At 43.4% G+C, this 72,089-nt stretch overlaps 1 protein-coding gene across 1 annotated transcript; it reads left to right on the top strand.

Moving 5' to 3' along the window:
- The first annotated feature begins 19,262 nt into the window (after positions 1–19,262).
- On the top strand, positions 19,263–52,027 carry LOC146862094 (uncharacterized). The gene is made up of 2 exons (XM_085643219.1): positions 19,263–19,400; positions 49,918–52,027. Exons 1-2 carry the CDS (start codon positions 19,385–19,387, stop codon positions 50,613–50,615), a joined length of 714 nt encoding a protein of 237 aa, XP_085499345.1. The 5' UTR covers positions 19,263–19,384; the 3' UTR covers positions 50,616–52,027.
- The last annotated feature ends 20,062 nt before the right edge of the window (positions 52,028–72,089 follow it).

Here is a 72,089-nt window from a genome sequence, read left to right as displayed (position 1 = left end):
ACGCTTACTTCCATATCCCTATCCAGCCCAAACAACACGAATAGCTTTGATTCACAGTAGCTGGTACCCATTACCAATTCAAGGTCCTCCCTTTCGGCCTCAAGTCCACCCCTCGCATATTCACCAAGTGCATGGCCGTGATAGCAGCGGCACTCAGGAAACAAGGTCATCAGGTTTTCTCCTACATAGACGACTGGCTGCTAAAAGCTTCAACACCAGGACAAGCCTGGAAATGTAACTCTGGCCTGCCATTGCAGAGTGTGTGTGCAGTCTTGGACTGCCATGTCGACTTGGCAAGCGTACCCACTTGCCAGGCCCTAACCTTTCCTTTTCTTCCATGTCAATCACCCCTAAGGTAGACCCAAGGTACCCTGTGGGCAGGGTGCAGTGCATGTGATAGGTAGGACATGCCCTGGTGTGTGTGGCATGTCCTGATAGTGAATTACTGCCAATCTCGTTTTTCACTACTGCACGGCTACCTGTTTCCATAGGACAGAATAACATCTTATACACATAACTGGCCCTGGGAACAAGGTATAGAAATAATGTTTAGCATGCCTGAACTCAGAATCTAAAGATGCATCTTTTAGTGAAGGTGATTTTTACATTCTATGTTTGAAAATGCCACTTTTAGAAAGTAGGTATTTTCTTGCTCAGCCATCTGGTAGGCCTCTGCTGGGTTTGTGGATTGATTATCTGGTTTTGGGTTGACAGGGGCTGGGGAGGAGCAGTGGCTCCAAAGAGTCTAGGTGGGTCAGGAAAGGGCTGAATAGACCTGGGCTGCATTTAGAGTAGGGGGAGGGGATTTCCTTTCATCTGAATGGGCCTGGTCTGCCTCTGACAATGCCGTCTCCACCTCCTGCCAGGAAGCTACACCAGAGAGGGCATAACTGGTTCTAGCTGGGCACAGACACTCTATGCCTGAGAGGACAAAGGATTTTGGGCTATAAAAAGAGGGGCCCAACCCCCTGAACTTTAGAACTCTTTTGGACCAAGAAGACTGCCAAAAAGAAGAGCTGGAGAAGCTGTGAGGAGGAACTACCACTTTGCTGAGTGCTTTGCTGTGTTGGCCTGCAGTGGCTGCTTCTGTCCTGGGCAGTGAACGGACTGGACCAAATTTTCTGCAACTTCTTTCTTTGAGTATCTCCAAGGGCTTGAGGTAGAGCTTGCCCCCTGTTCAAGAAGTCCAAGGAACAGCAAAGACTTCACGTTCTTCTGCCATCAGCACTGGTGACCGTGTGTTTTGTGCTGCAACAGAAGAAAAGGCAACCCACCACCATCTACAACGCCGCTGCCGACTCCGTGTCCTGAAGGCACCGCAGAGGGAACCGCCGCAATGCCGCACCGCGACCCTTGTCTCACCAACGATGCCACCAAGCCACTGCTCGCACTGCGACCTGTGGGCACCGCACTTTGCATCGTCTCGCTTCATGATGCCGTCTTGGTATCCCCGATGACGCCACTCCAGGCCAAAATGGATGCTGCTGTTTGCACCGTGGTTCAAGGGAACCACTCGTAAGTTAAATGAAGAACCGTCCGCATCCGGCGCCGCAACCTTGGCTTACCGACGCCGGCGCCATCGATTCCAGTTCGTCAGCCAATGACAGCACTTCAGCAACAACAACGCTGCTTCCTGCACCGTGACCTGCCAGCACCGCAACGAGCACCGCATCACTTCGCGACCCTGGTCTCACCGACAATGCCATCTAATGCCGTTACCGAACCGCTACTCGAACCGCGACCTGAGGGCTTCGCACACCGCACCACTGCACTTAGCACCGCAGCACCCCACGCCTGCCAACACCAGCGCTGCTGACTTCAACCGCGAGGAGTTCGATCTGCAACACATGTGACGTCAAGGGCCCGACGACTCCTGCACCGACCTCTGGAACCGACGCCTGTGGATGCCGTGCTTTCGGAGCACAACGAGAGGCTGCTGACACCCTGCATTTCTAAAGGTACTGTTTTGCTGGTCTTCTTGACACCGTAGTTGGCCTGCGACGCCGCGGTCAGCCAGAACTGTTTGGATTTGTTTGTTCACAATGCCGTGATAGCCCCGGATGGAGCTATCGACTTCAAGAAACTGTATTTAAAGGTTCTTTTGATAACTGAAGATTTCTAAGTACTGTATTGTGGATTTTTAAAGTTTTTGGTCTTATTTTGAGTATATAAACATTGGATATTTTTCTAAACTCGTGTGGTGTACTTTTGTAGTGCTTTTACTGTGTTACTGTTGGTTATTTGCAAATGCTTTACACCCTGCCTCTAAGAGAAGCCTGCCTGCTATAACAAGCTACCAAGGGGGGAGCAGGGGTTATTTTAGGAGTGTAACTCCCTTATCCTGACTAGAAGGAAGGGTCCCTACTTGGACAAAGGTGCAGACCCCTGCCAACTAGAGACCCCCATTTCTAACACTTCCTCTTTGAGGACAGACAAGGGAGGCTGGCACACTTGGCTCAAAAGATTGCAAGAAAACAGTACGTTTTTGTGAGAATGTTCAAGTTGCTCCTGGGCATGATCGCATCTGCAATAAGCTTGGCCCTATTGTCGTGCCTCAACATGAAGCTGTTACAAGAGGAACTGCAACTCCAATGGATACAGTCAGAAGGGTCCTATGAGGACTTGATCGCCATTACTCAGCGGATGAAACACACACTGGCATGGTGGTCCCACAAACCACATCTCTCTCAAGGCCTTACATTCCTACCACTGGTGCTAGCTTTCATCATCACCACAGAGGGCTCTATGGAGGGCTGTTGAGGCCATTTACAGAGTCTTCAGATCCAAGGAAAATGGCCCACAAGTCAAAGGTCTCTTCACATCAATGACTTTGAATTCAAGGGCAGTTTTCTCACCCTGCAGGCTTTCCTTCCCAAGGATCACAAATTCCTTCATGCTGGTCCGTACCAACAATAAGACTAGCATGCATTATATCAACAAACAGGGAGGTACTTGATCTATGATGCTAAATTAAGAAGCTCAAAAGCTGTGGGTTTGGCTCACAGTCCACGGAATCTCATTAAAAGCCGAGCACATTACTGGAGTCCACAACACGCTAGCGGACGCTCACAGCAGAACCAAGGACAGGTGCCACGAATGGGAACTGGACCAATGACAGTTAAACAAGATATTCTTATTATGGGGGGAACCAGCACTAGATCTCTTCACAAAGGACAGCAATGTCAAATGCCAATTCTTTGCCTGTCAGTTCCCTCTCCCTGGGTCATGGCGGAATGCACTTTCGATGCGGTGATCCGGGATCTATGTGTATGCTTTTCCCCCTTCCCACTGATTCTCAAGGTCCTCACCAAGATGAAGATGGAGTGCTGCTGTTCCCTATTGATCACTCTCAAGTGCCCTAGGAAACACTGGTTTTCGGAGCTACTCCTCCTCTCGGAGACCAAGCCCATTCGCCCTCCTCTGGTGCCATCTCTCCTAACACTGAACCAGGGTCAGGTATGCCACCCGAAACCAGCCTCTCTCCACTTGCATGCATGGCTCCTGAATTCTATGTGTTTCAGAATTTAGATATCACTCAGGAATGCAGGGATATCCTCTCTGAATCTGGAGCGGAAGGCACGACCAAAACCTACAGACTGGGTGACACTTCAGAGCTTTCCCACCGCTGTGTGCTCCTCCTCTGTAATGACATCTCAATGAGGTCCTCTCTAAACTAATGAAGCAGCTTTTCGAACTCATTCATAAGGCTGAATTAAAATGTCTCCTGTGTAAGGTTGCCCTTCTACTCATTCTCAAATCTACCAGAAGGGTTAGTGATATACAGCTTGTAGGAGAGTAGGATCTGCTTCACATGTTTACCCCCACATTTTGCTGGTGTTTCACTGTTTTTCGACTTTAGTCTGACCGGGACCCTGCTATTCAGGGCCCCAGCCTAGCTGCTTCCTCTCTAAAATGATTCCATGTACTTTAGGTACATTACAGATTGCATCTGAGGTGCCCTTATAAGTCCCTAGCATATGGTATACTATGTACCCAGGGCATAGGTACTCCAGAGGCCTACCAGGGGTTGAAGCATGTATTATGCCACCCCTGTAAAGCCACCCAAAATGACACCACAGGTCTGCTACTACAGCCTGAGTAAGGTGGTGCATGCACCCCTTGCTGAGATATAGGTTCACTGTATCTCACCATATACTGCACATACAAACCTATCAGTCACCCCTATGGCAGGCCTTAGCAATCCTGAAGGCAGGGTGCTTGGTTATATATGAGGGAGTGCCCAGGCATGAGCTGAGCCCCTCTGCAGCCTTCGGAATCTCTTCTCCGGGGTTGTCAGTAGTGCAGCCTGACCATATACTAATAAGTGCATTATAACCAAACGGTAAATGCTAACTTTGGGCTGGCTGCACGGAAAAATGTTGTGTTTGGTGGCAAACACCTTGGAATCATACCCCCACACGAGTAACTGGTGTGGGAGTATGATCCCACCCTTCTAGAGGAAGAGACATGACAGCACTGGTATACCCGGTAGAAACTTAATAGAGCCCTGGCATCACAAAATGGATGCTGCAGCCACAGACACGGGTCTGGTCTCCTGCTGCTGACCGAAACTCCGGCAGGGGAGACCTGGACAATAGGTTTCCTGCCACAGGGAGGTGTAACCACCTCCCAGACAGGCTTATGTGTATTGGGGCTGGGTGGGAGCACTCTCTGAGTACTTTGAAGTCCTGCACTGGGGGCACATTTGGTGTCCCTGTGCATAGTCCAGCTCAATCCGGTTCAGGGGCTTCCAGCCCCTGCTCTGGCACGAAACTGGACAAAGGAAATAGATGTAGCTACCCCTCTTTCCAAACCCTCCCATAGGTGGTTCCCCAGAGTATGTCCAACCTCCTACCTTAGTATAAGTATGGGACCCCAGTCCTAAGGACTTTAGATTACCCTGGACGAAACTCTGAAGCCGAATCCTGGACCTTCGACGCTCTGCTCAAGACCAGAGGACTGAAGAAATCTCCCTTGGGGTCAAGGAGTGACTCCCCTGCTTGGCAGGCACCAACAAAGCAATTTGCCGGTCTGCATTATCGAAGCTCCCGCCGGACTCCAAAGTATTTGCAGCCCAGGAAGAGGTTTTCCAGACCTCTCAGAGGCCGACCCGAGTCCCCAGCAAAGCTGAAACCCGCAGCCCACGTGAGTAGCATGGAACCGGAACTCCTGTTCACCGTGCATTTCTGCAAGTGCATTGACTTCTCGACGTCTCTTGAAGTCGTGCTTGGGCTGACTTGTAGCCCCCACCTCGAGCACTGAATCCACCGAAGAATGTCAGCCTGGTCATTCCGAGTGACCCGTGGGCCACCATTTAGTGTTTCGTCTCGCGGTCCCTTCACGATCCCTGGTCTGTTGACTGGTGGGTCCCTAAGGGGTTAACTTAGTATTTCCTTGGGCTTCCCTGGTTGCTCCAGACGTGTCCTGACTCCCACCCAAGTGGTGAGTCCTACAGACCTTGCTGGTCTGCATCAAAGCATCTTTTTCGTTTCTGTGTGGGTTGCTGTTGCCAAGGCATGTTGTGTCCAATCCGGGCACCGACGCTGCAGCACTCAACATCCTTCGTCGGACAGCTCGAATCCAGCTCCTGGTTGTCCTCGACACCTTCTGGTCCTCGTGGCTGAAGAGTCAAGCTTCACCTCTTTCACTTGAAATCGACCGACATCGGTGGGCATCTGCTCATCGCCTTCCTGGTCACTGGCTAGTGACCCAGACTCTGTCCCCTCTGGTTTCAGGTTCTTCTCATCTTCGATCCAGGCTTGGATCTCTTCGGACACTTCGCACTTCACGGCAGCAGCACTTCTTCGCCAGCTCCCATTGAAATCGATGACCCAGCACCAAAAGACACCTATGCACCCGGCCTCCCTGGGTGAGGTAACACGAGTACTCCGGTGCTCCCGTGGGTGCTAGCCCTAGAACTTCCTAAGTCCAAAAGGGTTTTGGTCCTGACTCATTTCTAAGTGTCCCTAATCTTTAAAAATCTAACCGCGACTTTCCCCATAGAAGCTAACGGGAGCTCGCGGCTGTGTTCACACACTACACACGGCCCCCATGGGTTCCCTGTGTCACTACCTTGGGTGGTTACTTGGGGTCCAAGCGATTCTACAGGCTCTAGGCCTTGTGTCTAGTTAAGTCGTGGTTCTTATACCACTATTTTAGTATATGGTTTGGCTCGTCCCTAGGGCCTGACGTGTATATGTGCTATTTTACTGTGATTATTGAAGTGTAACTTATGTGTTTTGACCTCTAGTCTCATAAAGAGACTAGGAGGGTGTGTTTAGTAATAAATACATATATCTTATATATATACCTGGTGTGGATATCTTTCATTTAGTGACTCAAGAGATTATAGACTGGAAAAACAAGCTGCTTTACATTCCTTCAAGACTTAGCCTGAAGGCTGCTCTCCATAGCTACCACTAAGATAACTTTTAATAAAGGTTGTCTTTAACCTATAACCAATAAGGGGTTGTTTGGACTGATACAGGGTGCCCACTATAACTAGTGGACAGCATATATCAGGCCAACTTCTCACACAGCTCTTTACCAATCGGGAACCTTTTCTTTGTTTCTCAGATGATTTCGTGCTTCTCAGGACAAACCCGAAGTTACTCCCAAAGGTCCCTTCTTAATTCCACCTCAATAAGCCTGTCATACTTTGAACTTTTAACCCCAACCCAGCTACAATGGCTGAGCAGCCTCTTCATACTTTGGACATCAAGCGCTGTCTCACATTTTACCTTCACAGAACTAAACTCATTTGCAAGACTGACCAGTTACTTGTAGCTAATAGCCAAGGCTGTCAAGGCACAGCAGTGACAATTCCACCAACAGTAAGTTGGATTTTGGCAACAATTCAGTTCTGCCATTCCAAAGTGAGCAAACCCTTAACAAGAAGAGCTAAAGCTCATTGAACAAGAGCAGTGTTCACTTCCGCTGCTGTTTGCAGGCATCCCACTGGACAAAATATGCTGTGCTGCGACGTGGAAGAGCAACCACTCGTTCATGCAGCACTACTGCCTGGAATCAGTGCAGAGAAGCAATGCAGCAGTAGACCAGGCAGTAATACGCCATTTATTCAAATAAGGTGAGCCTCTTTACATAGAGTATTTTATTTAAATTCAAACCAAATGTTTCAACTTATGATACATTGCTTTTCTTTGGTCTATTTACATTCTTTTCCAAGCGTTACACACTTAAATTCTTATGTTCTCACCATGTATGTCTAGATAAATAGAGATGTGTATATGTTTACATGATGTGTTCAAAAGCTCATGTTAACCTCTACAACGTGTAATTTTTACCCACCATCCTCTAATGGTATTTCAGTTATCTACAATACTGCTTGCTATCTGATTCAAGCATGTGAATCTATGAAAGATCCAATACAGGATAATAAGATAAGTTACTCACCTGTAACTGCTGTTATCCAGTATTAGTATCTTTCATAGATTCACATGCAGCCCACCCTCCTCCCCTTGGAGGCTTCCCTTGTCACTAGGGATATGATTCCCACTTGTGCTTGAAAATCTGAAGAATCAGCCTTTATTGACAAGTGCTTAATTTGGCCCGGTGGTTTCCGGTGCTCGGTACCAGCACTTAATTGTCAATACCGGCGCTTGTGACAGTTTGCTCCAAGGTGGCGCTGTCTGGTTGACTTAGGGAGGACCACAGCAACAGTTAATTATTAATTCAATGTACAATCAAAAATCTATTACCTGCTGCCCAAGCCATTCTTATAGGCTTTAGGGGCCTGAAATAGTCTGAATTGTCACACTTGTAGGAGTTTAATGGCTAGTATTTATGCTGTTACTATCATTGGCAGCCCTGGCAGGGGCAATGTGTGGTCCAAGCTGCAGTGGTGTTCTGAGGAGAGCCCTGGCATTTGTTTTTTCGCAAATCAAGCACTTCTCTTGGGAGTGTTCTAGAGGATGCTACAACATGATTGGTCATAGTTAAAGTGTGGTTCTTTTTTAAAAAGAACATAGATAGGGTATAGGATTTCATGGCCTGGTGCCAATTTAGCCTATGCTAAGTTAATACATACTGTTTTATTATCGTACCGTGGGACTCCCACTTAGACAGCGGGGAATGATTTGAACATGTGAATCTATGAAAGATACCAATACTGGATAACTGCATTTACAGGTAAGTGACTTATTTTCTTCTCCTTCGTGCATGCTTGTGAAATGCAACGCTTCTGGCAGAAGACAGCGAGGAGAGATGAGAACAGCTTCTTTCCAACAAGGACAACAAGGACCTCCCTCTATTCCCCTTCTATTAAAAAAAAGTTAGTCAGCTTTTCTTTTGTGAAAAAAAAATCCCATCTCTCCTCCTGGGTGCACAAGCTCCCCTTCACTTCACTTTTGGGCAGTGTAGTCTTTGTGCAGATTCGGAAGACTTTTGAAGCTCTTTGAAGCTCTGTGCTTTAATGTTCTAGTTCTAAATATTCTGTAAGTCCAAAGGCGCTGGATTGCGGGCACTTTTTTGTTAAAAATACGTACATCTTGGCTGTATGCCATTGTAGCGAGTATTAGGTGGGTAATGTTTACTTTCCAGACAAGAGGCAAGATCAGTGACTTTTCAATAACAGACTTGTAACTAACCACGTTGTCTTGGGAATGAACACATTACATTAACCTCCCTTTCAACTAGCAACCGACAAGTATACCCACGAGCATACCCACACCAGCGAGCTAGTCACAACCCCCAGTCCATTCATTCTCTAGGCACAAAGTATGTACACGTCTCCTGAATGTCCCCTTTTGTTTACATAGAACTGTCTCCTCCAGCCATAGCTTGGGTCGACTGCTTGTGTTTTTCAGCGGCGGCTCCTCCGCTAAGGTGGAGGAGCGTTGCCCCACATCTCTGCGAGCAGTAGTTAAATGAAAACTAAAATGATAATTACCAAAATTATTATCATTTTAGTTTTCCGTTTCCCGGGGAGGGGCTGACAAAGCATGGGCCAGGAGGAGGAGTGGTTTGCCCCCTTCAAGTGTGCATAAACGTTTGGACGGCCATCTCGGGCCGGCCAAACCGTCATCTGCACTTGTGATGTTCTCCACCCAGGCTGCATTACCGCCTGGGTGGAGAACATGCCCAGGCTATTCCCTGTCTGAGCGCCGAACCACGGCGCTTAGACCAATCACAACGCTGTGTTGCGATTAGCTAGCAGAGTCAGGAGCCTGGGTGCTTTCTGGTTTCTGTTGTCGAGGAACTGAAGAGTAGCGAGAGGCAGCAGCTGGCTGGTCGGCCTGCAGGTAAGTGTTTTTATTATTTTTTTCATTTACCGTCTCCCATCCCTCCTGCCACCCCCATTAAATAGCGGCCACCACTGGTGTTTTTGTGCATCTCGTTTTAATCTCCGATGTGTTAAAACAGAGGTCTGAGTTACATTTAAGCTGCTCCTGTAAATGGCACAATACAAAAGGATACTTCAATGTGTTGCTGGTGTGCAAGTAAAGGATGTCATTTTAGGAGACATCCGAAAGAGAAGCACTTGAATATCTTTTAAACATGCTGCTAGTGTCTTCTGGCCATTTCTACAGTTAAACTGCATTCCTTGCAGTGAGTCTGATGCTGCTCTCTTTGGTGAGCTCATTTAATCATATATACATATATATATATATATATATATATATATAAATTCACTGAAAAAACCATAGGTTTCACACATGTTATAGTTAGCGGAAATTTTACTGATAAAAAACCAATGAAATTCCCCCGTTATAGTTAGTGCAGGCAACTATAACTCACGCGACCGCAATCCTCTGCTGATGCTAATACTGTATTTAGACACTTATTTGCCCATGTCTTCTTCCATACATTTTTAGCTATACATATATTACAAATATTTTTTTTTCATAAAGACACATATGTCATCAGCAGAAGATTGCGGTCGCGTGAGTTATAGTTGCCTGCACTAACTATAACGGGGGAATTTCATTGGTTTTTTATCAGTAAAATTTCCGCTAACTATAACATGTGTGAAACCTATGGTTTTTTCAGTGAATTTGCAAGGTTTTTTAAATGCTAATTCCTAACTATAACGTGTGTGAAACCTATGGTTTTTTCAGTGAATTTGTACGGTTTTTTAAATGCTAAGTTACTTTACGCCATTCGTGGCGTGCGCGCCCACTTAACGCAGTTCGTTCCGTGCGCGCACGGTGCGCTTCGCGCACCGTGCGCGCACAGTGAGCACGCGGTGCGCTTCGCGCACCGCGCGCCCACTTTACGCAGTTAGTGCCGTGCACGCACGGTGGGCACGCGGTGCGATGACAAAGCAAGAAAGCACGTCAACAAATCTGTTTCTGCTTTCCTCCGTGACTATGGTATGGGTGCCATTTACCACAACAACTTGCGTTATGACATGCAAGACATTTATAGAGGAGATGGTGTGCACTTCAATGATGAAGGGAACAGAGTCTTCCTCTTGAACCTTAGACTCTGCATCGGTACTTACTTGTAGGTACCACTAAAAAATCATTTCATAAACACAACGGCTCTTTTTAGAGCCCCCTAATATCTAAACACTTAAATCTGATTATTTTTTTTATTTTTTTTCTACCGTACGCTTACCGTAAGCTTACCGTACGCGTACCCCGTGATTTTTTTTAAAATCAATAAATGTTTTCTTTGTACTTTACAGTCCTTCTTTGACCCCCTCACAAATGTAAGGGGGTCTGTAACTCTCCTCATTGCCCCCTTTTCTTGTTTTCACTCTTTTTTTTCTGAGTGAAATACACAAAATGGCGGCCGCCGCTTCCTGGTTTCGGCCGATTCGAATGTTTACTAAGATCTAAGAGCCAATCAGAATCGCGCTCGCCACCGTACGCTTACGGTAAGCGTACGGTAAGCGTACCGTAAGCGGGCTCAGATATATATATTGATTTAAAGGCTATTTTCTCAGAATCTACTGAACAGATTTACACCAAACCTACAAAAGGCACTTCCTTGACCTAGGGACTACCTCTCTGCCAAATTTCGAGTAATTCTGTTCAGCCGTTCGGGCTGTAGCTCGTTCTAAAGGTCCTATGGAAAAATGCATGGGGAAAACGCGTTTTGGGACCCCCCTTTTATCTCAGCCCCCGCTTGACGGATCCCCCCGAGACTTTCAGGGTAGGAGCGGAGCGTAGCGCCCCACCTATTTTGAGAAATTCGCGAGGATTCATCGACCGGCGCCAAAGTTATTCAAAATAGAATGTTGAGGTTTTCCTATGGAAAAGGGGTCCTAACTATAACTACCTACTGGCGACCGCCAGTAGGTAATATATATATATATTACCTACTGGCGGTCGCCAGTAGGTAGTTATAGTTAGGACCACGTTTCCATAGGAAAACCTCAATATTCTATTTTGAATAACTTTGGCGCCGGTCGACGAATCCTCGCGAATTTCTCAAAATAGGTGGGGCGCTACGCTCCGCTCCTACCCTGAAAGTCTCGGGGGGATCCGTCAAGCGGGGGCTGAGATAAAAGGGGGGTCCCAAAACGCGTTTTTCCCATGCATTTTTCCATAGGACCTTTAGAACGAGCTACAGCCCGAACGGCTGAACAGAATTACTCAAAATTTGGCAGAGAGGTAGTCCCTAGGTCAAGGAAGTGCCTTTTGTAGGTTTGGTGTAAATCTGTTCAGTAGATTCTGAGAAAATAGCCTTTAAATCAATATATATATCTGAGCCCGCTTACGGTACGCTTACCGTACGCTTACGGTAAGCGTACGGTGGCGTGCGCCAGCGCGATTCTGATTGGCTCTTAGATCTTAGTAAACATTCGAATCGGCCGAAACCAGGAAGCGGCGGCCGCCATTTTGTGTATTTCACTCTGAAAAAAAAGAGTGAAAACAAGGAAAGGGGGCAATGAGGAGAGTTACAGACCCCCTAACATTTGTAAGGGGGTCAAAGAAGGACAGAAAAGTACAAAAAAAACATTTATTGATTTTAAAAAAAATCACGGGGTACGCGTACGGTAAGCTTACGGTAAGCGTACGGTAGAAAAAAAAAAAAAAAAGAAATGAAAATCAGATTTAAGTGTTTAGATATTAGGGGGCTCTAAAAAGAGCCGTTGTGTTTATGAAATGATTTTTTAGTGGTACCTACAAGTAAGTACCGATGCAGAGTCTAAGGTTCAAGAGGAAGACTCTGTTCCCTTCATCATTGAAGTGCACACCATCTCCTCTATAAATGTCTTGCATGTCATAACGCAAGTTGTTGTGGTAAATGGCACCCATACCATAGTCACGGAGGAAAGCAGAAACTGATTTGTTGACGTGCTTTCTTGCTTTGTCATCGCACCGCGTGCCCACCGTGCGTGCACGGCACTAACTGCGTAAAGTGGGCGCGCGGTGCGCGAAGCGCACCGCGTGCTCACTGTGCACGCACGGTGCGCGAAGCGCACCGTGCGCGCACGGAACGAACTGCGTTAAGTGGGCGCGCACGCCACGAATGGCGTAAAGTAACTTAGCATTTAAAAAACCGTACAAATTCACTGAAAAAACCATAGGTTTCACACACGTTATAGTTAGGAATTAGCATTTAAAAAACCTTGCAAATTCACTGAAAAAACCATAGGTTTCACACATGTTATAGTTAGCGGAAATTTTACTGATAAAAAACCAATGAAATTCCCCCGTTATAGTTAGTGCAGGCAACTATAACTCACGCGACCGCAATCTTCTGCTGATGACATATGTGTCTTTATGAAAAAAAAATATTTGTAATATATGTATAGCTAAAAATGTATGGAAGAAGACATGGGCAAATAAGTGTCTAAATACAGTATTAGCATCAGCAGAGGATTGCGGTCGCGTGAGTTATAGTTGCCTGCACTAACTATAACGGGGGAATTTCATTGGTTTTTTATCAGTAAAATTTCCGCTAACTATAACATGTGTGAAACCTATGGTTTTTTCAGTGAATATATATATATATATATATATATATATATATATATATATATATATATATATATATATATATATATATATATATATTATCTACTGGCGGTCGCCAGTAGATAGTTATAGTTAGGACCGTGTTTCCATAGGAAATCTGAAAATTCTATTTTGAATAACTTTGGCGCCGGTTGACGGATCCTCGCGAAATTTTCTAAACTAATGGGGTGCTCCGCTCAGCTCCTACCCTTTTTTTTTCTCTTCGAGAATTTAATGGCTATATATCTCTTATTTGTGTTTTTTACAGGAGGAAAGGAAGGGGCCCATTTCGTGTCTGACTTCTCACGGGTTCCCTAACCTTTTCTTCCCCGGGCTCGGGATTACACTGTACACAGATAAGAGAATTTTACAAATTTGTATCTATTTGGAAATAGAATTGGTTTCGTTTTTTTTGTTTTTGGTTTTTTGCTTGTTTTGCACATTTGACGGTGTCATGGATGGAGTTAGGACATTAACCTGCAAACTGATTTTAGTCTCGTATGATGTTGCAAATAGTATTTGATTAATGCCAAATCAATGCAATGTTTAGATTTATAGTCTCTCTTCGGCACTAGACCGATAGAATGTATGAACAATAGACCCTTTATTTACTCTGTTTTGCCACTAGAGCGATTGGATACAAATGCGTGTCAAAGACACACTGGGGCCAACTTACACTCGTATTAAAATGTGTCGATTACATATTGGCAAACAGAATGATTACTAGATCGACATTGGCTATTTAGCCTTGAAATATGACAAGAATGAAATTGAACCAAAACAATATACAGCAATGTATTTGCTAATGTAAATACTGGAAATGTGTAATTATATGCTCATTGAATTTGTGTTCCCATTAACCACAAACAAATAGGGTGTCTATTTAGCAAATTGCTAAACAAATGAAGTATGACTATATTTTGTAATTTTGAAAACGTTGTTTTGGACTTTCCAATATGTCTGCCGCACTAGAACATCTGATAAGACTAATTGAAGGGATAGTCCCACTTCTATTATCATGCTCTGGGTGAAATCACTTCAATGAACTTTATTTAAATCTATTCAAAACGTTCGTAGATTCGTGTGATCAAGACACTCTGCGTGTCGAAACGCGTAGCGAAGAATAAACTACTGCCACTTTGGAATACCCGTGACTCTGAGTGTGCTTTGTTTACGTGCAATTGGAATTATACTGATTTGCCGGTTTTCTGGTTTACCGGCATCTGTGCACCAACTGACCACGGGCTCGGATCCTAAACAAACCCTTCTGGAGAAAGGAATATATATATATATATATATATATATATATATATATATATATATATATATATATATATATATATATATATATATATATATATATATATATATATATATTATCTACTGGCGGTCGCCAGTAGATAGTTATAGTTAGGACCGTGTTTCCATAGGAAATCTGAAAATTCTATTTTGAATAACTTTGGCGCCGGTTGACGGATCCTCGCGAAATTTTCAAAACTAATGGGGCGCTCCGCTCAGCTCCTACCCTGGAAGTCTCGGGGTGATTCGTCAAGCGGGGGCTGAGAAAAAAGGGGGGTCCCAAAACACGTTTTCCACATGCATTTTCCCATAGGTTTCACACACGTTATAGTTAGGAATTAGCATTTAAAAAACCTTGCAAATTCACTGAAAAAACCATAGGTTTCACACACGTTATAGTTAGGAATTAGCATTTAAAAAACATTGCAAATTCACTGAAAAAACCATAGGTTTCACACATGTTATAGTTAGCTGGATATTTCACTCGTAAAAAACCAATGAAATTCCCCCATTATAGTTAGTTCAGCTAACTATAACTCGCGCGCCCGCAATCCACTGCTGATGACGTCACATATTACATCACTCATGACATGGTCAGTGACATCACTCATGACATCACTGATGACATCTCAAATGACATCACTGATGACATCACTGATGACATCATCCATGTGATAAATTACCACATCTTCTCACACCCTAATATAACCTTTGATACACCGACTCAAAATTTCAGAGTTCCATTCTCAAAACCATACATACTGCAATACCAATAACTACATACCCACTTATTAACTCTTAGGTCTACATACACCTCCACTCATTCACCTGTACAGTCACTCATACTTACAGTCACTCCATACAAAACTATCATATGCATTTATACACCTATATAGACACTCACACACTACCAATCATCCATAGAGGTACTCTCACACCTACTCAGTCATGCAAATAATCACACTCCCATTTACTCACCTATGCGGTTATACACACTCAAGTTCACTTACTCATAAAAATAGTATCACATTCTTATGCTCTAATAGAATCATTGATACAAGCACACACTCATCCATACAGTCACTCTCACAATCACACACTCTCACATCTACCCACTTATATACTCTTACACGCATATTTACTGCCTTTCACATATGTAGTTAGTCACAAATGTACCACTGAGATATACTTTCTATCCCTAACACACCCATACATACACTCACTCAACCATACAGTCCATCACAGATGCACTCTTAACCATGCACCCATAGAATCACCCACTCACACTTCTATGCATAGAGTCACACACACCCTACCCACACAAACACTCAGGAACCCATACAGATACTGAGACAAGCAATCAATAACTCATATAGACACTTATATAGGTATTCACAAAACCATGCCGCCACTTATACACCAACATACAGACACATACAAACATTTACACAGTTTAGTCACTAGTCTGCAGTAAGATACATTTAATGACTCACTTATAGAGTCAGTTACGCACCACAGAAAATCATCCATTTACACACTTGTACACCCACTCATTCTTCAACAGGCCTTTCCCTATATATATTAAACATATTAAAATTAAGATAATATATATATATATTCACTGAAAAAACCATAGGTTTCACACACGTTATAGTTAGAAATTAGCATTTAAAAAACCTTGCAAATTCACTGAAAAAACCATAGGTTTCACACATGTTATAGTTAGCTGGACATTTCACTCGTAAAAAACCAATGAAATTCCCCCGTTATAGTTAGTTCAGCTAACTATAACTCGCGCGCCTGCAATCCACTGCTGATGACGTCACATATTACATCACTCAGGACATGGTCAGTGACATCACTCATGACATCACTGATGACATCTCAAATGACATCACTGATGACATCACTGATGACATCATCCATTGAGTATGTGTTCCTGAACAATTTTAATATGTTTAATATATATAGGGAAAGGCTTGTTGAAGAATGAGTGGGTGTACAAGTGTGTAAATGGATGATTTTCTGTGCTGCGTAACTGACTCTATAAGTGAGTCATTAAATGTATCTTACTGCAGACTAGTGACTAAACTGTGTAAATGTCTGTATGTGTCTGTATGTTGGTGTATAAGTGGCTGCATGGTTTTGTGAATAGCTATATGAGTGTCTATATGCGTTATTGATTGCTTGTCTCAGTATCTGTATGGGTTCCTGAGTGTTTGTGTGGGTAGGGTGTGTGTGACTCTATGCATAGATGTGTGAGTGGGTGATTCTATGGGTGCATGGTTTTAAGAGTGCATCTGTGATGGACTGTATGGTTGAGTGAGTGTATGTATGGGTGTGTAAGGGATTGAATGTATATCTCAGTGGTACATTTGTGACTAACTACATATGTGAAAGGCAGTATATATGCGTGTAAGAGTATATAAGTGGGTAGATGTGAGAGTGTGTGATTGTGAGAGTGACTGTATGGATGAGTGTGTGCTTGTATCAATGATTCTATAAGAGCGTAAGAATGTGGTACTATTTTTATGAGTAAGTGAACTTGAGTGTGTATAACCGCATAGGTGAGTAAATGGGAGTGTGATTATTTGCATGACTGACTAGGTGTGAGAGTACCTCTATGGATGATTGGTGGTGTGTGAGTGTCTATATAGGTGTATAAATGCATATGATAGTCTTGTATGGAGTGACTGTAAGTATGAGTGACTGTACAGGTGAATGAGTGGAGGTGTATGTAGATCTAAGAGTTAATAAGTGGGTATGTAGTTATTGGTATTGGAGTATGTATGGTTTTCAGAATGGAACTCTGAAATTTTGAGTCGGTGTATCAAAGGTTATATTAGGGTGTGAGAAGATGTGGTAATTTATCACATGGATGACGTCATCAGTGATGTCATGAGTGATGTCACTGACCATGTCATGAGTGATGTAATATGTGACGTCATCAGCAGTGGATTGCGGGCGCGCGAGTTATAGTTAGCTGAACTAACTATAACGGGGGAATTTCATTGGTTTTTTACGAGTGAAATGTCCAGCTAACTATAACATGTGTGAAACCTATGTTTTTTCAGTGAATATATATATATATATATATATATATATATATATATTTGTTTTAAGGAGAATGCAGTAATCTTAAAACACCCTTTTCTGAATTATTTTCGTGACTAAGGTTAACTCAGGATGTGATCCCTGGGGCCTAGAAAGCTCAACTCTTTATTTTGACAGCACATCATAGCCCCTTTAAGTGAATACAAGGGCCTTTCATGGGGAAGCGGCACTTAGATTGTTGTATCCTTAACAGCTGATGCTCCTCACCATAGGGAAAACGCACTGATTTCATCCTCATATTTTTCTTGCAAAAATTGCATCTTGAAGGTTTTGAAAGCTATCTGGAGAAGTATTGATTTGCCACTCGTATTACAGACATTTTGACATGTGGCAGTACAAAGGATACTTTCTGACTGCTAGAGCCACAGTGATCTCCTTTATGTTCATTGTACTGTAAATATTGACTAAACAAGACATGCTGATTTCAAGTTTGCATACATTATGAAGCACTAGCATGCTCTCTTCAGTGTGATATGAACCCATACAGGCTGCGTAATGCAGTGTGTAACATCCAAAATACACTCCACACCTTGCCACATAATTCCCCTCAACATAATTTCACTCAACAGCACACTGTTCTACGCCACACAATTCAACTCTACACATTTCCATTCCATGCCACATAATTCCACAACAAACCAAATAATTTCATTCCACAACAAAATTCCACTAAACACCACAACCATCCAACCCACACCACTGAATTCCACATTATGCCACAAAATTCAATACTCACCACATAATTCCACTCCACTACATGCCAATCCACAACACACAATACCACTCCACACAATTACGCTCCGTACCACATAATAGCACTCCAGATAATTCCAGCGCACTAAATTTCACATAATTACTATCCACATATTTCCACTGTATGCCATGACACATAATTCCACTACACATAATTCCACTCAACACCACACAATTCCACACCACACAATTCCACAACAAATCATTCTAATCCAATTTACACAATTCCTCTACACACCACATACATTCACTCCACAACACATTGCTAAAAGACATTGTCATCCACAGCGCCAATAGCTTTTGCATTGCCAAGGCATATTGGCTCCAAGGGATACTTTGCCAGTCACATGTGCTTAAAAGAACAATAATACTTTGTCCACTTTACTTACCAAATCTCAATTTAAAAGGAAAAGTTAGTCATTTTTGCACTTGAAATATTAAATGTGCTAATTCGCGAAAGGTAACATTGGACAACATAAGTAAAAAAACAGTCATTTACGACGCCAATAGCTCTAACTTTCACAAATGTCAGACCGATTGCATTGCAAATGCTTGTTACTTTATTGTCAAACAAAACTTTAGGAGGGACACATATTGCTAATTGTGGTAGCTCCAACAGGATAAAACATTCCTGTGCCATACAACAATACTGAAATATTTCTAGTAAGTTTCTGATGAAGGCTTAATATTTTTAAACCGAAGTAAACTAGCTTCCTCGTTGACGTTCCAATAAACCTTTCGCAAACCCTCGCTTTTCCACGTGCTAACAGATCCTATTCAGATGGGAGAAGACCCCTGATTTTTTAAGCCAAAAAATGTAACTGTGTGCTGCCAAAAAAAAGTGCACGTCATTCAACGTATGTCAATGGTGAGAATGAAGCCTCCCTCGATTTTTTCAAAATCTCCCTACTTTATGTTTCAGAAAGTTGGCATCCGTTCTGATTTAGAGGTTTTCATCAACGCTATGCCTAGCGTAGGTAGTCCACCTCACCAGCTCTGCAAAATTATGTTACAGAAATACTAAATAAAGGGCTAAGTAAACAGAACGCACTAGACAGACGTTCACCCTTTCGGCTTGTTTTGCGGTCGATGCCCACTCTGCGTTCCTAACCAGACGGAAGTCACCGAAATAATACGTCAACACGTGCGCACAATAAAAGTCTCCGAGGGAATCACACAAAAGAACAAGAGGCAGAGCTGTTGTAATCTGTATGACTGGCAGCACCGCGGGCAGCATAGAGTGGGTTTGTGCAGCAAACTGAAGTCTACTTGAGGGGTACACTTCCCCAATGGAGGAAATGAAAGGTATTGCTATTTTTGTTCGTTTGTTGTGCAGCGACGTGAGGTCAGGTAGATAGGGTACGCCTTCCCTAAAAGAGAACGGCGTGTTCGTTTGTTTTAGCCTTTGAAGATTGCACTGGTTTATCTTCGCGCAACGAGTATGACCTATTTTTTTAATCTTGAGAAAACACCTGGAAGCAAAATATTCACTTTCTGACGTCGAGTTAATTACCACATGTAGCGGAAGTGAGTTTTGATGGGATTCACCTGCTAAGCCTCTCGATCGCGCCTCTTTTTGGAACGTGAAAAGTTTATGAGTGGTTGGCTTACAATAGGAACGCAGCCCCTTAAGTGGACCTGATGTCAAGCGTGATTTATAATTTCAGTTTTAGCTTTGTAGAACTAGCTAGCCTGCAGTGGTGTAGCTTAGAACTTAATACACACAAAGGCCATGCCGCCTTTTAGTGGGGTAGCACGATTTTTTTTTTGTTTCAATTTTTTATTTAAATTTACAAAAGAATACATATAGTATAATAACTGTTTGCATTATCATACAATAAATATATAAGAACATTGTTATATATAAGCATATAATAAAACGTTCTGAATAATTAATCATATTATATAATTTAACCCCTTCAGTGCCCATGACGAGCTGGACTCGTCATGGGCCGCGGTGGCGCTGTGCCCATGACGAGTCCAGCTCGTCATAGACCCCGCCCGCTAATGCAACGGCCGGCACTGGGCGGGGAAAGGGGCGGGCACTGAAGGGGTTAATAAATACAGAAACAGATCCATGCAAAAACAAATATTTGACTTTATATTGAGGCCATAAAAGATGGAATTACGGGAAGGGGGGGGGGGAGGAGAGAGAAAGGGAATGTAAAGAAGGGAACACAAAAGAAAACGATAAATGAAAATGTACACAAAGGTAGCACGATTTTTAAAGAACAGCTGGACCAATATGTGTACAGCCCTAAATCAGGGGGCATTGAAAGCCTTACCATGAATTTGCCCCTCCTTAATTAAAATCTTCTCCAATTCAGCGCTAGTTAACTAAAAAATTAAATCTTTATTTATTTTTTTCCTCTTAAAATTCTAATCTTAAATCTGTTCCCAAATGTATGGGTGTGTGTGTGTGTGTGTGTGTGTTTGGAGGGGGGAGGGGGGCATTTCTCCGTTCATTGCTACGTTTCTGCTAGTAAAATCCCCCCCAGCAGAGTGCACTTACATTAAAAACCTAGGGCCCAATTCACAAAGGTATATTTTGATGAAAGTCTAACTTTATGACTTTGGGTATTCACAAAGGGCACTTACGAGTAGTAAAGTTAGACTTTTGTCTCAGTTTAACTTAAGTTTTGGTCTTAAGTTTAACTGAGACCAAAGGTCTAGTCTCAGTTAAACTTGAGACCAAAACTTAAGGTAAACTGAGACAAAAGTTTAACTTTGCTACTCGTAAATGCCGTGTGTGAATACCGACAGTCGTAAAGTTAGACTTTCGTTTGAGTTTAACTCTGTGAATCTGCCCCCTAGGCTGGTTGACTGTTACGTAGCAATTTGGCAATATCGCTCTGCTGATGGCTCTCAACTAGATAACTTTGGGAGGGTGATCTTCAGCCAGTGCTGGTTTTTAATACCTTTATTTAGCACTAAGTATGCAGGCGTGTGTAGGTCTATGTGCGAAACGTGACTAGTAGGATCTGAAGTTCGGATTAATACTGACAAAAATATTTTAGTAATGATGCAGAATAGATGTCAACCATGTACTGTGGGTCCACGAGCATAATGCATGCGTACAGTACTCATTCAGGCTCTTAACAAACTGACACTTTAGCTGCTTGTTCCATGTTATCTCTATGCCCTTAAGTGCTTCAAACATCCAGCCATGCCAAGTACCACGCATCAGGGCTTAGACTAACGCATTATAGTGCTGGTGCTTGCAATACTTCACTAAAATGTATTAGTCATGCATCTTAAAGGGCCCTGGGACCCTACCTCAGGCACTCTCTACTATTGGCGCTGGCAGCGAGTGCACTGTCCTTTGCTGCCCCACTGGAGAAACACAACATTGCTGGCATGTCTCTAGTAGTGGTGGCGTGCCACAGTTGCTGGAATCTCACAAATACATTATTTATTTGAATCATGATCAGCATCTGTGATGTGTATGGCTGCTGCCACAGTGAATCTCAAGAGCTGCTGGGCTCTGCATACCACATGGTGAGTCTGTCAGTTTCCTTTCATTACAACGTGACGGCGGCAGTCAAGTGTCCACGTGGCCGAGGGCGGCACCTTGCCTGTGTTGTTATTTTTCCTGCAAGGCGCCTGCCCCCACTGTCATCCGGCAATTTGTTTCCACTTGGATCTGGGAGGCAGAGTGTTGGTTGCCTATGTTATTTACCTGCAACTGCAAGGCGCCTACCCCCCCAGCCTGACAAGGCAGGCGGTGATTGGCCCGGCGGCTGAGACACTGACATCAGGATGCAGGCGGAAGCTTTGCTTCCTTGCCGCATGACAGCCACATGCTGCCACACAGTACAATAAGATTGTGATGACACCTATGAGTTCCTCTGTCAGCGCGACAGTCTCTCTCCAGCCATTGACAAAGCAGAACTTTGCACTGGATTTGTTTCACAGTAGAAATGCCTAGACATGGACAATCACAGAGGAAGCAAAGAACAGTCAAAGAGATTTAATTTAGCCCAGGTGTTAGAAATGGTGTCTCTAGTTGGCAAAGGTTTGCTCCTTGTCCAAGTAGGGCCCCACAGCCCTAGTCAGGGTAAGTGTAGTACACACTAAAAGTTTACTTGTGCTCACCCTCCGGGAGCTTGCCACAGAGCAGTCAGGCTGAACTAAAGAGGCAATGTATAAAGTGTTTGTGCACACACACACAGTAACAGTGAAAACACAGCAAAAGTACTCCACACTAGTTAAGAAAAATAGTTTATATTTACCTGATTAAAGCGACCAAAAATGACAAAAATCCAACATGTACACTTCTAGATGCAAATTCTAGCACTTTGGGGTTTGCCCTAGGGGTTTGCCCTAATGATCCCACAATACCTCGACGAAGAACAATATAGACAAACAAAATTGATATATTGTGGGAATTAATTCTTTCAAATGTAATTTACACGTGAAAATCTAAGTTAATCACTGGTGATGTATTTGATTATGCAAAACGTATTTTACTTTGACTTTTTTTGACAAGCATTGTAATGTTGACTCTTGGTACAGGTACCTGATGTGTGCATAGTAAAGAAATCTTGACAATACAAATATAACAAACGGTAAACAAGAAAAAGAACAAGAAAAATCGTATACAATTCTGTGCTGTACACATTACTAATAAAGTACTAGCTACAATTCATGTAACAACTAGAAACTTTATTCAGTTTTCCAGTTCTTGAATAATATGACTGTGCTCCTTAATTATTGCAGAGTCGATACAGGAGGTCGTATGTAACAGGTGCAGACACGGAGGACAATTTTGCCCTCTGTTTCCTAGTGTGTGTCCAAAGTTATACTTTAGGAGGTTTAGATGTTGAAAAAGACTCCTCCAACCGGTTGTCTCAATGCGTTTCTGCCCCTTATGATTCAGAGCCTCCTCAGGACAGTGGAAGAATGAACAACCTTTAGAAAATTATACATATTTTAAACTAGTATCTAGCACTTAGAAACACAATAGCTCCGGTGGGGGCTATAACAACGTGCTGGATGAAGTTGAATCTCAAAGTTCAGGGGCCAACTGCGATGGAGCGCGAGCCGGCTACGGAGCCGTACAGACCCTGGTTACAGTACCTTGGAAATAATGACCAAACAAAGACATTGCGAGGCGCCTGAGAGGTGAGGCGTCACTAAGGCCAGTGTGGCATCGGTTCCTTACTGCCAGTGCAGGTCGTTGGCACTTCCGCGACACCCGGGATGTTGCAAGGCACAGGAGAGGTGATTTGGTGTTGGCGGCGAAGGGTCGGTTCCACTGGCGGTACGGGGTCGATGAAGCGTCGAGGGTCAAGCCTTGAGGCATCAACATTATGGTGTCGATTTCACACCACAGGTGCTGCGGGGGAGTCGCAGTCGGATGCGATGGACTTCGGTGACCCGGTGTAAGAGACTTACGCTGTGGCGGATCTTTTGAGGTACTGCGGCAGCTTCGGGCCTGAGTTGCAAGTTGCAGTGTTGCGTTAGGACCACAACTTCGGTACAGGCAGCGGCATTGTGTCGAAGTGCTGCACTGGCTCCGAAGTCACACTTAAAGTTGATGGACTGTTTTTTTCTTGTTTAGCACAGTAAACTCAATTCCAAGTGCCCAGGAACTGGATTTGGCAATACTTGACTAAGTATGTCTTTCAGTAGAAATGCCCTGCTGCTGTAGGTGAAGTCTTTGATGGTCCTGAGACTTCCAAAAGGAGGCAAGCTCAACTCAAGCTCTTGAAGAACCTTAGAAAGCAGGATGCAGAGAGCAAAGTCCAGTCCTCTCACTCCCAACACAGAAGCAGCAGACTAACACAGCAAAGCAAGCAGCAAAGTGTCAGAGGTCCAGTACCTATACCCATTTTAGCCTTTGAATAAAATCGGAAGACTTCAAAGAAAGGTCTTGTTTAGTGCACATGACCCTGCCCTTCTCCTGGCCCTGGCTTCAGGCACATTACTACGGGGGGGGCGGTTAGGCAGCCCTTTGTGAGGGAACAGGCACAGCCCTATTCAGGTGCAAGTGTCAGCTCCTCCAACCACTCTTAACTGAGGAAGACCCATCAGCATGGTGATGGGTCATCAGGATATGCAAGGTGCACCTCGTCTCCCTTCACATTTGAATGTCTAGAGTGACTTCACAATGCCCAGCTGTCCTCCAACCCAGACGTGTATCCTGGAGACAGGCAGAGACACAGAATGGTTAAGTAAAACAATGCCAACTTTCTAAAAGTGGCATCCTTAGACCTGCAATTTAAAAACCAACTTCACTAAAATATGTGTTTTCAAATTGTGAGTCCAGAGACACTAACATCAAATTTTACATCTATTCCCAATTAGACGGTACACATGTAAAGTGGTACAAGGCAGACCGAATGCTAACCTATGGGAGAAATAGGCTTTGCTGTAGTGAAAAACGAGTTTAACAGTTTTTACCTACCAGATCATGTAAAACTTCAAACCACATGCCCTGCCTTTTAAATACAGAGCACCCTGCCCATGGGGATACCTTGGGCCTACACTGGGGGTGCCTTACATGTAATAAAAGAAAAGGCTTGGGCCTGGCAAGTTGTGGTTCTTGCCAGTTGATATGGTAGTTAAAAACTGCACACACAGGCTCTGCGGTGGCAGGCCTGAGACAGGTTTGAAGACCTACTGATTTGGGTGGCACAATCCGTGCTGTAGGCCCACTAATAGCATTTTATTTATAGACCCTTGGCACACAAAGTGCACAGTACTAGGGACGGACATAATAGTAAATCAAATATGTCAATCATGGAGAAACCAAGTGGCATTATATTTTAGACACAGAGCACATGCACTTTATCACTGTTCAGCAGTGGTAAAGTGCCTAGAGTCTTAGCACCAGCAAAAATGAAGTTCAGCACACAGTCAAAAACAGGAGGCCAGAAGCAAAAAGGCAGGGGAAACCACACAAACACTTGGCAGGTCTAATACCAGGTATCTAAATTCAGAGCTTCCACCAGCAAGTGTGCTGTTTCATACAAGTTGTGTGTGGATCCTTCAGCAACTACTGACTTCCTGCCAAAAACTAATTCTTCATGTAACTTGTTGTTACTCTTTTAATATTGTAAGTAGGTTTTTCAAAGTACACGAATGGAAAGCAATGTCTGAAACAAATGTCAGTAAAACATGTTTGCTTTTGTAAGATTTTAATTAATTGAACATTTATTGTTTATGGGCAGGGAGAGAACAAGTAGTTTTTGGAAGTGACCCTTTCTTTTACCTATAAAATACTGGGTTCGTCAAAGAAGGTATTGAGTAGAATGTGTGTTGTTTTAACGTGGAGTAGCCCTTTGTTGGGTCATCAGCACAAAAATCTCTGTCAGAGTGAAATACAAGCAAACCCAAAATCAACAAGTGCTTAACCTTCTGGTAGATTGGCAATAAGCAGTCAGGTTTAACTTAGAGGCAAAGTGTAAAGTATTTATGCAGCACTTCAAACAGTAATAAAGTGAAAACACAACAGAAGGAAAATCCAATCAGTAGATCTGAAGATATGTCATTTAAAAGTTTTAAGTACAAATAGTGCCTAGAAGCTGGACTGGGACAAAGTCATAAGTTCAGGCCAACTTCTATGGAGCGCTGGCCGGATACAATAACCCAGTTAGGCCCACTGAACAAGAGCACCTTAAATCCTGGTTGTGGAGTGTTGTGAGATCCTGCGCCGGGATGCATCATGCATCAGTGGCTCTGAGGAGCTGCAAGGCTGCATTGCATGGTCCTGCTTCCTCGTCAAGGATGTTGTGACGAGGGGCTTAGAATGCGAATTCCTGCATCGAAGATGGGTCTCGCACCAGCTCACTCTGAAAAAATTTGCGGGGCTTCGATGCGGAGTCCTGTGTCGCCATCGAGGAAACCGCTGACGAGGGACTTAAGATGCGAAGGCCTATGTCAAGGATGTGTCGTACAACGCCATTTCCGAGGAGACTGTGGGCTGCAATGCGAGATTTGGCATCGGGGATGAATTGCTCTGTGTTGTTTCCAATCAGATTGCGAAGAGATGCATCACTCTGCATCAGTTCTTCTCACAGGATCACACCTGAGCTGGCAGAGCTTCTTCAGGTCCAATTCCAAGGATGCAGGACTGGGGTGGGACCACTTGGGAGGGTGGTGGTAGGATTCACAGAAGACAGAGTCCAGGTGCTGGGTTCAAGGTGGTCGGAGCTTCTGTCCCTGAGGCTCTGGTCAGGAGGCCAGTCAACTAGCTCTTGGAGTCACTCTGGTGGTCCTGTGTTCAAGATGCAGGTCCAGTCCTTTCACCCAGGCAGCAGGTCAACAGATTGCAGTCCTTCTTGCAGCATAGCACAACAGTACTTCGGCATCCTCAACCTGTCCAGAGGTGTACTGAACAGTTGGATCTGAGGGACATATATTCATATCTGGTACCTACTTTGAAGTAGGAGAAGATTCTGGAGGGTTCCACCCCAGGGGTGCTTGAAATTCTATTTCAGGGGTTTTGCAGCAGTTCCAGGATCCTTTTAGAGCTTCTAATTGCTCAAAATGATGTTATTTCTGACATTTATATCTTTCCATGAACTTGATTGTTTGGGTTTACTTGTGAGAAAGTGTCCTCTAAGTGTTACACATTTGGTTGTTGAAGTTACTCATAAATACACTGAACCCATGAATATGTCACACATATGCAATCTGAAAACTTGGCAGCTGTGAACATCAAAGTCTTAAACCATCCATCCCACTCCCAGCATCAGCCAAAATTATAGTTGCACATTCTAAGGATAACACCCATGCAACTATGTCATGTCAATGTGTGCGAGGTGAATTGGACAGAAATTTCCTAGAGGGCTGCCTCGTTTTTATCCTTTGATCACCCGCCATCAAATGTAGAATCTGGCATATGATATGCCCTGCTACCTGTTGAAGGTTCATTGCCATTGACTGCAAATTTCCATGTTTTACATCATATGAAGGTGAAAAAATAGTGGGTTTTTTTTGGTCATAGTTCTTATTTGCAGGGTGTAAGGTTTTGGGTTATTCGTTGAGGGGATTGGAAACCCCACTTGTGCAACAATCACAATCCTTGTCAAGGTGAACCACAAAAGTCACAAAATTACCCTGTGCTTAACCATCTTGTAGCTTGGCACAATGCAGTCAGGCTTAACTTAGAGGCAATGTGTAAAGTATTTATGCAGCATGCAAACTGTAATTATGTGAGAACACAACATAAGAAAAATCCCAAAACCAATTTAGAAAAATAGAGGAAAGTTTAATAAATAGAACAATACAAGTATAACAATAATCCAGTCAGTAAACCCAGAGATATTCAATGTTATAGTTTTTTTTAAAATAGCACTGTTGGAAATGGCCCTTTTTGAGGGGTTACTCCAAACGTTTTACCTTCCTCCTCCGTTTTTTACTTCGTTTTTGCTGGCTTTAGGATTCAACACTTTACCACTGCTGAACAGTGCTGAAGTGCGTGTGCTATTATCTAAAATGTGATACCAGTTGGATTATCCATGAGTGGTATATTTGGTTCACTTATAAGTCCCTAATAAAGTGGTATACCATAAACCCATGGCCTGTAAACCAAATGCTACTAGTGGGCCTGCAACACTGATTGTGCAAAGTAGGACATGTACCTTTTTGTTTTACATGTCCTGGTAGTGACAACCATCCAAATGTGTTTTCGCTACTGATAGGCCTGCTCCTCTCATAGGTTAACATTGGCAATTCCTTAAATACCATTTTTAAGTATAGCTCCTGATTGCAGAGTTGTAGCTGGTTTATGTTTTATATCATTGGATTGGTAATGACAAGTTATCTTTAGTGCTAAAGTTGGATCTGTTATTGTTATTCTGGAAATGCCACTTTTAGAAAGTGGACATTTCTCTGCTCTTAGCTATCTTGTGTGCCTTACAGCCTGTCTCCAATACACGTCTGGAGTGGGGTGACAGCTACACTTTATGCATTCCCTCTAGACGGCTACAAGTACAGAACACTCAGCTGCATCTGTATTCATCTACATACTGATAGTTGATCTTCCTGGGCAAGAGGTAGGGGAGGAGCTAACATGTACACCTGAATAGTTAGTGGCCTGGCCTCACATTGAACACTGATCTACCGCCCACAGAAAGGCTGGAAGACAGAGCTGGGCTGAAAGGAGACTTGCGCACCACAAAAGGTTTGGTTTGTAGTCTCTCTACTTCAAAGACACATTTGGGTATAAGTATATGGTTTATGACCCCCATCTCACTAGCTCATTTTGGGGTCCTAAGCAGACTCTGCCAAGAAGAGGAGCTGTGCTACAGAAGGGACTGCAACATTGCCAACTGATTTGCTTTGTTGGCCTGCTGATTGCTGGGCTACACGAGGGACTGCCACTTTGCTACCTGCTCTGCTGTGTTGGACTGCTGCCTCTGACCTGAGCGGTGAGAAGGACTGGACCTGTTCTCTACAACTTTTTGCAACTTAAGTAGCTCCAAGGGTTTGGTAGCGTGCCCCCTATTCAGGAAATCTCAGGGCCATCAAAGATTTCATTCACACAAAACAACCACTCCTAGGCTCTGTTAATCCGGTGCCTGACTTGCCCTCAACCAGTCCTGGCCATCGCAGAGTGTCTGCATCCTCTTTTGGGCATCCACACACTTCAGCACAGTGCACCGATCAAGAACCGCCATGTCTGCCTGCTCAAGCGCAGACCACCACATTTGTCGACTTTGCTGAAGCTGCAGCACCCGCAGGCAGTCGAGTGCAACGTGGCGGACATCTGCTCTCCGTGACTCCAATCACTGCATTGTATCCAACAAGGGGAGACTACAGCAATGCATATCCCCTTCCAGAGGCTGACAGCACCGCTGCAATTCCCCCAAGAGAGCTACTGTGCACTCCGAGACTTACGAGGTCCCTGCCGCCCACCAGCTCTCTTGCAGGCAGTCCCTAACAGAGGAAGTAGATCAGTTTCCCTCAAACTTGACATTGCATTTTAACTATATATAATAACTTTGGAAGCATTGCTTTACGCTGACCTGGAGAGAAAGTCTGTTCCCGCTCCACTGAGTGGATCGCTGTCATTTCACCAGCATAACAGTAAAGAATCTGCTGAAAGCACAAAGGGCCATATGTATCAAGCCTTTTTCCCGTTTGCAAAAGGGCAGATTCTCAGAATTGGCCCGTTTGCGAATTGGAAAAAGCCTTTTGGGATGCATCATCTCAAAAGGCCATCGCAAAATAGAGAATTGTAAAATTTGCGATTCTCTATTTTGCGAATGCAATTAAGGAATTGCAAATTGCGATTCCTTAAATGCAATTCTAGAAGCACCAGAAATTTGCTATTTGGCCTTAAGGAATTGCGATTTTCTTTAAAAAAGGACTTTTTTGATTTTTTAAAAGTGCCATATGTCGTGCATGCATGTATGTGTGCAAAATGTGCACAGATGCATATTTCAGGGGTGCAACAGGGTGTCCTTTTGGCACCCTTGCAACCTTGAAATTGCATTTTCAATTTGCGATTCTCTAATTGGTAATCACAAATTGAGAGTGTCTTTCCATTAATTCCTATGGGCCTCCTAGCCCATAGGAATGAATGGGAAGGTATTCCTTATTTCCGAATCTCAATTTGCGATTCGCAAATAAGGAATATGTAGGATTCGCAGAATTTTTGGCAAATCCTACATACATTGCATTTTGCGATTCTCTAATTGCAATTCACTAAAAATCGCAATTTGAGAATCGCAAAACTCGTTTTCGATACATATGGCCCCAGGTGTCTTTCAGTATTCTACATTCTTGAAGTATCCCCAACTTTAGATGTTTTAATTGGATTCTTAATGCTTTTATCTTGTTATGAAAAGTAATCTCTGACTCTATTCCTCAGCGCGGGGATACGCCGGTAGGCGTCACCATGCGCTCTACAAACCCCTTTATTATTTATTATTAAAAGAGATACTATTTTCATTACTCATTGTGGAATCTTGTTTTATGGTGTTTTCACTGTGTTACTGTATACACAACTGCTTTACATATTGCCTCTTATGTTTAGCCTGACTGCTGTGTGACAAGCTACCAGAGGGTGGGCATGGGCTGATTTAAATGTGTGACTGACTTACCCTGACTAGATTTGCGATCCCTGCTAGGAGAGGGTGCATACCTCCGCCAACTAGAGCCCCTATTTCTTACAAACACCTTAAAGCAAAAGGCCCACTCGCGGTCATCTGGTCATGCTAGACCAGGGGAAAGTCACAAGTTCAGGCTGATCACGATGGAGCATGGGTCGGATACAGGGACCAGGTTAGTCAGCTGAAAAGTTACCTTTTACGTTCGCTGTGAAGAGTTCAGTTGGCAGTGGAGGAGGCTGAGCATTGTGGACAGTGGTCTCTGTGGTGCGAGGAGCAGACCGGGCATCGTGGGACTGTCATTGCTTTAGTGCTAAGTGCAGGTGTTGCATTGCCAGTCACCGGTGGTATCGCTGTCGGCGCAGAGAGCAAGTCTCAGTGGAGCTTCGCATGGGCAGTCATCGTGGATGCAGAGTGTTGGGGTGAACGGGCCTGTTCAGGAATTTCTCCTTTTCGTTAGGAGGAGTGCACTCTGATATCAGTCAACAGTCCAGGATCTTGGAAAGCGCCTCTTGGGGATCAGGAACTCGCTCCAGGAGAAGCCTTCAGGGCTCAGGCAGGTCCAATTGCAGCAGGTCACTAGGCAGTTGCAGGGAGGCCTCTGAAGCATGTGTCCATTTAGCTCAAACAGGAGGTCAACTGACCCTTGGAGAATCTCTGGTTAACTTGGGGTGAAGGTAAACAGGTTCAGTCTTCCTTCTCAGTCAGCAAGGCAGTCCTTCGAGCAGCAGTCCAGTCCTTCTGTAACTTCCACAGGTCCATGAGAGTTCTTATGAGTAGCTCTGTAGGGCCACTATTTATACCTGGTGCCAGCCTTTGTGTTTCAGGACTCCATGTCGTATCCCCACACGTGGTTTTGGAAAGTTCTTACCCTGTCAAGGCTCCGAACTGTCTTGGGGTGACAAAAGGAAGGGAAGGCCTGGTGCCAGATTCCTTTAGTGTGTAGGAGGCAATGCCTTTGAAGTGTTAGTGGGGCTGGGTACAGCAACCCCTCTACAGTCATCCTGTCCACACCTAAAACCCCCTTTGTGTCATTATCTGAAAGCATTACTCAAACCTAGACCGCAGAGCCAGTCACACTCATGCGACCCAGGACACTGGCGGGGGGCACAAAGGGTTGGGACAAAAAAATGCCAACTTTCTAAAAAGTGATATTTTTGGGACTGTAACTTAAAACCAGACTTTGCCATCCGTGACGATATTAAATTACAAGTAATTTGATTGTAAACGACATATCTCTATTGGATCCTAAACCTAAATTTCTGTGTACAGTGTGTGTCACTGGAACTAAGCTATACCTGGCTGATGAGCCCTAACTAGGGTGAGACCAGTCATGGGTTGCTTAGGTAAATAACTGTCACCCCGCATCCGTAACCTTGCATGTTGTTACAACGCGTTCGTAACAACGATTGCGATGTGACAATGCATGCCATTACCCCGCAAGTCGTTACAACGACTTGCGGAGGGGAGAGAAGGTGTTGGATTTAAAATCCAACACCTTCCCTCCAGTCCGCACAGACTGGAGTTGGTATAGTAAATTATACTATTCAGACATACAGCGCCCCCCTCCGCAAGTCGTTGTTACGACTTGCGGGGTAATGGTATGTGTTGTTACAACGCGGTCGATGTAACGACCGCGTTGTAACAACATGCGGGCAAATGGTATGTGGGAAAAAGAGGCATATTCGTTGCTTGTGTTCCGGTTCAGAGAGTACCTGGCCTGGAAGTTTGGGGTAAACTGTTCCCATTGCAGCATATGGCTGGGTCCACACTGACATGGCAGGGTGTGCAAAATAGCATTGGATTGGGATGTGGCCTAAGTAATAACCAGTGGCTGAGAATAATTGATGCATTCCATCCATCACTTTTTTCTAATAAAATATAAATGCAATGAGGTAACCCAGCGTTAGTTAATTGGAGCGACAGGTGTTACAACAGTGAAAAACAAACTTAGGAGTTTTTCACTGCTAGGACACGTAAAACTTAAACACACATGTTCTACTTTTTAAATACACCCGCACTATGAACCTTTAGGGCATACCATAGGTGTGAGTTATATGTATTAAAAAGAAAGGTTTAGGCCTGGCAAAATGTTTATTTTTGCCAGGTTGAAATACTTGTATTTTCAAGTCGAAGGATATAAGCCCATTGGAATCTAAAATCTAGACGAACTCAACAATCCAATGTGCGGTCTCATCTGAGACTCCTGAGATGAGCTCTGGTGGGAATGTTGGATTTTTCCAAAGGGGGCAACATCCTAGTTTCGCAGTCTAGCATATTTTCTTGAGCCATTCACCATTTCTTTGACAAAGTCCTCGCAGGATTCAGAATCTAACAACATTAAAGAACTTGGGGTCTTCAAAGCATACCCAGAAAGCCCAAATTATTTTATTGCTCACAGTGATATTGCTAACAAGAACTGTTTATTCATATTCAAGATTTCAACAACACTGAAAAGCTTTTGGAATAGAAGCCAGAAAATGTTTTTCAATTTTTGGTAATTGTCATTCCCATATTCCGGCTTAGTACAGAGTTTACCTGTGAAACTGGGAATTTTCTTGTTGTGAATAAATTAAATCGCCGGTTTATTTCATTTTGGAAAGAGAGCTTTTATTGAGAAACGTGGAAGTAGCTGAAACAAAAAGATGCCCTGGGAAGGGTGATAAATATAATTACATGTATTTAAAAAGCCAATGAAAGCAAATTATGGTGCCAAGTCTAAAAGTTTGTCTGAATTTATTTCAATAACCTATCACAATTTAATCATTGTAAATCTTGAGTTTTTCCTGTTGCTTTTATCCCTATATATCTAACTGGACAATTAATGGCAATTGTTCTGCAGCTCTGTTGTTAAACATATGAGATTTTAATTCCTTAAATTATATTGGGTTGAGTCTTAATACCCAATAGCAGGAGAGCTTAGAAAACTTTGCAGTTACTCTATAAGTATACTTGGCTTCTGGATATAAATAAAAAACAATGTATTTTTCATTTGATCTAGTTTTGTTGCATCGTAAATATGAGGGATGCCTTGAATCCTGTAATGATTTCTTATACATCTAACCAAAGTTTCGAGGAAGAGTGCAACTAGGAAGGGTGACAAAGTACAACTTTATAGTGTGCCCATTTCAAACTCCATTGGCCAGCTCATTCTTCTTTAAGAATCAGGTCAGTAGAGAATTAAATATATTTTATCTAATATGCCCCTATAGTTTCTATCTTAATTATATTTGTTTAGCACTTTTGAAAGACAGACTGCCATTTAACTCTTTCCCTCTGAATTTTGGCTTGCCTGCCTTCTTTTCATACCCTCTATAAGACCATTTGATTTTGCAGGGCCCTTGGACCCTTCTGATAGAGCTTGCACCAGTTTGATTTCAAGTAACTTTAAAGTTTCTTGTTCTTTGTTACACTTAAAAGTTGCAGGCTAGATGAGTGGGCCTCCCACTTGGACATAAAAGCACCCTAAATATATACGTTTGAGCAGATCCTTCGTTAAGACAGAAAATCTAATTCCTTCCTAACTTGACTGAAGTTGAGCTGCTTCCATCAGAAGTGATATGTTCTATTCTACGTGTTTGGGGGGGTATCTTTCCTTACCTTGCAAATCACATACTTTGCCAAGTGATATGAATGAACCAATTAAAATTAGGGTGCCAGAACCAATAAAAACAAATCCAAATAAGCCTAGTATGCTTTTTAAAAAAAAAAAAAAAAAATTTAAACTGCTATATGTATACGGAGCAAGGTTTGAATATGCTATTCTTCAGATGTCAATAAGCCCAACATTCTTCTGGAGAATTTTCAGTGTTTTCCTTATATGGACTTTCTACGAACAAATGTCAGGCCTTTTGAAATATGCAAAAATCTGCCTTTTGGCTCTAAACAATATTAAAGTCTCTACCCGTGATCCAATGGAGAGGCTAATATAGCAACTTCCGAATTACGGTTTCCAGGTTTTGTGGATCATTTGTTATAGGTCCATAATAATTTACTACTGTAATTTTCTAATTCTGGCTAAAATGTTTATCTATCTTCCATCACCTTCCTGTACCATTTCGTTCACTGCAATATGATGATTTTTTTTTCTCACAGTGAATGCAACACACCTGACTGGGCTACTGGTACTAGAATGTATTACTTTTTGTTCTCAGCGCACATCCTCAGTTAGCCTATGTAATGCATTAGTAGAAGAATCAACGTTAGTCTTTTGCATCAGTATCAAGTCAGCATTTTTTTTAAAGATCATGAACTATTGTTATTTTCTTCTGGTTGACAACCCAGTGACATTCACTTAGATAATTTTCAAATGTTTTATGTAATATATGTAAAGTCTATATAACTTTCTATTTATGTTGGTAACTTGCTTCTGTTGCTGTAACATTTCTGTTTTTCTTTTTGACTGTACATCCACCAAACCCTCAACTATTCAGCAAAGCTACTTCATGCTCCCCCTTGCCCTTAATCCTACCAGGTTCACTTCTCCAGCTCCTGGTATGAAAATAAGTGGTTCCCTCTTCTCCTGTACTAGTAATACTTCCTTGTGTGTTGTAACAGGGTAATGTGGCAGATACCAATTATGGACTATTAAGAATCCACTAATTTTGCATTTTGATATAATATTAATATAATAGAATATGAATTCCTCTTTTGACAGTGCTAGCTATCCCATTTCTAGATATAGAAGGAAAATATGAAAAGAGAACCAAAAAGGAGGACATAGTTCAGTCAGGGCTTACCAGCTCATCTTATTTCTGAAAGGGGATTCTGTGCACTCTAACAATAACTTTACGTGTTTCTGAGATTCTCCAGCTTACAGTAACACAGCTCTCTTAAGTTGGGTATGTACTCAACCATGTGGGTGTTGCCTTCTTCTCCCCCGGGATTCCCACCAGGTGCAGATTTAACCAGTGAGGACTACTTTCCAACTTTTCAGTCTTCTAGTGCAGCTTTCCTATTGCTTTATATGTATTCTCCAGTCAATTGCAGCATTTCTTTTCAAGGCTCTGCATCCTTACTCCTGGAATTTGTTTGTCACCATAAGCATAATCTGGTATTACATACACAAACTAGAAAATGCAACCCCTTAAGCCTGCAGACATAAAGATGTGTATGTGAATCAATGACGAGCATTACTACAGTAAGCACATGGAGTACTGTTTCTAATGCCTGTTTGTCAACACCTAGCTGGCTGACTTGTCAAAGTAGTATGTTACTGGGTTAAATTCTATGATAATAGCACTTACCTCCCTGCTGATTTTTCTTCTCTAGCAGCTGGGCATATGGAAGATCACCACCAAAACACATATCCTCAGTGGGGTGAGCTCGGACTTATAATTCTTTTACTGGGTTAACCAACAACCTTCTCCTCACACTCCTCCACCCCCATGTTGAGGACATTGATGCAAAGCTGATGGAAGAGCTTCTCACTGAATCTTACAATGTCCCGGGCTTTTTACTGGCATACATCCACTGCTGTATATTTGTATTTTTACATGATATTCTTCCAGATGATAATATACCTTTTCCAGCTGTTCATATAATTTTCTGTAGATTTGAAGATGTATTTATTTCTTATTTAAAACTCCTTTCTACTGCATTATCCACCTCCTCAGAGATGGGCAATTTGGTTTCAACAGACTCCTCAGTTATTTTGGAAGTCAGAATAGTGGTGGGAAGATACTGAATGCCTTGTTAATAAAGAAGCCTCACATCTTCAGACCTTACTTCTGGGCATGCAGCCTAATGAAAATGTCCAGGGAACTCATTAATGTATGTGTACTTCTATAAAGGATTTTGTGACATGTACATTTCGGCCTAACGTGAAGGCACCAGTTTATGGCTCGCAGCATCTACTGAGGACCATGTGTGAAAGGGACATTTTGCACCAATCCCCCTACCACATTCATTGACCATGGGCTGTACACTCTTTCAGCATACAGACGTACATGTAAGTGACCTTTCATATTTTCCACGTGGAATTTGTGTGGCTTATTTTCTGTATTATTAAATTTAGATCTGCTATTTGAACAGAAACAGACATCAGAGGTGTGATCCTTGAAAATGAAATGTGGTTCATGAGGCAATGTGGAGAAGTCATGTGAAACTTGTGTAATGTGGAAAAGCATATGAAACATAGCCACCCAACATAGCCATGTGTTCATTTTAAAGACAGGAATATCCCATTCAATGTGTATGGGCACGCACTCCTGTCCTGAGTGACCAACTGCATGAGAAACCGGTACCCACAGTTTTTACTGTCCCATCTAACATGATAATCCTGCATGCACGTTGAAGCCTAGGTCTGTCCTTGGTAATCTACCAATGTATAAGGGAAGGGTTACCCTACATATACTTTTAAGTTTTGGGAGAGAGGGTTTGCATCTAAAACTACATACTCTCTCTCAACCGGTATTGCTTCTTAAGTTATGTATCTTTTCACAGTTTATGACAAAGAATACCTCACATAAATCCATATTTAGTTTACAATTACTAGTTTAACAATTTATTGATATTTAATAAATACTTCAATATAAAAATAAATCTCTTTCCACAATAATGATTGCCAAAGAATGTACAATTACTAACACAAAATATCGTCTAGGCACATTATCATAATGCATGAATCAAAAAATACAATATCAAAATTACCCTTTATCCCTAACATCGCTAATTCACACATTATTATTACTTTTACGTAATGCTAATAAGAAATTAGAAATAATGGGCCGGGCATCATCAGCTATCTCACAATTAAGTGTTTAGCTGCTAAATCAATTCTTTGTCCACTGATGGTTGGTGTCTGGTAATACTAAAATCAATCGATCGCATGTTTCAGTGGCTGCTTCTCTCATTATACCACCTTTCCCCAAATCAAATTCAGTGGTCTTGGGTATGATATATGTGAGGTTTCAGTTTTTTTTTTCCATCGTCAAATAATTTATAAATACCTTTTTAGTGCCATAGACCAATTGATATATTCAAAACTATTCAATATAAAGCAGTTCCACAAACTTTAGATGTATGAAACTCAGACTTCATGTATTTACCAAAAAGTCATGAAAACCTCCAAAGAACTCATACAGAAACTAAAAAAAAAAAGCACACGCTTGGGATAGAACCATTCTGACTCAAAGAAATAATAAAGACAAGACAATGAGACAGCCCATAAGCAGGGGTGTGACATTTAATAAAATAGCTACTTGTCCATGGGACAGGTTGCTTTATAAATGTACTTGTCCTGTAAAAAAATCCACTTGTCCCTTTAGTGCCACGTTGTGCAGCAAGAAATTATGGCAGCAATATCCTTATATAAGTGCGCTGATAATAGCCACTTTGATTATGCCTGGGTTCATACAATAGTAGTGTTTACATTCTAGCAATTCCTGCATTTTGCTTCCTTTCCATAGGTCTACATACTGGGGCTGGATGTAGTGTTCAGCAATAGTTCCAGGTTTGGAATGCGCTTTGGAATCTGTGCAAATCTACTGACATGCTTGTTTTAGGGGCTTTCACCAGCTCTTCCTCTAATCTTTTCCCATACTGATAAAGGTTTGGAAATCTACACCTGACAAGGGCATAAAAACAACTTCTTCCACTGTTGGGAAAAAAGTGGTCGGAGGTAAAGTGAACTTGTAAACGCTCAACAGATTGCCGCATTGGCAAAATCTACCCATGCGAATTCATGAAAGCTGTAAATCTTCACTAATGCAAGGGCATATACCATGTGTGCACTTTTGTAACTTTATTTAAGAATTGGGCCCCCAATTAGGTTTAAGCTTAGGTTTTTATAAAAATTCTCTCTTTCTCTCTCTCTCTCTCTCTCTCTCTCTCTCTCTCTCTCTCTCTCTCTATCTCTCTCTATCTCTCTCTATCTATCTCTCTCTCTCTCTCTCTCTCTATCTTTCTCTCTCTCTCTCTCTCTCTCTCTCTATCTCTCTCCTTTACTGTAAATGACAGCATTCTGCTCTTTCACCAGTAGCATATCCGCACACAAAGTAGTTTTGTTCAGTGCCAGTGACTACTGTGGCAAAGTGTGCATTTTCAGACCAAAAAATATTATTGCTTTTTGCCAATGTTTCGTTATAATCGTGAGGGCCTGGCAGCTCCCACAACAATAAAGTTTTACATGAACCATGTCAAAGTTAGACACACATTGACAAACCCAAAAGGCTGACCACCACGTTTATTTTCATGTTTTCCACAATCTTGTTGAAACTGGTTGCGCTGATTTTTCTTTTTTGGGGGGATATTAGCATGCATCAACACATTTTAGTAGATGATGCTTCGCAGATATTGTACCTATAATTTCACATCAGTTTTGTAAAACGTTTTTCCCTAGTTGCATTTTTCGTGAACATTTATTTAAAAGCAAAGGCTCATCAATGTTGCTCAAGCATCTGCAAATATTTGCATCTAATCAGAGAGCATTCTGGGAGAAATGTATGTAGCCTCATATTGTTAAACTTTGCAAATTTGTGTACACGTTTTTATGCTGGGACCACTGTAAGCAGTGCAGTCCGAGCTTACTACGTTTCCTTAGAGCGCTCACCCTAATACCCTAATACTAAAGGCTTTCCATTAATGAACCATAAATGCAAGTTCGAACAGCATTAACTTATGGACACAAATATTACCTTAACTATAAACAATGCACTTCCCTGATCCATAGAGTGATGCTGTAAACTGGCAGCCGAAAGCATTATGCTGGAGGGGTTTGGGTCCCAAGGACAAAATAGAAATGAAAACTTGTTGTCCTTGACCCCAAATAGTATGGCCCGGGAGTCAGACTATAGGAATTCCACTCCCTCCCCCCTCCCCCCCCCCCACCCCCCCCCCTGCGGCATAAGTATATACCTTTGCTTCCATCTAAACACTCATATTGAAATTATTTGCTTTCAAAATATTCATACTTAACAATATTCATCAACCATACCATCACTAATTACATAATGTATCTTAACTCACTTCAAAATCATTTCATGATGCACTCATATTTAGGTCATGATTTTATAAGTTATGCTCAAGACGCCTCATTAATGCAGCATCTAACAGTAACATATAAACAATCATATCCGAGGAAAACCTCCCAACCCCTAAAACTAAATGGAGCCCTATTGCTTGTTACACAATTCATTGATCGAGACATGTCCATCGTCTTCTAGGGTGCTGCACGGATGAACAGACCACTCCTAAATCCAAAACAAAGTATATGGGGTAGATCTAAGTATGGAACTTAACTTAGTTTTTTGGTTTTAATTATAACAAAATTTATTTTGTCAACAGTTGGATCAAATAAATCAAATACCTCCATACTGTAACGCTGACAATCTAGCTTACAAATAACACTCTTGCTTTAACATTGGCTTTGTATGCATTATTAATGCGCATCACACAAATGACAGTTAGATCCTCCTTTGAGACTCAATGTCTCCAGTGTCACTGCCATCACTGAACCACTAAATATGTGGATGTGTTTTCAAGACATAATAATCACGTTAGAATCCTTCATCAATATAGGAGAAATTATCAAAAAAGTGGGAAGTGTCTCATTTAAAACAAAACAAACTTAGTTACTACATTCCCCAAAGAAGCAATAGATGGTGTGGAATGAGTTCTCTCAATACCATTGGGAGAGACCTAGTTATTTAATTGTGCCCTGTCTATCTAATCTTAACTTAAATCTTCTTGAGTGACAGTAAGCTATAACAACAGCTGAAAGGGACTTACATTGGGCCTGGTTGTGCCAACGTGGCAAGTGTATATGTGAGAATATTTGAGGGAAAGTACATTTATAAGATTGCACTTTTTTTAGGAGAGTATGAGATGTTAGTCCCGCTCTCCCAGTGACCTTTTTTTTCTTTTCATCTGGCATGATGAGGAAGGACAGTTGATGGAGTTCAGTTTGTGGATACACCTGTGTGACTTGAACCTAAAGTTTACCCCTAAAACAAAAAGCGGAGGGAGAGTGGTATTCTTAGACACATGGATCTATGATCATCTTTGTGTTCTGGTAGTCCGGTGCACGAAATCCACAACGAGAAATACCCTGTCGAATTTCTCTAGCATTATAGTCGAAATTAATGTGTGCCTTTTGGCCAGTTACTCAGATTGAGGTGTAACTGTCAACAGCAATGTAGCAATTGCAGAAGACTTAAAATTGAATTCTGATGAGAAGATTCCCCCGTCACGTGGTAAAACATGCCCTTTAAAGAACTACGTTTTATGACCAAGTGGTTGTGTTTGCAGGAAGAACGAAGCAAGAGCAAGTAAGAATAATACTTGTGACAAAACATCCAAACCTAAATAAGATTAGAGCAATTATTAATTTCAGCTAGCCTATATGTAATACCAATGATGAAGATTCTATGCTTAACAGACAATTTTTGGATCTTCGTTGAAGAACTAATGTTAGAGGTGAGGTGGTTCATAACCACTTTGCCTGTGAATAAACAGTGGATACAGAGATCAATCAATGGAGTAGGGTCCAATAATGGCAACAATAGCTATGGGAATTGCTACGCATGTGAAGCTGCCATAGTTGCTGAACCATCTGATACATAATAGGTACACAATAATGCTCAAGGAAATCACAAGTTTTAGAACCAGTAATTTGATATGCTTCATCTTCTGTCTGTGTGAGCTGGGCTACATAGGAAAACTGAAAAAAAGTTATAATTACAATTTGGATAACAAAAGTTGGAGGTCCAGACCAGAAAACACCAGGACCTATGGTTCTGCTTTGAATTGAAAACATGCATGAGGATTCATAACTAAAGTGGGTCATATTAGAAAAATATAAGCAGGACTGTTGGACCTAACCCTTTCTGCAGGACCACCCCAGAATGTTGCCTTCCTTTGCTGAACCCTTTTATGTCGGCTTTTAGGACTCTGTGCACGTTTTCCCTGCTAATTAATGGTAAAGTGCTTGTTCACTTTGTTCTAAACATGGTAAATGTGTCCTACATCTGATTGGTGCATTTAATGTACTTAAGCCCCTTGTAAATGGTGCTACATGTACCCAGGGCATGTAAATGAAATGCTTCTATTGGGCTTCCGCACTCATTATGCCACCCACCAAAGTAGCCTTTTAAAACCTGTTTCAGGCCTCCCACTGCAGCCTGTAACGCAGTTTTAAACTGTCATTTTGACCTGGCAAATAAACCTTTTTCCAGGCCTTAACCTTCCCCTTTACTTCTTCTAAATCACCCCTAAAGTAACCCCAAAATACTTATAGGGCGGGGCGCAAAACATTAAAAAAGTAGGAATTGTATGTTGAGGTTTTACATGTCATAACAGGGGAAAACTCATAAAGTCATTTTTCACTACTGTTATCTCTCCCATTGACTAAATGGGTTACCTTATTACACCTAATAAAAGACAACTTCAGGTTAGAGCCAGATCTAGATATACACTCAAATTAATTGTGATTTTAAAATCCTCTTTAATGGTAAAGCCTGATTTTAAGTTACTATTCTGAAAATACCACTTTTAGAAAGTTGGCATTTTTCTGCCTAAACCACATGTGCCGTTCTGCCAGTGCCCTGGGTCACATGACTGTGAATGCCTGTTGTGTGGTGTTTTGTGTATTCCTTCCAGAAATGGAGACAAAAAGAGCCTTGGGTGTGGGGTAGGGTGTTGCTCTTCTGAGCAGGATGTCCTGGGCGTTGTACTCAACCTTACTGAGCTTCAAAGGGGGTAGCCTTAGGGCTTGCCCAACCACTTTCTGACTTCTAAGGGCTGCCTGCCCTGCCACTGGAAAATGCAGCTCACACCTGGGTCTGCCTTCCCTTTGTAGTCCGAGACAGTTTGGAGCCAAACCCAGGAAAGGGGAATGCTTAGGCAAAGTGGTTATCCCCCAGCCACAGGCTGGCACTAGGAATAAAAATGGCACCTTCAGAACCTCTCGTTAGAACACTCCTGGAACTGTCTAAGATTCTGAAGAAGGACCACTCTACTCTCTTATAAAGAAGATTGGACCTGCTTGACTTGAACCCAGGCTCCCCAGAACTGACTCAAAGGGTTAATTGGCTGACCTCCTGTTTGATCTACGTGGACACAACAAGCTTCCAGAGGCCTCCCTGCAACTGCCCAGCACCAACTGGACCTGCCTGAGCCCTGTTTCCGGCCTTTGCAGGAGTGAGTCCTGATCCCAAGTCATAGAACCATGGCTGGCATCAGAATGTACTACTCCTAAAGAAAAGATGAAGGTACAGAAGTTGTTGGGCTCCCAGCGAAGTGACCAATTTGGGTCAAGAATCAACTGCCTGCAACAAGCACCCCTATGACGCTTGAGTCACACTTACTCTTTGAGCCAACAACGTAATCCCGTATCGACCCCCAACGCGCTACAGCAGCCACAGTCCGTGACACCTGACCTACTTTTCTCTCCAGCATCCTCCTCTTCACAGCTCCCAGCAACGCAAATGGCAATGTGCTCACAGACTTGAGAAGGCAGCTCTTCAGTAGAATGAACCTGGTCCATGTTTCTGATTTTCGCTCAATCACGATGGGCCTGCACTCGTGACTTTCCCCTGTGCAGCATGACCAAATAACCGCAAGTGGCGATTTCTGCTTTTTGGATCCACTTTCACGTACAACTGGTTATATTGATTGGATTTAATTCGGTTTGGTGTCATTTTATTTATTACATTTTATTCTAAATTTTTTTCTAAATTGGTTTGGCAATTTTCTTGTATTGTGTATTCACTTACTACTGTTTTAGTGCTGCATAAATACTTAACACGTTGCCTCTAAGTTAATCCTGACTGCTATGTGGCAATCTATTAGAGGGTTAAGCGCAAGATTATTTAGTGACATTTGTGGTTCATCCTGACAAGGATTGTGCTTATTACTTGAGTGGGCCTTTCACCTCTCTCAACTAATAACCCCATTTCTTACATAGACCCAGTGATAGAAATTGTGCTGAAAAATGCTAAAGGAGGGATTTTATTTGTATCTGTACATTGAAAACCCTTAAAGAAGGTTTGAATGAAAACATAAGGTGGGAGAACATATGTAAATAGAAGTGATACTGGTTTGCTTTGAAGTAATCTGAGAGAAATGGTAGTTTTGGAAAATCGGTATGAAATATGTACTGTAAAAATAGTGCCTGAATATTGTTGGTATTGTTTAGGAACATGGGGTTTCTTATTAATTTAAGCACATAGCAGATGTTTCAAACTACATAAAGCAAGTTAAGGCTTACAATCTGATAGAGACTTCTAGCCGCAGATTCCATACCTTTTGAATCCCCAGGCGTCAAACTGGATTTGGAAATTTTCAAGCAGTACCTCTGTGCACCGTTAGGTGGTATAGTTCGACTCCGCATCGGCAAAGTGGCTTGCACGGTACCTATATAGGCACCACCTCGGCGCATTAACTTCAGCTTCTTTCGCAACTTTCTGCACCAGGAGTGTGGAGCTACAATGAGAACTGACCAATGGTGTGGAAAAGACTAAAGCCCTGAAAAAGATGTCCCTATACCTGAGCCGGATAGCATATTGGGAACTATAGGAGGGCCGGTAAAGAATCTGCGAGTAAAACGAAGGTTCACCTTGCTCAGAAATGGGTGCGAGGACGGATTTTGAGATTTAGTGACTGTCTTTTGAGTGACAGGAGGCTCTTCTTGAGTGTTGATAGGTAGGGGCGTGAATAACGCTAATATCGCACACGCAAATCCAAATCCGATGTGCAGGATAACAAACCTCCCTATAATGTATACAAACTGCCCATACTAGGCAGAGAGATATGCACCCTACAGGTGAGAAAAATGAGGTTTAGCCTACTGAGAAGTGCGATGGAGGATGAGATCTCAGCATTTAGTGACACTTTTGTTTTAATGAAGTGTATTAATAATGTGTATGTGCATACAAAGCTGATGCACGAAGCAGCAGTTTCTTTCAAGAAATACTGTGTAAGTGAGTTATTTTGGTGAATATTTAAATAATACCATAGAAAATAACTGTTGTTTTAGATTTAGGCTGCCCCCATATATTGGGCCATGGATTTTAGGAGTGGTCTGCCTGTCCGTGCACCACTGTGGAAGGCAGTGGACATGTGTGGATATATGAAGTGACACCTTGTTTCTCAATTCATATAAATATAATCCCAATATAGTATGTAACGAGCAATGAAGGCTCCATTTAGTTGTAGAATGTGGGTGGAATTCCTCTGATATTTGAGTTCACAGTATGTTGCAGATAGATGCACATTAGGCTTTTTGGCACATCTGCAGCATAGCTTGTAAATTCATGACCTCAGTATGGGTGCTTTATTAAAGCATTGTGAAGTAAGTGAGTTAAGATATGTGATGTCATTAGTAATAGTATGGATGATGTTTACAGTTAAGTATGAATATCTAATATCACTGAATGTTTTAGTGGAAGCAATGGGGTATACTTACAGGTTGTCATTTTTTCTTTGTGAGTCAGCATGGTTCTATCCTTGGTGAAGAGGGTGTTCTTTGTCCGTTTGTCTATGAGTTGTTTAGAGCTTTTCTTGACTCGTTGGTAAATTAATGTAGCCATATGTTCGTAGATCTAATTGTTGTAGACCCACTTTATATTGAAATGTTTTGAACATAACAGTTGGCCTGTGGCAGCAAAAAAGTGTTATTAACCCCTTCAGCGCGGCGCGGATTTCCGCGCCACGCTGAAGGTTCTGAGCGCGGGCGGGGCCATGACGGAACGGTTCCGTCATAAGCACAGCCCAACCGACGTGCATGACGGAACCGTTCCGTCATCGGCGTCGAAGGGGTTAATCAATGATGTGTAGACAGAAATAAGGCTCAACACCCACACGTATGATACTTAAGTCCACTGGAGTTTTGTCCTGAGTAAGGTGGTATAATGAGACGAAACGTGCGTCAACCGTTTTCAGGCAAACCAACCAGCAGTGTAGAAGCAGTGTACAAATAATTGATTTAGTGGCTAGACACTGTATTGTGTGTTTGTTGTTGATTGATTGTTTTCAACTAGTGCTACATATGAGTATAAATAAATGGAGTTAGCAGTGAGGAGTCTTTTTTATATTGAGTTTTTTTGATAATCTGTTTTATGATAATATTTTCCATTATTTGTACATTCTTGGGCAACGATTTTTGTGAAAAGAGAGTACATTTTGATAGTGAAGTATTTATCAAATAACAAATTTGTGAAGTAATGATGTTAAAATAAGAACTAGTGCTGATGGCATGTGGCCCATTCGACCGAAGAAACGTCTTCAACGCCTAAGTGTGAGACCTGCCCTTGAACTCGAAGCTGCAGACTAGCACATGTCAATCTACTCGGCACGATGAATCCTTAGTGCCCCCAAACGAAGACTGACAGCCACCACAGTAAAGTATCCCCGAAGGTGCGAGCTCAACAAGTGCACCATCAGGCTATAGCCAAACCGCATTGCAGCTGAGCAAGTAGCACAGGGGACAGCAGCAAAACATTTTTGAAAGACAGCACAAAACTAATCTTAGCGATGGAGATTGCTTGCGCCACTGAGTATTCTTTGGGCATAAGAACTGTTCTTACTGACCTACAAGTTGCCGATATGGCAACTGCTTAGTGAACCTACACCTGTACCTAATCTTCCATAAGACTGAATCACTGGGAAGTCATCAGAGACATTGCCAGGACACTGTAGAGCAGAATAAGGGCACTGTAAAGGGTATATTACTCAACTAAGAATGTGTGAGTATGATATCTAATCTTGTAGTTGTTCCTGCTAATTGTGAAGTATTTCATTTAGTTGTGGAACTCAAAACACTAAAAGATAAGCACTAGGTTGGACAGTGTCTGTTTGACTGTTTGAGTTCTGCGTTTTTGTTCCCACATTGCCTCCCTGAGAAGCCTATGACAACTCACACTCGTTACCCTGAGTGTCAAGTGCCCAAATGGGACACTTAACCTAGTTTGCAGAGCCACAGTAGTTCAGTCTTCATGACACCAGTGCCATATAATCCCACCCATAAAGATAGTGGCCTAGTACCCCTTGATGCCCTTACAACCACAGTACAGGGTCTGAGTTTAATGTTTTGCACGTGGAGCTGTCAATTAGGCTTGTTAAGTGAACAAAAAACCCATGCCTTTACGTTGAATGTGACATGCATTATTCCTCGTGGGACATTCAGGCACTGTGGGCACTAGGAATGATTGGTTGTGTGATATAAATGATTGTGTGTTGCTCTGATAAACAGTACTGTATGTCAGGATCCGACCGTTACAAGTACATGGGCACATGATTCTTGTGATGTGAGTAAATCTACTATATTGTGTGATTGTGTTGTGGGGGGGGCACTTCCTGCTGAAAAAGCAAGAATGCACTAACTGTTGTATTGATGCTACTTATTTCTCATAATTTGGGTTCAGTTCCTAGATAATATTTGCTGACCTCACAACTGTGGGCGTTGAGTAGAAAATGAAGCTACTCAGTGATTTCTTGTGTTCACCCTGTGGCCTATTTGATCTTCCATCAATTGCTTTCCTGATATGAAGGGAGCCCAGGATTGAGGCCTTTATGAGTGATCTATTGCAATGCAATATTGTGCACCACACAGGAGTCCAAGAAAAACGTACACAACAACTTTAGCCAAGTATAAGAGCACACCTCCAGTGTGGTCTAAGTACGTGAAACAAGACTTCACGAGACTGACTCTCTGCCCTCTGATTCTATTGGTTTGTGCTCTGATGTACAGTGCAGGCTGATTAAAGGAAGCTAGACCATATGGACATGAAAAATAGGCACATTTTTGCCTAAAAAAAGCATACATGTGTGCCTTTGTACTATAATAGATGTCATCTCTCAAATTGCATTGGAAGTGCCATAACTTCAAATGTCAGAGGTACATTTGTAAGTATTACACACATAGATAGATAGATAGATAGATAGATAGATAGATAGATATGATATATATATCGCAAAATTAAAATAACATTGTTAGGTGAAAATGTCAGTCATAACTTCATATTTTTAAATGTGAAACAACACAGGCAGTCACCAGTTATAGTTTACTGAGTTAACTATATCTTGGCCCCGCTATTCCCTGCTTTTATGACTTCACATATCACATCACTCATGACCTGTTCAGTGGCATCATTGTGGACATCATTGATGACACGGTGGCTTACCGGCTAATTTCTCGTTGATTGCACACAAGAGATCGACTATCCGTAAAAGCAATGCTACAGGGCTATAGTTGTACGTAGTAGGGGTTTACTCTCCTAAGGGGCCATGAGTGTCTGGAAGGATTGGTCATTACATGAAAAGAAGTGCATAAAAGTAACGAATCTGCTTACTAGGTAAGTGCCCACCTATGTGTGCTTGATTGCCCAATAGAGATTGGCTATTTGCAAAGTGTTCAGTACATGGTGAATGCTGAGTGTAATAAGCCTTCACCACCTAAGGGGCCTTGGTTGTGTAGAAGCAGTGGGCTCTCTGTGGAGTGGTTCTTCACACGATAAACTGTTCTGAATAGGCACTTTCCCATCCATGTTTGGTTGATTGCCCACAAGATGTCCGTTTTCTGCAGAGGATTAAGGACAGGACAAAGGCTGTGCGTGTGTTAGGGTTTTGCCCACCTACTGGGGCCTGAGTGTCTGAGTGAAGAGAGTTCTCCGTGAAAAGTTGGTGACAAGGCAGAGATCATCTGCAGCACAGGCTTGCGCACTTGTGTCTGGTTGATTATCCACATGAGTTTGGGTGTCCTCAAACGTGTTTCGCACAGGGTGAATGGTGTGCGTAGAGAGCTTGTGTGTGTGTCAGTGGTGATTCACGCTTTACATAATGCACCATTTAGTACTTACTATTAAATCTTAAATGTTCTACTAATATATAGAGTAATTTGAACAGAAGTAGGTTGATAATGTCATCAGGGATACCATTGAACAGGTCATCAGTGATCTAGTATATGAAGTCATAAGTAGTGCATAATGGGGCTGCAAGCTCTAATTAGTCCGGCAAACTATAACTGGTACATTTCACTTTTTCTTTTTTTAAAAGCGCTATTTTGTTATATTATTTCAGGGCCTTATTATAACAAAACTTTATGTAAGATAAAATCTCATTACCTCACCAAACTGTAATGTCACTGTAACCATTGTTTGCTTCAGTGAATTTCAGTTTTTTTAAATTGTTTTTATATTTACTAATTCTCTCACTGAGCATATCTTTTGACTGTGTGCAGTAAGGTGTTGGTTCAATCCTCTGTTGGCGGCCAAACCTCCCACCACGCACAGCCTTCTGCAAACTGCTGATCTACTTCACATATGAGTGGATTCCATTAAACATTTTTAATGTCTGTGTGCATCCTATCTTGTCTAAGATATAAAAAAGATAGACAGTTTCCTTTAGTGAATATTTAGTTGCAAAGGTATATATTTAAAGGTTATCTCATGAACTTAAAACGTTGCTTCACAATTCTGCTGTTTACTAACTCATCCCACACATTAGTTATAAGTGGCACAAAATACATAGTCTTCCAACAAGTATGAGAATTTAGGGAAACTAGACTGCTAACACAGGGTAGTGATCCTATATTAGCATTTGAAGGTCAAATCTGCATTTTGACATGACATGGCCAACGATGCCCAAGTTGTCGGTCAACTATAGCCTGTAAGACCAGGTCCAAGAGTGACAGAGTAGTGACTACATTTTTCAGTTGAAAGACTCCTCCCAGCTTTTATTGCCAAGGCAATAGGAAGACGCTTGTGAAGGTACATTTATTATGAAATTCAAGTGCTGTGTTTCTAGGTTGTCCAGGCATCTCAAGGAACCGTGTCATATTCTAAAGACAGTGAAATGGTGAATCTATAAGGCAAATTGAAGATGCATTCCTGTTGAAGTTGTAGCTGTTTATTGATGGACCTGTTTAAAATGATCACTGAGCAGTTCTGCAGGCACACTGGGTTTCCTTTGCTTGTACTGACAGATCAGGTTGCTAATGCCAGCCATTCGGTCAAACTAAAGTTGTTTCCCATAGAAGTAATATCTCTGTATATCAAGAGCTTGGATTTGTTTGTCACTGAATCCCTTAAGAGTTCTTTGCCACCCTAACTCTGTATACGAGTAAACCTAACTTCACTTTCAGGACTAAAAGTGATTACTACTCCTGCTTCACTCACCCCACTCTTTCACAATCAGACAATTGCCACATGCACTGGTTATCACTTCTAATAAGCAGGATTCATAAAGGAAATCTTCTCACCAGACAATGACCTTCCTTACATAGGTCTATATATCCTATGTTTTTTAATGAAATTAATGGGTATTTGTTTGTTTCAACTATCTTTTCCTCATAGGGACAGTGTATTTCTTAATCTGCTTTTACTCATAGAAACCATGGTGTACAATAGTGCACTTGGACTTCAAACAGAGTATAAAAAACACTGTTTAGATCATGTAGTTCTGGGATCAAAATCTGATTCGCTTGGCAAGAAAGGTTTTCTTTTCAACATACACACCTGAAAAGCATATATTTGTAGGACTGCAGTAAATTGTTCTTTTCTATATACATGTGCCAATATAACCACTTTACACTGACATTGTACTAGTACTGTTTATTGATTGGGTGTCTAATTGGTCCTAAGAGAAACATTCCCAATTTTGGGTCTCTGGAGTGGCACAACAGTATGCCTTGTTGCTTGCATTTCTACAGACTGGCATTAGAACAAATATAAAACTATATCTTGTATTATAGAACATTAGCAGACCTTGAGAAATAATGTAATTTTGTTTGTTTGATGTGCCTGTATTTTTATTTACATCTCCAGAGTCTGTTGTAAAAAGAGCGGATGGTTCTGAGAGGACTGCTGGGAAATCTTTCACTCTTTCATCTGATGCCGTAACCCCACTTTGTCCTCCAGTGCCCATAAAAGCTGATTGTCAAGACTTGTCTGCTTGTACCAGTCCAGCAAAAAGACCATGCGTGTTGCAGTGTGAGACATTATCACATCCTTTGCCAAGTGTATGGTGTCAGCAGTGGCCAAACCCTGAAAAGGGGGAAGACTTTGATTATAAGAGGAGTGATCTAGGTTGGATGTCTGCAGCAGTAGGATCACCCCTGCCTGTTGGAGGGCAGCCTCAGGACGGTGTCTTAAAGTCACCATTCGTGAAAGACAGTGCTGAGTTTAATAATTTGGAAAAAGAATTGCCTAATATGGATCATTTCCTCAGCCAGGAATATGCATTCTCTTCATCTTCGGAGTCAGAGAACAGTTCTGAAATCTTTGAGAGCTCGGACCGTTTTTGGCTTTTGTCACCACCTCTCAGTGGACAATCTTCTGGTAATTTAGACATGATCAGTAAAAGACTTACAGAGCTGCACAGGAAGAGGCAGATTCTCAGGCAACGAAAAGCCCGGATGCAGCAGGAACTAAGTGGTGAAAAGAAGAAACTGTATACTAATCTAATTAGTTGTTTGATCTGTATTAAGGAAGAGTTGATGGAGAGTATAGCTGAGGTGGAATGAGATCAGTCAAACTAAGAACCTTGCTAAGAAGGGCAATTGAAACAGCAGACCGTCCTGCAGACTGTTAGAATGAAACTTCAATCCTATTCAAAAGCACATGAGCCTAAGGTGTGCAACCAGTACTCTAATAGCCTGCCATCTAAAATCACAAGCAAGCAGCACTAAAGATTTAACAGGGCGCCCATGCCAAGGGGGTTGACAAAATGCATTATAGTGCTGGTGATCTATTTTATGGATGGTATCCATCCAACTATTGCTAGAGGTTATCATCCTTTGCTAGACTGGTAATCCCCAGACTAGATTACAAACTCTAATGTTTGTACATTTTACTCTGCAAATTAAGGAATATATTTAAAAGACGTTTACAATGGTAATAGTCTGTTTGATTGTGTACAATATCTACATAATGAGGTTTTCAATTGTAAAATGAAATCCCCCATCTCAGTAAATGTCTGTCTTGTGTTCCTAAAATGAGAAGTGTTGAGCACCACATTGTTACCTCTTTGCAAACGCTTGGGGCTTTGTGTTGGACAATGTTGTGGTTTATGCATCTTCTTAAAAAGATACTGTAGATGTCTTGTTCAGAAACGTTGATGGTGGTATCTGATTCCAGTTAATACTGCTTTATAATTGCTGTTCCTTATAATACTGCTTTATACTACTGTTCCTTTTGTGCTCTAGTGCACTTTAAAGCTTTAATGTATCATGCCAGTGCCAGATTGTTGGTACTAAAATGGCTTTCAAGCACGTTTTTGGTTTAAAGAAAGATTGGGGGCAAAATACGATTATGACTGAATGGCATAATATTCTTGTGTCCTCATATCAAGTTACCAAAATAACAGAAGCACTATCCAAATTAGCTATTCACGTTCAAGCAATAGCAAAATTGAAGGAAAATAAATATTCTGCTGTATATGATTTGTTCAGTTTTCTAAGGACAGATGAATATCTGTTCTAAAAAAATTTATACATTTATGCAAGTTTTTCATTTATTTTTTCTAGGTGATTAAAGGTGCAGAAAATGTGTTTTCCAAAGAGTTCATTCTAAAATTTGCATTCACTAACTTATTTTGTTTATTTGGTATAGTGCTGCAAGTCACTTTTTGTAACTTAAGAACATTAGGTATTGGTCGGTGCCTGCCTTTCCAAAAGCTTGGAAAACAATTATCCATCGTGATCTTAAAGGTGGATGCAGTTGGTTTTAAAAACCATTCCCTAACATTTATACATTTGAAACCAGTGCGTGCAAATGGCATCTCCTCCTCTGCAAATGCTTATGTATGCTGGTTTGTGAAGCCTTTGCTCCAGTTGAAAACATACCACAGACAGTAAATATTTGCGAATTACATCTGGTCCATTCCTTCATAAAAATGTAAGAAAAGGTACAACGATGAGTTACCAGTGAAAAATATTTAATGAGATAGACCCAATAATATTCCATATTGGGTGTCAAGCTTCCATGTTAAGTCATTAAATCAATCTTTCCATCCAGTACAACCGATTTCAGACTACATTCTTGGACTGTGCTGCACTTAGTGATTCCGAAATTCGAGAGTTTGTCTAGCAATAAGCATTTATTTTACAAATTAACCTTTAATTTAAATTATAATTTCAACCTAATCGATACAGTGCCTATTGTCATATTGAAAGTTCATTTTGAAGGATGACCTGTACATAGATCTAGTTGAAATGCTTAATTTTGGATTATGTGGTGACTCTGCAAAAAAAATAACCGAATAAGGAAAATAGTGTTTACTTGCCCCTTTTGCTTTTTAAGCATTTCTTCTTTGTTTTTAAGCAGCCCTAATATACAGAGGACTACCTCAACCATTACTTCAAGCTCTAATGTTATCTCCATTTGTAAACTGCTTCATCTGCAGATCGTGAAATTAGAGTTATAGCACTCAGATGACATTTGAGATGTTTTACTACAGTCCTAGAAATCTAATCTAGAAGAACATACATTTTCATAGGTAACGTAACGGAAAGTTTTCAATTTTGTTAAAGACGTAGGCGAGGATTATGCTTTCCCCACTTTATGAACAACACCAGCCCACATTGTAACCCAATACACTACATTTCCCATGAGGCCCAGGGAAAAACGTAGATCTAAGCAATCAATTCCAGTCCATATCCTTGTATGTATTCCTTCTTGGCTTACCCTTTGATCCTCATTCATCATGAGAACTTACATTTCACGCTTTCTTTGGGCTCATTTCTGTTATTAAAATCAGCACTTAAGAGTACAACATTCTATGATACTTAAATTATCAATCGTCATATGCTACAATACATTATCAAACCTATGTTATCATACAATGGCAGTTAATACAAGGACAATCTTACTCCTCTGTAATTGGACATGAACCTCATACTTACTCCAAACTTTATCAGGATGGGCCATCAAAAGATCTGCCTCTTAGCATATATGCCTCTACTCCTTGTCCATAATACAATTGAAAACTTTCCTTTACCTTAGCTAGAAAAGGTTATATTCTATGTCTGGACCAGAGGGAAGTATCATGCTAGTTTATAGCTCAGGTATTACCAATAAACCCACTTCTTCTACTATCTTGGAGTAGAAATATAGTAGATAATTAGAAGTTGACAACCAGTTGGCCATCTTCATGATAGCTGCCATTTTGAAAGATGCTTCCACCTACATATTCCTTATCTATAGAAGAACCACAAAGGTAGCAATGGATGTTGTTATCCTCGGCGCAACAATGTCAGGTTCCTTTTTTTTCTGCACCTTTAGTGTGGATCTAGAGCTTGCTCTCTCCTGAGAGTTGTGAATTTTTTCCACACATAGCAATCTAGTCAATGCAGTATAGTGTCTCTGAAGCACTCTTGCTTATTCATTTAAGGACTGCGAGTGATAGATGTCCATTACTGACCTCCCCATTCCATACGCCTTGGGAATTTATGCTCTGACCATGATAATAGGTCCTGCAACTCTAGGTCTCACTATCCACCCGAAGGTCCTTAAGGAGCTGGAAACCAATTTATTCATGTCCCAGGCATGTGATAACTGGCACTGATGTCAACATTCAGGGCTATGCTCCAGGCCACAGTCTTCTCATTCATCGAGCAAGCGGAGGAAGCATGGTACATGTAAGTCAAAATAAAACCTCGATTTCCCACAGGTTGTTCATCCTCAAAATCAGAGATGGAGTGGAATGGGTAGATCTTTTCCGAGCGGCTCAGCACCAGTGACTATAATGGACCCTGCCCCCATATCCACCTGTCTCCTCCAATACCAACTCCAGTGTGCCCTGCACCACTGTGGTTGGCACCTTCCTATCTGGAATTCCCAGCAGAAGGTTTAGAGCTGGCTGTGCTCCTCAATACCATGCACAGCATTTTTGCTGCAGTGACCGCACCCTCTGTGTCTATGGTGCCTTACGGCCTGACCATGGTTATGCCCTTAGTCCTAGGACCAGTGCCATTCAGCTTTGGACCTTCAGGATCGGCCCCAGCTCCTCCAGCTTTTTGTCTGGCACTCTGCTATACGATGTCACAGCTGTCCACGTCACTGCCACAGAATCCACTAAAGCCAGCACTACCGGCCCTGGACATGGATCTGTCTGCACCACCTCCATTGTTTATGGAAACTGTACCTCAGAGTAGGTCTAGAAGGGAGACACAGAGACTTTTGGTTAAGGAGGAATATAAGCAAAGGATCCACACGCTCTAAGGAATGGAAACAGACTGTCTGATTCTGGATGCATATGGTGATGGGGCAGTAGAGCAAACCTAAGAACAAGCAGCCTGTCATCGGCTAGTGGACTGGCGACCTCTCCGGAGACAGAGCTGGATCTTCCTTCGGGACCTCCTACCCCAGAAGTGACAATCTTTCACTAGGTAGTCAAGAAGGATTTTGAGGCGCTGGTGGAGCGACAGATCCAGACGGCGAATGTCAAGACAAACATCCCAACTGAAGTGCTCCTCCCAGCAACACGCATATCAGAACCACTGTTGCCCTTCAAAAAGGGTGTGTTGGACCCAGTCTTGTCAGCCTGGGAGAAGTACACCTATCCAACAGCAGTAAATAGGTTGGTGCAAGACTCAAATGCCCCGCTGCTAGGGAAACACCCTTACTCTCACCTGTCACCAGAAATCTTTGTCATTTGAGCATCCTTTTCCTCAGGACAACTGGCAGGGACCTTCCCTTCTGTCCCTTCAAACAGAAAGTCAAAACACCGGGCAGCATTAGGTAAGAAAATCTTTTGGGCAGGCAGCATGGCACTCAAATCTCATAATGTAGCATGTCTTCGAGCGCGCTATACACATTCCTTAGGGGACATGGCCCAACTAGTCATCTCTCATGTTCTAGAGGACTTGAGATCTTCTAGAAAGTTGTGAGAAATGGACAAAACTCATTGCATCACATTAAGTCCGGTCTGGATACTGCAGACTCTGTAGTGCATGCCATGGGTACCTCTTTCTGACTGTGGCGCACACCTGCCTTGGACTTACGGTTTCTCCTCTGATTTACAGGCCCACTTGATAAGCCTCTCCTTCAACAGAGCTTGCCTGTTTGGGGACAATGCTGAGCATGCTTGGATCACTTCAGGGCAAGCAAGGCCACACCCTGATCTTTTGGACTCCAACAACCCTGCCTTACCAGGGACTAACACTCGTTTCTGTGCTTTCTGGGTTTCTTGAGAGGATTCTCCTTCTGTCTGTGCCACTCCTTTCTGCCCCAGGTACAGCAGCCTTAGAATCCACTGACCAAACAACACAGAGACAGGGGCAGAGGTAAAGGCTGTGAATCTGTCTAGCAACCCTCCTCATTTTCTTACCCCACACCTTCATGCTTCTTGTTAGACCTGACAGCCTTTGGTGTGATCTTTCTTTTTGCCTTCTCCCCTCTTGTTTGTGGAAATTCCTTTTTGTTGAATTTAGGACTCTGAGCACTTTACCACTGCTAATCAGTGCTGAATGGCTTGTGCTCTCTCCTCTTAACATGGTAAACTTGGCTTACACCAAATTGGCACATTTAATTTACTTGTAAGTCCCTAGTAAAGTGGCACTACATGTACCCAGGGCTTGTAAATTAAATGCTACTAGTGGGCTTACAGCTGTTATTGTACCCCCAGTTAAGTAGCCTGTTAAAACATTCCTCAGGTCTTCCATTGCAGCCTGTGTGCAGTTTAAAACTGCCAATTTGACCTGGCAAAATGACTTTGCCAGACCTGCTTGAAGCCTGCCTTTGTCTGAAGATCACTACCCTGCTGCTTGAGGGTTGCCTTGCTGCCTATGTAGGAATATTAGACCTTCTTCCTACACCCCATGTAAAACTGAGTGACTCCAAGGGTGAGTTGCCTGTTATGAGCTTCAGGGACACAACAAGCACCAGAGGCCTCCCATAACTGCCCAACTGACCCGCTGCAACAAGACCAGCCTGACCTACTACTAGACCTGCCTGAGGACTGCTAGCTCTGCTAAAGTTAGTCCCTGATCCCCTAGAGGTGCCTCCTTATATCCTGGACCTTTGGCTGGCATCAGAGTGCACACATCTGCAACGAAAGGTGAAAGCCTAAAGTTTTGGGCTGTTTGCAGTTGCGAACTGAACAGTACGCGCAGTGACTCTGCTGCTCATGACGACCGTTAACACGAATTTCCAGTGAACCTGAGGTTTTATGCTACAGTCACTGCCAGCGACGACCAGCAATGTAAGATCTGAACTCGTGCAACAGCAATGACAGCCCGAAGTGACCGCTAACGTGAACTTTACTGTTTCGGAATCTATTCTTTAGGTGAGGAATCTACATGTAGAAGTATCCATCAGGACAAAAAGTTGCTTGCATACAGTAATGATTTTTCTAATGAATACTCTACCTGCAGATTCCTCATCGACCCGCCCACCTCCCTGTTTGATAGATGCGTTATAGGAAAAGACCAATAGGATTCTAATTTTAAGTTTAATTCTGCATGGAAACTGACAAACTTGCACCCGGGTGAGTGCTATCTGGCTTCAATAATGCCCTGTAACATAACTCCCAGCTTCGATATGAAGGCAGCATCCATTACTACTTGAGAGCTTTGAAGTTTCTGGATCCAGTCTGACATATGGAATTATTCTACAATTGAGGAATCTGCAGGTAGGAAGGGTATCCACCAGAAAGATGGCTAGCGCAGGTAACTTTTTTGTGAAGACCACATAGTGAACGCCTTTTGTACCATAGCACACCTAGCTGAGTTTGCTTCAAATTGTGAAGTGTCTACACGTGCTTCTTCCATTACCCATTGAACCCATCTGGCAATGGTTGGCGATGATGCAGCCTTGAAAGGCTTTTTAATGCTTATGACCAATTGATTAACTCCTGGTGGCCTCAATTCTTCCGTCATGGTTTCACAAGCTTTAATGCATCTGATTTAACACAATCTATGAGATTAATTTAATTTCTGAGTATGAAATCACTCTAGTTTTTAACATGATTCTTCTGAAAATTGAGAATGTGACTATACTGAGTAAACATCCTTTCTGAAAGATCTAGGGCCTGGGCATGGGACACTATTTTGCATGATATTAAACAAAAATGTATTGCCAAATTATCTAATAATTCGTTCATGTATAGATGCTCATTGTGCTGCCATAAGAGAAACATTTCCAGCATAATTCACATTCCACAGATGAGAATATTTAGGCACCGTGGGATACCAACAGTCACACTTCTCCCAACAATTCACACACTAAGGGGTGTTCACCAGCAGTCACACTATCTATGCACAGATAGCTTGCTGCTAAGGCTAATCTAATTTTGTTTGCTGACCTCTAAGATTGACTTTACATGGTGAGTTGGGATACAAATGTGAAGATAAAACTTAAAATATGGCCAAGGATGGACCCTCATTGGATCCAAACCTCATTCCAGACACCAACATGTCCATTGTCTCCAAGTCAGTTTCTCTCTCAGATCAAGCCTACCTAATAAGATTGTGAGCTTGTTCAAAAAAGGCCCAGGAGCATCCAAATCGCATTGTTAGAAATCGAGTTTCTGGTTGGCAGAGGTATGTTCCCTGTCCAAGCAGGAACCAAAATCCTAGTCCGGGTAAATCACAAACAGACCCTAAATTACCCGCTGTTCACCCCCTAGTAGCTTGGCACTGAGCAGTCTGGCAGAGGCAATTTTGGAAAGTAGGATCTGCTTTTATGGTTACCCTCACTTTGTGCCTGGTGCTAAGCTGTTATTGATTAGTCTGACTGGGATCCAGCTGATCGGGACTCCAGTCTATCTGCTTTCTCCCGTAAATTGTTATGTTCAGTACTTGGGTACATCCTAGATTGGATACTGGAGTACCCTTTCAGTCCCTAGTATATGGTACTAAGGTACTCAGGGAATAGGAACCCCAGAGGTCCCCCATCGGCTGCAGTATGTATTATGCCACCCATGGGAGACCATTCAAAATGGAACTACAGGCCTGCCATTGCAGCCTGTGTAAGTTGATGCTAGCACCACTTACAAAAGATATAGGTTTCCTATATAATGGTTAAAGCTCTGCTAAAAAAAAGCCGAACCTGGATCCTGAGATGTTAGGGATCTATCATCCCATGTCATTACAGCCTGGAATCAACAAAATTGCCGAAAAACATGTGAATCGTGCGCTCTCCGCGTTTTTGGAAAGCAATAACTGTCTTCACTCGTCTCAAACTGGGTTCTGACCCCAACAGGGCACAGAAACTGCCCTTTTAGCAGTGGTTGAGGCAACTAGGAAAATCTTAGAGAAAGGAGGTTGCACTACCATTGTGCTTTTAGATTTTAGCGCAGCCTTCGATACAGTCAATCACCAGCTGCTCATCCAGAGGCTTAGAGATGTAGGAGTGACTGATCTGGCCCTTAAATGGATTCAAGCCTTTCAAGTGTTCCATGAAGACGGTATCTCTGACCCTCTGCCACTCCGATGTGTTGTTCCTCAGGGATCGTCCCTGTCCACCACGCTTTTTAATGTGTACATGAGCCCCTTGGCAGGTGTTGTGCAGCCTTTCGGCATTCAGATCATCACATATGCCGATGATATGCAGCTGATTGTCTCTTTCAATCAGCTCAACAACACTGCCCCTGATCCGGCCATGTGTCTTGGAAAAGTCTCAGCATGGATGAAGGGCTCATTTTTTAAGCTGACTGGATCTAAAACGGAGCTGATGTTTCTGGGTAAACCTTCTGTACCCAATATTAGTCCATCCTGGCCAAGTTGCTTTGGCTCTCCCCCTTCCCCCAAAGATCATATCAAGAGTTTGGGGGGTTTGGTTGGATCGTAACCTTGATTTTGGAGAGCAAGTAAGGAAGGTTGCCAGTAGCTGCTTTGGGCTGATGAGGATGACATGGAAAATCATTCCCCTCCTCCCGTTTTCTGCAAGGAAACTGGTGGTCCAGGCCCTTATACTTTCCAGGCTCAACTATGCCAATGCCCTATACTTAGGAGCACCATGCTCCACGGTTAAGAAGCTACAAATTGTACAGAACTGTGCAGCACGACAACTCCTGAATATTCCCAGCCGACAGTCAACGAGGGCTGCCTTGGCCTCCCTTCACTGGCTGCCCATTCAACAGAGAATGCAGTTTAAGGCTCTCTGCATCTCACATAAGGTACTGTTAGGTTCTGGCTCTCCCATTATGCGCGCCCTCATTTCCTCTTACCACCCTAAGAGAGTCCTGCGATCAGACAATAAACAGATGGCAGCTGTACCTAGAATTAGGAAAGCACGAACAGGGGGTCGCCTCTTTTCATATAACGCAGCAAGGCTGTGGAACTCCCTCCCCCTTGACATTCGATGTGAAACGAACCATCTGGTCTTCCGGAAATGCATAAAAACCTTTCTGTTTCCATAAATTGGTACTGAGTTCATGAACATTGGCCTCTAGTGCTGGGATGCCTTTGGTAACCATGCGCTCTATAAATGTTTTACAATTATATCTAGGGTCACTGCACTTAAAACCTATAGATCACCCCTATAGCTGGCCTTATCAATCCTGAAAGCAGGGTGCTTGATTCTAACTCTGAGCGTGCCCATGTAGGAGCAGGACACCCCTACAGCCTACAGAGCCCATTTTCCCGGGTTGTAAGTGAAGCAGCCATATACTATATAGAGGGGCACCCTGTAATTAAGCAATGACTATCTCGAAATCGGCTGCAACGAATCATATTATGTGCGGTATCAAACATGTTGGAATCAGAGCCCTACACCGCAAACGGTGTGAGAGGTATGATTCCAAGCACTGGAAGAGCCCTCCGTTAGGCTCTCAGTGTTCCTGGTGCCAGCCTTCTAAACCCGGACATCACAAAATGGTTGTAGCCGACCAGAGGCACAATTCTACCCTCCTGCTGCTGAGCCAAGCTCGAACAGGGGAAGGCAGAACAATAGGCATCCTGTCACAGGGAGGTGTGACCACCTCCCAGACAGGATCTAGTGTATTGAGACCGGATGGGTGCACTTGCCAGCGCCACTAAGTCTGCATGAGGGGCACATTTGGTGTCCCCGTGCAGTCTAACTTAAACCAGCTCGGGGCAGCTGCTGCCTCCCGCTCTGGCGCGACACCGGACAAAGGACATGGGAGTAACCTCCCCCTGTCCAGACCCTCCCCTGGGAGGGTTCCCTGAATCGTCCCAACCCTTTCCTTAGAGTACGTGAGGCCTTACCTGAGGGTGGGTCCCTAGATTTGTAGTGGGATAAGATTCAGATCAGACACCACTTCTTCTTCTACCGTCTGGGCACTCTGGACTTTGCTGGACTTCGGTTGGGCTCAACTACATTCCCCTTTCAGTCTGCTGCATCGTCCGTGCCTGTGCACCATACAGGAACCTTCCAGGGCCTGTGTGCATCAAAGACACCTGAAGGAATCTCCCTTGAAGTGAATGAGTCACTTGCCTGCATTCGGAGGTACCGCAACTAAGTTGACCGGTCTGCTGATCCTGAGCTCCTCCGGACTCCGTAAGGTTCTGCAACACAGGTAGTGGTTCTCCACAGCTCTCGAGGCCAGGCCAGCCCTGCCCTCTTGCCCTCTTACCAAGTTTGAGGCCAGTATCCCTTGTGGGGGCTGGAATAACGGAACCCCTGTGCAACGCGTCAACTTGCAGTTGCAAAGGCTTGTTGGCTTCCTTCCACTAAGATCTTTGGGCTCCAAGTAGCCCTAACCTCAAGCATCTACAGGGACCAAAGTCTTCATCCTCATCGCATCGTTTGCACCGTGGCCTGCATCTTTTGGTGAGCTGCTCAAGGTCCTCTTGCTCCTTCAGTGCCTCCAGCCTGTGGGTCTTGTTGAGGGTCATCTTTGCTTCTTTTGCACTCCTCTGATTGCTCTGGGCCTGCCCTGACTCCCCTGCTTGTGGTGAGTCCCCTAGACCTTGCTGGTCCCGACATTGCACCTTCTTCGACTTCTGAGGTTGGTTGCCTTTGCTGAGGCTTGTTGGTGCTTCCTTCGGACACCGACCCCTCAGCACTCGACATCCGACGTGGGACAGCTCATGCACGGCTCCTGGTCTTCCTCAGCGTCACCTGGTCCTCACAGCTGCAGAGTCAAGGTCATCGTCAATTCTCCTGCAACACCCGACATTGGAGGGCATACGTCTTCCAAGTCACCTGATCACTCCTGAATGGCATAAACTCTGTCTCCTCTGCTTGCAGGTACCTCTTATCTAGAATCCACCTTTGGATTCTACCGGACACTTTCTTCCTCTTCAGCAGCGGCACATTCCCGAAGTCCTCCTTTGGGGTTGACAGAGGTTTCCGACACAACTTCAAACCTATGCACCTGGCTTCCCTGGTGTAGGTAACGTAGGTACTAGGGTAATTACAAGTGGGGTGGCTCTCCAACCTTCTGTCTTCGATGGGGTTTCTTCAGGGTCCACTGGGAAGGGTCCTTAATCTTTAAAAATCCAACCTCGACTTACACGTAGACTTGTATGGACCATGCAGTCGTGTTCCCACACTGCACCCGTTCTCCGTTGGGTTCCTAGTCACTAACCTTGGGTGGTTCCCTGGTTCCCCAGCACTTCTACGTCCTCTCAACATTGTCTTGACCCGATTCGTGGTTCTTATACCACTTTCTTAGTATATGGTTTGGTCCCCCCTTGGGGGCCACTGTGTATTCTGTGCAAGTTACTGTGTTTCTGTGCAAATTATTGTGTGAATTGTGCATAACTCCAGGCAGGAGATATTTCTATTTTAGAGAGTCTTCGTTAATAAAACATATTTTTATAAATACCTTGTGTGTTTTTTTTCACTTAATCTATACTATAAGATTGCATTCTGGTAAAACAAGTTGCTTTACACTCCTTCTGGACTAAGCCTGAAGGCTACCACTTAGAGAGATTTCTAAGGTTTTTTTTTTTTTTCCCTCATATGACCTCCATAGCAACTGTCGCCTCTCGACCTATCCCACCACTGTCGCAGATAACTATTTGGTGGTACTTAGTCTTCAGCTGAAGTATTCCAAACAGGGGGATACCCGTTTATACTCAACTTGAGCTGACCCAGAGGTATTAATCATTGGAAAATTCCAGTAGAGAGTACAGACCTTGGGTGACCCAAAAAGTACTCAGAAGAGGTCATCCAACCAATTCCAAAACAACCCATTGTCAGGCCTTGCCCTGAAAACATTAACCCTCTGATCTACAGCTCGGTAGTAACTTAACTGAATTCCACCAAGCATTCCAACTAGGGGGGGTTTCCTGACGCCACAACAAACAAATCTCTCCCCTGGCCAGTAAAGTCAAAAAGAATATCAATTTATGTTGGGATCCAAGGTGATCTCGAGTCTCACCCGGCTTAGGCACAAAACCAAAAAGAATAAGAATTGGACTTACCTCCACTTCCGCACCCATGACCCTGAAGATAGTCTTATCCACATCCGACCAAAATTCAAGTATCTTAGAGCAGGACGCAAATATGTGGACATCATCCGCCTTCTGAAATCCGCACCTCCAGCATTTAGCTTCTAAGGTTGTCTAAGACTTCCTGAATCACCATAAGGGTTGTCTGGACTGTTGCAGGGTGCCCATGTACATAAGTGGATATTATATACCAGGGCAGCTTCTCACAGGCAATGTTTAAAGTATTTGTGCAACACTTCAAACAGTAAAACAATGTAAACACCACATAAAAAAAGCTACCACACCTTGTAGGAAGCTGGCTCTGTATATACTATACCAAAGTGAGGTATAGTGTGCACATGGTCCTGTGGAACCCCAAAGGTAGGCAGAGGTAAGGTTAGATAGCACCTCACTCTCTATTTGTGGTAGTGTGGTCAAGCAGTAAGGCAGTATCAGAGGACAGTGTTAAGCATTTTTTGTTCAGCAAATGAATTCATATACTCAAAGACTGAACTTCAGACCAATTGTTTTTGTATCAAAAATAGTCTTTTAGGTATTTTATTTCCTAGAACCAAGCAAGCCTGGCACAGGTAAGCAATACATACTTTACAGTAGTAATGCAATTGAAATAGTTTGAATGATAATTGTATATGCACTTTGGTTTGATTTACAGTATGATTGCAGAGAAATGCAATACTTAGTAAATGCAGTACATTGGCTTGAATAGGCTTTTTAGTAAAATAGCAGGTAAGTATCATCATCATCATCATCATCACCAAACTTTATTTGGCTTTAAGAATAAAACCATAAAAGTCAAACAGCCTGCAAAGTACCATCATAGAAGTTCCAAATTCACAAATGTAATAAAATCTGAGTAATCAAAATACAGGATAAAAATACATGATTTACAATGCAAATATTAATTGTGGCTTTTCCTAAGTCTAATGGCATCCCGTAAAAAACGAAGAGTGAACAAAACAGTATCGCTAGAAAGAAGTTGTAAAAAGATAAAAGCTGGTCTCACCCTCCTAAAGCCCTTTTATTTTTTAAAAATGGGAATAATAAATAACGAATTCTGTTTGTCCTTATTTCTATAATGTAATGCTAAGAATGATTTATATCAATCTATTGTTGAATTTGTAATGAAATCCTACTAATCTCAAATGTAGTTGATTAGTTATTGTGTAACTGAATTGGTTATACTGTATTGAGATTTTCCCTCTTATCTCTCAAACAGCTAAAAAGAGCATTTGGTTGAGCAGGGATGATTAAGTTGGCCCGCGCTTTCATACTCCCATGTGCAAACGATGTGTACATAGCATAGACTTGTAATGAGGCCTCTGGATGTTCTTAACCCTCCATCCATCAGGTTTGATTTACAGTATGGATGCAGAGAAATGTACTTAGTAAATGCAGTAGATAGACTTGAATAGGCTTTTTAGTAAAATGGCAGGTAAGTAACTTTTGAGATTACTAGGTTTACACAGAGTAGTATACCTAGATACTAATCTGGGACATTTCCTGAAAACAGGTAAGTAAAATCATTTTTGTTAGATTTTACAATTTTAAATAATTTATTTTAGTTTGTGAAATTCCACACTTAGAAACTTTTCAACGAAAAACAGTCTATGTTAATCTATGGAGGAAAATATGGAGGAAAATAGTGCTATCGGTTTTGATGTAAGTATTTGGTAGTGGGAGTTGAGGTTCTGGAGGTAGACTCAGGGGTCCCCCAGGGTCAAGGATGCACTCTAGTCGCACCTTCAGCGGCACTAGGGCGGCTGGGTGCAGAGTGCTGAGGCCCAATGTTATCCACGGGGGGATAGGGGGCCCCTGGTTGGTGGCTGCTGGCAAGCAGGCAACTTGGTTGTGGGAGCAAAGCTCCTGGACTTTAGCTCAGGGCAAATGAGGAAACAAAGTAGCACCAAAGGTGCACCCTCAGCAGCACTAGGGTGGCAGGGTGCTGTTTCACATCGTTGGTTTCAATGGGGAACCTCCGGTTTGCAAAAGCACTTCAGGCTCGGGGACGAAGGTTTTCTGGGTGCGACCACCACTTTGAGAGGTAAGTTTGAAAGTTAGGGATTCACTAGGCACCATCGGTTAGGGCACACAAGGCCATGGGGCGTCGAGTGCAGGAGTGCCTTTTTCGGGTCGGATCTTCTTACCAGCTCCTGGTCACGGTTAGGGGGGCCTTATGGATTTAGGCTTCAGGCGTCGGCTGGAGGCTTGAGGCAGGTCAGGGGTCGCTGGATCTCTGGTCATGATCACCAGGGTGACCTCCTCGTGGTGTTTGCCCACTCGAGCTCGGGCCGTGGATGGCGAGTGCAGAGTGGGGCAGATTCACGGTGTCCGGCCGGAGCCAGAGGTTGCAGTTAAACAAATCCGGTGTTCACGGGAGACAAAGTCTTAGTGCTTGAAGGCAGGCAGGTCCTCCAGGGTTTTTGAGGTTGCTGGTTGCAGGACACACCGGGGTTTCGCAGGAGCAGGTTTGAGGGGGAGACATGCCGGTAGGGCTTGGGCCAAGTCAGTGGGCGTCTTCCTCTTGTTAGCTGCTGCATGGCTGTTCGGTCCTTCTTTTTCTTCTTGTTGCAGGTTCTTGTCTGAGGAAGCAAGGTTCAGGGGTGCCCCTAAATACTAGGTCTGGGGGCGATACAGGTAGGTAAAAGGCAGGGATCAATGGGTCCCTTCCCTGGGGTGGGTACACCCCCTATTATGCCACCTTCCAGTGGGAGGGGGCATGAGCCTGTCCCTGGTCAGCTGAGTTCCCCCATCTGCAAGATGGTGGAGACTGGGAGTTGTGCTTCACCTCTCCTCCCCCACCTGAGAGGTGGAGTTGGCAGAGGTGGGCACACCTCTCTTCCTTACTTGTTTTTATCGCCGGTTCTACGGCTCAAAGTGGGGTCAGAACCAGTGGGGACCAGTTGCTGAAAGCAGCAAGTGGCCTGGGGAACCTCACAAAGGCGGCAAGCCTTTGAAGCCTCCCCTTCGTGAACCCTACCCATCCTGGGAGAGGAGGCTTGGCACCTCGTCCCAGGATGTGCATTGTTTCAGGCCCTAGAGAGCAGCAGGCTCTCGTCCCAGGGGTCCAGAAACATATCTGCTGGTGGCAGCTGAAAGCAGCACTCAGCCTGGACACTATTGGTGGGTTAGTTTTCAGGGAGCATCTGTAAGATGCCCTCTGTGTGCATTTTTCATTTAATCCCACACTGGCATCAGTGTGGGTTTTATATGTTTTCAGTGTAGCGATAATGGTGCTGTGGAGTTCGTAATGACAAACTCCCAGCACCATATACTCTTAATGGCAGCACTGCACTTACAATGTCTAAGAATGCCTTAGACACTGTAGGGGTACAGGGCTCATGCACTTGTACCCTCACCACTGGTATAGTTCACCCAGCTAGAGGGGTGACTGATCTATGCCAGGTAAGTGAGTTGTAGGCATGGCACACAGGGATGTGTGCCATGTGGACTCTTCACTTTGTTCTGCACCAAAACACGCAGCCTGCAAAGACTGTGTGTGTGTGTGTGTGTGTGTAAAGGTACAGGGCCACTAAGGGTGCCACAATAAGTGCTCCAGCCCTTAAAGGTCTTCCCCTGTCACAGTGTCCCGGGTACCTGTGGTACCATTTACCAGGGGCTGACCTGTGGACAGAGATGCCAATTGGGTTAGTTTTGGGGAATGAGCACAGGCTCTGGGAACCTTATTGGCAGGGACCCACGGCACATCAAATAAAAGTGCATCAGTAGTCTGGCAAAAAGTGGGGGGTTACTGCAACATAAACCCACTTTCCTACACAAGCCCCCCAGCCCAAAGGCCAGGAGACTCAGCCAAAGCTGGGAGAGTCTTCCTAGTCTTTCAGGCGAGGAAGAGTAGAGGAAGTGGTTTGAAAGTTGCAGGGCCTACTCTGCCTCACATCCTTCTGTCCAGGTCAGTCCCTTTGGGGAGCTGGCCTATCTCAACAGTTTCAGGACCTAGTTCCCAATGCTCGTTTCCTAGCTCTTTAGTGTCTTCACCCCATCTTTTTAGTTTGGGTTCAGAGGTGCCTACTCTTGCAAATTATAACTTAGCAAGGGCAGAGCCCAGCTTACCCACAGTGGTCACCCACAGCTTGAGCAACCCCACCATGACCAATAGGTTCAGGGGGCCTAACTTGCTATTAGGCAGGGGGCTAGGCCATCATGCCAAGGACAGTGCTGCCATGGAGGCTAACACCCAGCAGTTTTCCCTGGGACATACTGGTTTGAATGAATCAACCTGTCATGCACCACAGTGTGACTGGCACAGGTATCTTTCAGGGCAAGGGCTGGGATTTCATTCACCAGTAGGTGGTGGAAGTGTCTATTCCCCTCTTGAATAGCCAACTCACCTTTTGGGCCCATTTTCCAGTTGAAGGCTGTGAGGACTTCCTCATCTGAGGAATCACCCTCTAAAGCTACACTGGCAACCCCTGGAGCTACACTAGGGGCTGTAATTTATTTAGGACAGCTAGGGTCCTCGGTGTGGTGTCCTGCCTTTTGGCAGTTGTACACCATACCCTGTTGGGATCCCAATTCTTACCTTGGTGCCCAGTTTTAGTTTGTGAGGTGTCTTTGGGCCCTCCCTCCAGGTCAGGTTTTTAGGGGGGCTACCTGGGACTCCTTACTTTATCTTTTAGAGGCTCACTATCTTTCCTCTGGGGAGGTTTTGCAACCCCTTTCATTTGGTCACCCCCAGTGGACGTCCTAGTTACCCTTGTCTTGACCCAATGGTCCACCTTCTTTCACAATTCTTGGGGAGAAATTAGACCTAGGTCTACCAGATACTGATGCAACTTGTCATCAATGCAATCACTTAATATGTGTTCTTTCATAAACAAATTATAAAGACCATCATACTCTTGCACTTTTCTTCCAGTCAACCAGCCATCTAGTGTCTTAACTGAGTAGTCTGCAAATTCCACCCAGGGCTGACTCTGGGTTTTCTGAGCCCCACTGAATCTAATTCTATACTCCTCAGTTGTGAGTCCAAATGCCTCAATCAGAGTTCTCTTCATAAGGTCATAAGACCCAGCATCTCCCCCACTAAGGGTCAGAAATCTGTCTCTGCACTTACCAGAGAACAGTTCCCATAGGAGTGCCCCTCCCCCCCCCCCCCCCCCCCCCCCCCAGTGAGCTTTCTTCATTCTTCTGGCTTCACAAGCCCTGTCAAAGGCTGTGAACCATTTTGTGATATCATCACTCTCTTCATATTTAGGGACAATCCCTTTGAGGATTTTAGGATTATAAGATTGCTCTTTATCCTTATTTAGTAAATTGCTGCCACCATTGATGGGTCCTAGGCCCATCTCTACTCTTTCTTTTTCTAGAGCCAGGAGACTGGTCTCTAGGACTAATCTTTTGGTCAGCCTGGCTTGCAGGATGTCCTTCTCATTGAGGCTTTCCTCAATGTCCTCAGTAGTGTCTGACCCACCTGTGTGAGATCTAGGTGCTGAGGAATTGATTCTTCGAGTCAAGGGTATTTAGACCCTTTTCTCCCTAGGAAGTGGATGGGGTTGATCTACCAGGTCACCTCCTTCCTCTCCTTCCTCATCTGACTGGTCTTCACCATTTTCAGATAGGTGGTCTTTAGCATACCCAGCCAACATCTCCTGGAGCTTTTGTTTGGTGGGATGGGACCCCATAGTTATGTTTTTAATTTTACATAGGGACCTTAACTCCTTGAAAGACAAGTGAAGGTAAGGGGTGAGGTCGAGCTCCTCAACCAAGTCCTCTATGCCATTGTGGTTATTTTCACTAACAGCTGGGTTCTTGTTTTGAGACATAGTTTAAAAAAAAAAAACTTCTAACCCCTCTAGCCCTAGCTAGTGACTTTTAGTTCTCTAAAAATCTAAAGGGACTTAACCAAGGCCCTAACAAGACTTTTAGTAATTTTGCAAAAAATTGCCAATTTGAAAAATCTGAATTTTAAAGACAATTTAAGAGTTCTGTTGTGTGGTCCGATGGTAACCAGGTAGTCCAACAAATGCAAAGTTGTATATCCCATCGCTGTTCCACCAATGTAGGAAGCTGGCTCTGTATATACTATACCAAAGTGAGGTATAGTGTGCACAGAGTCCAGTGGAACCCCAAAGGTAGGCAGAGGAAAGTTAGATAGCACCTCACTCTCTATTTGTGGTAGTGTGGTCGAGCAGTAAGGCAGTATCAGAGGACACTGTTAAGCATTTGTTGTACACACACTCAGTCAGCAAATGAAATCATACACTCAAAGACTGAACTTAAGACCTATTGTTTTTGTATCAAAAATATTATTTTAGTTATTTTATTTCCTAGAACCAAGCAAGCCTGGCACAGGTAAGCAATACATACTTTACAGTAGTAATGCAATTGAAATACAGTTTGAATGATAATTGTTTATGCACTGTGGTTTGATTTACAGTATGGATGCAGAGGAATGCAATACTTAGTAAATACAGTAGATGGACCTGAATAGGCTTTTTAGTAAAATAGCAGGTAAGTAACCTTTGAGATTAATAGGCTTACACAAAGCAGTATACCTAGATACTCCTCTGGGACATTTCCTGAAAACAGGTAAGTAAAATCGTTTTTGTTAGATTGTGCAATTTTAAAGAATTTCTTTTAGTTTCTCAGACTCCACACTTGTAAACTTTTCACAGAACAACAGTCAATGTTATCCTATGGAGGAAAATAGTGTTCTCGGTTTTGAGGTAAGTATTTGGTAGTGGGAGTTGAGGTTCTGGGGGTAGACTCAGGGGTCCCCCAGGGTCAAGGATGCACTCTAGTCGCACCCTCAGCGGCACTAGAGCAGCCGGGTGCAGAGTGCTGAGGCCCTATGATATCCAATGGGGGATAGGGGGCCTCCGTTGGTGGCTGCTGGCAAGCAGGCCACTTGGTTGTGTGAGCAAAGCTCCTGGACTTTAGCTCAGGGCAAATGGGGAAACAAAGTAGCACCAAAGGTGCACCCTCAGCGGCTCTAGGGCGGCTGATTGCAGGGTGCTGTTTCGACGTCGGGCGCCCTATTGGTTTCAATGGGGAACCGCCGGTTTGTAAGGGCACTGCAGGCTCGGGGACGAAGGTCTTCTGGGTAAGACCACCACTTCGAGAGGTAAGTTGGGAAGTTAGGGGTTGGCTAGGCTCCGTCATTTGAGCACACAAGGCTGTGGGGCGTCGGGTGCAGGGGTGCCTTTTGGGGTCGGATCTTCTTACCAGTTCCTGGTCGCGGTTACGGGGGCCTTCTGGATTTAGACTGCAGGCGTCGGCTGGAGGCTTGAGGCAGGTCAGGGGTCGCCGGATCTTGGGTCAGGATCACCAGGGTGACCTCCTCGTGGTAGTTGCCCACTCGAGCTCGGGACGTGGACGGCGGGTGCAGAGTGGGGTGGATTCGCGCTGTCCGGCCGGAGCCAGAGGTTGCAGATGAACAAATCTGTTGATCACAGCAGCCAAAGTCTTTGTGCTTGAAGGCAGGCAGGCCCTCCTGTGTTTTTGAAGTTGCTGGCTGCAGGACACACCAGGATTTCGCAGGACTAGGTTCGAGGAGGACACAGGCCGGTAGGGCTGGGGCCAAGTTAGTGGGCATCTTCCTCTTGTTAGCTGCTGCACGGCTGTTCGGTCCTTCTTCTTCTTCTTGTTGCAGGTTCTTGTCTGAGGAAACAAGTTTCAGGGGTTCCCCTAAATACTAGGTTTAGGGGCTATACAGGTAGGTAAAAGGCAGGGGCCAATGGGTCCCTTCCCTGGGGTGGGTACACTCCCTATTATGCCACCCTCCAGTGGGAGGGGGGCATGAGCCTGTCCCTGGTTGGCTGAGTCCTCCCATCTGCAAGATGGCAGGGACTGGGAGTTGTGCTTCACCTCGCGTCCCCCACCTGAGGGGTGGAGTTGACAGAGGTGGACACACCTCTCTTCCTTACTTGTTTTTGCCGCTGGTTCTCCCGCCCAAAGTAGGGGTCAGATCCAGTGGGGACCAGTTGCTGAAAGCGGCAAGTGGCTTAGGGAAGCTCACAAAGGCGGCAAGCATTTGAAGCTTCCCCTTCGTGAACCCTGCCCATCCTGGGAGAGGTGGCTTGGCACCTCGTCCCAGGATGTGCATTGTTTCAGGCCCCAGAGAGCAGCAAGCTCTCATCCCAGGGGTCCAGAAACATGTCTGGTGGTGGCAGCTGAAAGCAGCCACTCAGCCTGGAAACTAGTGGTGGGTTAGTTTTCAGGGGGCATCTCTAAGATGCCCTCTGTGTGCATTTTTCATTAAATCCCACACTGGCATCTGTGTGGGTTTAATGTGCTGAGAAGTTTGATACCAAACGTCTCAGTTTTCAGTGTAGCCATTATGGTGCTGTGGAGTTCGTAATGAGAAGCTCCCAGCACCATATACTCTTAATGGCAGCACTGCACTTACAATATCTAAGAATGGCCTTAGACACTGTAGGGGTACAGGGCTCATGCACCTGTACCTTCACCACTGGTATAGTGCATCCAGCTAGAAGGGTGACTGATCTATGCCTGGACAGTGGGTTGTAGGTCGACTCTTCACTTTGTTCTGCATCAAAACACGCAGCCTGCAAAGGCAGTGTGTGTGTAAAGGTACAGGGCCTCTAAGGGTGCCACAATAAGTGCTGCAGCCCTTAGAGGTCTTCCCCGGTCACAGTGTTCTGGGTACCTGTGGTACCATTTACCAGGGGCTGACCTGTGGCCAGAGATGCCAATTGGGTTAGTTTTGGGGAAAGAACACAGGCCCTGGGAACCTGATTGGCAGGGACCCAGGGCACATCATGTAAAAGTGATCAGTAGTCTGGCAAAAAGTGGGGGGGTTACTGCAACAGAAACCCATTTTCCTACACACATAGTTAGAAAAATGTAGCTTAATTTAATGAGGAAAAACAAGACCAAAATGACAAAGATCCAATAAGTAGAGCCAAATGTTTAAAGAATGAACTGAAATACAGTGCTTAAAAATATAATGCATGAACCGGGGTTAGCTGGTCGTGCTAGACCGGGTCAAATCCAAAAGTTCATGCCAATTATGATGGAGCACGGGTCAGATCCAGGGACCCGGCTAGGCCTTCTGAAAAGTACCTTGGTTGCGCCGTTGTCAAAGACGAGATGCGGGGTGCAGGTGAGGCGATGCATCGATGACGGTCCACACAGGGAAGGCGATGCCTCAGTTCCCACCTGCGCAACATGAACGATGCATCTGCAGTAGAGTCAACGTGCCACGCAGCAGCGGGGAGGCCTCTGAGTAGATCCTTGCAGTGATGGCGATGCGCCTTCAGTGGTGGAGATGTGCTGGTTCCGAGTCCTTGTGTTGACGCCAATGAGTGGATTCTGCTGGAGCAGCACTTTAGATTTACTTTCAAGTTTCCAGGATTGGGTTGACACCACTTGGCAAGGCAGACTCACAGATGGCAGAGTCCAAGTGCTGAGGCAGGTGAATTGAAAGTCTTTTTTGTCCCTGAGAATTCGATCAGGAGGCAAGCCAGCAAGCCCGTGGAATCACTCTGGTTCTGGGTTCCAGTGATGTGGGTCTAGTCCTTCTCACCTAGGTAAGGAGAGCAGCAGGTCAGTCCAGCAAGAAAGCAGTTCTTCCAGAGCGGAATTCCAGTAGAGTGGCAGCCCTTCAGCAGCACAGCAGTCCATCTACCTGTCAGAGTATCCACAGGTTCAGAAGTG

The sequence above is a fragment of the Triturus cristatus genome, chromosome 2_2 (genome assembly GCF_964204655.1).
Source record: "Triturus cristatus chromosome 2_2, aTriCri1.1, whole genome shotgun sequence".
Lineage (NCBI taxonomy): Eukaryota > Metazoa > Chordata > Amphibia > Caudata > Salamandridae > Triturus > Triturus cristatus.
Note: the sequence above shows the minus strand (reverse complement) of the source record. Positions and strands in the feature narration are given on the sequence as shown.